General features: G+C 46.5%; 2 protein-coding genes across 2 annotated transcripts; both read left to right on the top strand.

Moving 5' to 3' along the window:
- Positions 1-4,979: 4,979 nt before the first annotated feature.
- CNBP (CCHC-type zinc finger nucleic acid binding protein) lies at positions 4,980-10,313 on the top strand. Its single transcript, XM_073644484.1, has 5 exons — positions 4,980-5,135; positions 7,378-7,539; positions 7,677-7,769; positions 9,057-9,255; positions 9,339-10,313. Exons 2-5 carry the CDS (start codon positions 7,395-7,397, stop codon positions 9,454-9,456), a joined length of 555 nt encoding a protein of 184 aa, XP_073500585.1. The 5' UTR covers positions 4,980-5,135; positions 7,378-7,394; the 3' UTR covers positions 9,457-10,313.
- Positions 10,314-51,061: 40,748 nt separating this feature from the next.
- Positions 51,062-67,507, top strand: LOC141157757 (uncharacterized). Its single transcript, XM_073645287.1, has 5 exons — positions 51,062-51,204; positions 51,874-52,622; positions 57,990-58,247; positions 62,052-62,222; positions 67,430-67,507. Exons 2-5 carry the CDS (start codon positions 51,894-51,896, stop codon positions 67,505-67,507), a joined length of 1,236 nt encoding a protein of 411 aa, XP_073501388.1. The 5' UTR covers positions 51,062-51,204; positions 51,874-51,893.
- Positions 67,508-72,089: the final 4,582 nt, after the last annotated feature.

Here is a 72,089-nt window from a genome sequence, read left to right as displayed (position 1 = left end):
CACATTTCAAGATGTTTTATGCCAGAAAAAAGGCAAAAACACCTTCAGGAATCGGGCCCCAAGTTTTTGAGAAGTTGAGTTTTAAGATGGATTTTGGAGAATTTCTGCTCCAAAAACATAGCAGAAATACTGAGGGGTATGGAGTCAGAAGGAGTTTTATGAGACAGTCAAAAATGATGAGTTTTCTAGTGGAAACCGCTCTAGAAACGCTTCTTAAGGGAGTTTTTGGAGAAGTATTTGGATTCCTAAAGATTTTTTTTTTCATGGACCATTTTTTTTGCTGTTTGGACGTGCTTGGTGTGTTTTCTGTCAGGATCCTCTTCAAAGAAGTGACATACAATTTCTTTTCTTCCTAAAGGGCATTTTTCAACACCTGAAGTGAAGGAAAATCACTTAAACTACTGAACTTCTGTCCAGCAAAGAAATCTTACAATAGATATGAATAGGAAGAGTCTTTCATGTATTTTTTAGCAATATTTCAGGTGTTTTTTTCGGAGCGGACCTGCTCCAAAAGATGCCTCAAAAACCTCTATGTGCAAAAGTAAGGTATGTCCACATGGAGGGTTTTTCGTATGAAAATAATCTGACATGTATTTGCACTGCGATCCATGACTTTCCCCTACTTTTTGCTGTTGTACAAAACTTTTGTGTGCAGCTGCCCGTCACAGTTTTATAGGCGGAAACGGTTTCAAAGGGACATGTCGAGGTTTTTATACAGCAGGGCAAATTTGGGACAGTATTCATGCAAATTTTCGGTTAGGAATATGTGCCAAAATGTGAGTGGACGCACCCTGAGGAGCACTTAGTGCCAGAGCCATGTTCCTTAGGCCCCCTTCACACATCAGTTTTGTATGTCCGTATGCGGTCCGTTTTTTAAGGATCGCAAATACGGACATACGCACACCCATTGTATTGAAAGGGTGTGCACACATGTCAGGTTTTTTTACACATGGACTGCGGGTCCATGTGAAAAACCCGCAGGCATGTCGTTTTTTTGCGCAAAATGGACAAAATGCGTGCTGCACACGTGCACACTGATGACACATGGATAACATATGTGTGTCATCAGCAAGACATGTACCAGTGCCTGGAAAAAACGGTACAGTTCGCGCTGATAGCAGGCGCCGGCTGCTGATGGCAGCTCTCATTATTGCCGTCTGGTCGCACTGAGATAAGCGCGACCAGGAGACAATGTTGGGAGTTGTTTTCAACACCTGCTGTGTACATCCTGTGTAAAATTAAGAATTAAACAAAAAAAAATGGCATGGGCTCCCGCCTATTATTTATAACCAGCAGAGGGAAAGCTGACCGCTGGGGGCTGATATTACTAGGTATGGATATTGGCCCCATCTGAGGACAATAACATCAGCCCTCAGTGGCCCCAGAAATGGCGCATCAATAAGATGCACCAAATCTGGCACTTAGCTTCGCTCTTCCCACTTGCCCTGGTGCAGTGGTAAGTGGGGTAATAGGGTTGGGGTTGATGGCAGCTTTGTATAGCCAGCTGACATCAAGCCCAGGGTTAGTAATGGAGAGGCGTCTATAAGACGCCCCCATTACTAAACCCCATAGTAAGTTTGGAAATAAACACAGTAAGAATAAAATCCTTTATTTGAAAGAAAAGTCAACTCCCTCTTTTACACATTTATTAAAAAATGAAAAACAAAGTTATACTCACCTTTACGCCTAAACCATTGAAGCCAATGTCCCCTGTAAAAAAACAAAAATAATAAACAACCATATCCCTCACCAGTCCGACATGAAGACAACCCATACTGTCCCATGCAGTAATCCATCTGTGCAACATCTGGTTTTCAAAATGGACAGTGGCACGGTGGCATGATGCGACCGTTCATGCTGAAAACCACGAGACAATGAGCTGTTGCGAGCAGGCCAATCAACTGCAGTGACCTCAATGAGATCATCGCTAGTACCGTGAGAATTTTCTCATGCCACCGTTCATTTTGAAATCCAGATGAAGCAGAGATGGATTACAGCGTGGGACAGTAAGGATTATTTTCACGTTGAACAGGTGAGGGATATGGTTGTTTATTACATTTGTTTTTTTACAGGGGACATTGACTTCAATAGATTAGATGTAAAGGTGAGTATAACTTTTTATTTTTTACTTTTTAATAAATGTGTAAAACAGGGAGTTGACTTTTCTGTCAAATAAAGGACTTTTATTCTTGCTGTGTTTATTTCAAAACTTACAATGGGGTTAATAATGGGGGCGTATTATAGACGATTCTCCATTACTAACCCCTGGACTTCATGTCAGCTGTCAATGCAAGGCTGACATGAATCCCAACCCTATTACCCCCACTTGCCACCACACCAGGGCAAGTGGGAAGAGCAAGGCTAAGAACCAGATTTGGCGCATCTTATGGATGTGCCATTTCTGGGGTGGCTGAGGGCTGATGTTGGTAGCCTGGGAGAGGGGGCAATATCTCTGGCTCCTTCCCAGGCTATTAATATCAACCTACAGCTGCCTGTTTAGCCTTTGCTGGTTTGAATTTTTAGGGGGACCCTACGTCATTTTTTTTCTGGGGCCCCCAGTAAGTTCACCAGCAAAGGCTAAGCAAATAGCTGTGAGCTGTTATTAATAGCAAAGGAACCTTTTGGGATATTGTCCCTTTTCCCAGGTTATTAACATCAGCCTCCAGCCGTCGGCTTTCCCTCCGCTGGTTATGAAAATTACGTGGGAGTCCACGCAATTTTTTTAATTTAATTCTTATTTTTTTTACACAGGATGTACAGAGCGGGTGCTGAATAAAACTCCCATCATTGTCGCCTGGTCGCGATGATCTCAGGGAGACCAAGCGACAATGATGACAGCGGCCTTCAGCAGCCGGCGCCGGGAATCAGCACGAACTGTACTGCTTTTCCCAGGTGCCAGTATGTTGGGTCCATTTTTCTGTATGGAGGACTATGTAGGACCCATTATGCTGTATGGAGGACTATGTGGGGCCCATTATACTGTATGGAGGACTATGTGGGGCCCATTATACTGTATGGAGGACTATGTGGGGCCATTATACTGTATGGAGGACTATTTGAGGCCCATTATACTGTATGGAGGACTATGTGGGGCCCATTATACTGTATGGAGGACTATGTGGGGCCCATTATACTGTATGGAAGACTATGTGGGGCCCATTATACTGTATGGAGGACTATGTGGGGGCCCATTATTCTGCATGGAGGACTATGTGGGGCCTATTATACTGTATGGAGGACTATCTGGGTCCATTATGCTATATGGAGGACTATGTGGGGTCCATTATTCTGTATGGAGGGCTATGTGGGGCCCATTATTCTGCATGGAGGCCTATGTGGGGCCCATTATTCTGTATGGAGGACTATGTGGGGTCCATTATTCTGTATGGAGGACTATGTGGGACCCATTATTCTGTATGTTGGACTATGTGGGGCCATTATACTGTATGGAGGACTATGTGGGGCCATTATACTGTATGGAGGACTATGTGGGGCCATTATACTGTATGGAGGACTATGTGGGGTCCATTATTCTGTATGGAAGACTATGTGGGGTCCATTATTCTGTATGGAGGACTATGTGGGACCCATTATTCTGTATGGAAGACTATGTGGGGCCATTATACTGTATGGAGGACTATTTGGGGCCATTATACTGTATGGAGGAATTTGCGGGGTCCATTATTCTGTACGGAAGACTATGTGGGGTCCATTATTCTGTATGGAGGACTATGTGGGACCCATTATTCTGTATGGAAGACTATGTGGGACTATTATTCTGTATGGAGGACTATGTGGGGCCTATTATACAGTATGGAGGACTATGTGGGGCCATTATACTGTATGGAGGACTATGTGGGGCCCATTATACTGTATGGAGGACTATGTGGGGCCTATTATACTGTATGGAGGACTATGTGATGCCCATTATACTGTATGGAGGACTATGTGGGGCCCATTATACTGTATAGAGGACTATGTGGGGCCCATTATTCTGTATGTAGGACTATGTGGGCCCATTATTCTGTATGGAGCACTATCTGGGCCCATTATTCTGTATGGAGCACTATGTGGGGCCTATTATACTGTATGGAGGACTATGTGGGGCATTATACTGTATGGAGTGCAATGTGGGCCCATTATACTATATACTGGTTGGCCTACAAGTTTGTCCAAGTTTTTCATTTTGGCCCTCTATGAGTTTGACATCCCTGCGCTACAATAGCTATTGGAGGATTACACGTCAGCTCGTTGGTAACTGATACAAGACGCTCCTTATGGCTTCGCCACCTGCCAGGCGCCATCTCACACAGCACCCAGTAAAACATGGCACCTAAATATAGCCCTGCCGATATCCCAAAGCTTCACACAACATTTTATATATATATATATATATATATATATGTCTTTAATAGCTCTGAGTTTTTCACATAGTTAGCTGATACTGCTCCATAATGACTGCTGCGGCTAAATACAAGGTGGAATGAATGTTTTTCTGCAGTCCTGCCTACAGCACGTGTAACCCTGCGCTCCTGCACGCTGACAACAGCTCAGGAGAAACCAGTCAGCTGCTTATAAAAAGCAGAAAATGGCGGCCACGCCTGACTGAGGTAAAATGACAGGTCAGAAGGCAGGAACCGCCCCAAAGTGCGCCTCGAGTCACGTGGTAGGAATGTACCATCTGGCATAGCTTTACTCTACACCCTGAAGCTACGGAAGAGGGGTGGGGGAAGACATATCGATCTATACTTATTCTCTAATCATGAAGATAAAGTACATGATTAATAAGATTCTAATAGTCACTTCAGACCTGGTAGTTACAATAATCCTTATTATTAAAGCGGTCTTTATTTATTTTTCAATTTACATTGAATGCGTCACCCTCCCATAGCGTAAAGACAAATGGTTCGTTCTAATTGACAAGCGTCAGCCTATCTAAACTGTCGGTGGGCGTGTTCTTGTGGGGCCTTTCGCGGATTCTGATTGGTTGTTGGTGAGGCAGTGGCTGTGCGTTGTGAAAGCTGATTGGTGGGTTCGCGAGGGGCGCCGTGCGCAGCTCGACGGGCATTTTGGGGTCGTGTGCAAACCGCGTGTGGCGCAGCGAAGAGGAACTAGAGATAAACAGCAGCTTAACGGTGAGTGGAGGACGAACGTGGTGTCTGGCGGGAGGATAGAGGGGACTATGAGGAGCTAGGGGAGGGAGAGGGATGAAGAGAAGCGTCCGCGCATATGGCGGGAGTGCGGAGGAGGGGGCGCGGTGCTAGGCCCAGACGCCCATGCTCGTGTGGGCTGAGTGTTTTGGGGCTGCAACCCCGGCTGAGAGCGGATAGTGGCTCCTCTCCTCACACTGCGGCCTGCACATCCTGCCGCCACCGCGGCCTCGAGTGTCTGGCGCTCACTGTGTCCGCGGATTACTAATTATAACTCCGGCGCGAGCTGCTGCTGCACCACGTGGTCCGCCGCCTGTTCCATATATGGAGAGGGCACAGGGGTCTCCGCACTGAGCGTCCCCGGGGGCAGGCGGCCTCCCCTGCGTGCGGGGGATAGACCGCTCCATTCATGCCCTGCTGAATCTGTGCATTGTGCCCAGGAGGCCCAGAAGGGGATTGTCAACAGCTCGGTCTGTGTCAGATCTGCAGATAACTATCGCATATCTATGGGCAGATTATAACTAGTATATGGCACTTAATAGTTGTCCCCCTCCCCCATCAGTGCTGTGCTCTTGGTCTGTGGTGTCTGGGTTAAGGTATAATAAAATTCCCCCCTTGTTAAAGGGTTAGACCCAAAAATAAGACCGTGATAACTTGCCAGACAGCTGTGACCCCCTCCCTTCCATCCAGAGGACTGGGACCTTCTTCTGCAGACTCAGCTTGAATGGAGCAGAGGAGGATCGTGTCCTGGGGCTGCGTTCCAGGGTCCTGGTTTTGGGATTGGTTTGGGGTCGGCATGTTATCCCCCTTGTTCTATTTCTAGGATATTGTTCCCCAGGTGGGATCTTTTCTTAACTGACAAGTTATTCATCCACAGGAGATGGAATAATGTGATCTCTTGGGGGTCTGATCGGCAGCACAGGGGGACTTTTACCCTTATTAGTATATAGCAACCGTCCATCATCCCGACCACTGCCCTATGCATTTTCTATGAGGCTGCACTCTCTTTTTTTCAGCAGCCCCATAGAGGATGAATTGAGCAGTGGTCAAATGTTCAGCCTGATGCTCCATTTTGTAACAATTGGTATAGGATCCTCCCCCAGTCTTACACATTTTTGCGTATAGGTAACTTCACTGTACAACCCCTTTGAATATAAAAAACTAATTGCAGTCAATACAGGTTGCCTGAGTAGGTGTAAGGGGGCAGTGAGTTTAAGTTGATATTGTCTGTAAAACTCTGTGGAACTAATGGCGCTATACAAGTCGGTAAAATAAATAAAACTTATTGTATTTATAGGTGGATCACAAGATTTCACAATATAATAATATTTTTATTTATACAGCGCCAACATATTCTGCAGCACTTTTGATTTTAGAAAATTTACAGATATCATCACTGTCCCCATTGGGGCTCACTATCTATATTCCCTATCAGTATGTCTTTCAAGTGTGGGAGGAAACCCACGCAAACACAGGGAGAACATACAAACTCCTTGCAGATGTGGTCTTTGGTTGGATTTGAACCCAGGAACCCAGCACTGGAAGGCTGCAGTGCTAACCACTGAGCCACAGTGTTGCCCTATAAACTGTACCTATCTTTTTTAATAGATCTTTTATCTGATGTGGCTGGTGTACTTACTGTGAAAGTCCATATTACAAAGCAGGTGTAACCCTCATATTAAAATCAACATTTTCTGAGTTATGTCAGGCAGGAATCTCTCTGTAAGCATTATACAGCCATGGATTTTTATATGGGAAAAAAACTTTTTAAAGGCAATCCTCTGTCGGAGCAACGCTCCTAAGCAGTCAATATCAGGCCATAGGAAGCTTAATAAAAGGATACCCTGATATCTGTGATCTGATATTTAATTCCAGAGAAATCCACATTTTTCTTAATATGTAAATGAGCTGTTAAGATCTATGGGCCAGACATAGATCTCACTGAAAATCTACCTCCAGAGCTTATTTTAAATGCGAGTGTTACAAGTGAGAGCAGACTGTCCGTCATTACATGTCTCACCTGTAATTCCCCTTTCATATGGGGTTAGTCCTGAACATGACGGAAGCCAGGATTTGCATCTTATTTCATCAGTGGTTTTTTTTTTTAGCCTTTTTTTTATATAGATCTACGTGGTTTTTTTTTTTTTTTTTAAGAATGCTTGTTTTGTTTTTCATATATATTTTTTCTTGCTTATGACTGATATTTATTGTTTATATTTCTCTATAGGAAGTGACTCTTGAAACATGAGCAGTAACGAGTGCTTCAAATGTGGCCGCTCCGGTCACTGGGCTAGGGAGTGCCCTACTGGTGGTGGTGGTGGTGGCGGCGGTGGTGGACGTGGCCGAGGTGGAAGAGGACGTGGACGTGGTGGATTTAACTCTTCAAGAGGTAACCAAATTAAATTTATGCTTTTGGCTGCTGCCTGCACCGTTTGGCCCTATTATTTTTTTTTTTTTTATTTGTTAACGCCTTTTTATTGCTTTGCTGTTTTTATTAATATACTTTTTTTTTCTTCTCCATTATAGGGTTCCAATTCATTTCTTCATCTCTTCCAGACATTTGTTATCGTTGTGGAGAGTCTGGCCACCTTGCTAAGGATTGTGATCTACAAGAAGATGGTGAGTGCGGGTTTGGTGCCTGATTGATAATATTAACATGAGAGGCTAAATAGTAGGGCCAACTTTTGGGACCCTGCAAGTCCCTGGCGGAGTAATAAAGCTTCCATACATACAGCCTTCCCTTCCTGACTTTATTTGGGCAATTAAACGGGTATTTGTGGTTTTATTTTCACCTTCCTACTGTCTAGTGAAGTGTCAGGTGGCCGTATAACTCGGCCAAAAATCTAAACGCATTGTTCGGACTGGCCGGCGGCTCTCCCGACCCGAGCGTGACTGCTGCAAAGAAATACATGCTGTTGGGAAAGCCACCGGCCAGTCTGAGCATTGCGACCCAAGTTACATGGCTGTCTGACACTTCCCTTAGCCTGTAATCTAACTCTAGTTTGTCACAATTTTTGTGAAATTGCTGTCCGTCATCTAAGCTTGATGATACTGAATATTTTGGTTGCACTTAGTTTAACGGGTGTAAAGGTTCGTTCAGTGGAGCGTATAATCTGTTCTTGTGCGAGGCAGAGAGCACAAACACCTATTGTACCTAGCATGCCAGTTCACATGTTGGCCTTACTCTCAGATCACAGCATGTCTGTTTACCTACCAGAATAATGCATACGATGTAAAGGCAGGTCCAGCATATATCTGTGGGACAGCTCAAGGTGCTGGTTACAGCTGAAATTTGTGGTAGTCACTGGCCCGTATTTCAATACAGCCATTTGAACCCGGTGTAAGCGTGACGATTACTTTCCAGTGCTGGGTTTAGAGTAAAAACTGCCTAAAATGCTGATAATCGACAAGATCAGACACTGAGCCGGCATGTAATGATAGGCCCTGGCTCAGAAGTTGTATAAACTTCTATGTAGTTCTGGGGTGTGATGCAGCCTATAACTTCCGGTTTGGGGTGGGTTTACATGACTTGCACTACTATACAGAATAACTATTAATAAGGTTTTCATATTTCAGTCCCCTCATAATTACAAGCAGATCAGTAGTGGTCCTGAGCCCCACCGATGGATTAAAACCCCACCCAGCTCAGCAGACAAGAAGGCATGCACAGAGCGGAGTACTGATTTTATTAAATAAAAACGAGGGGAAGGGGAGAGTTTGAGCGATCGGTGGTGGTCTCAGTACCTGGACCTCCATTGATTGGCTTGTTGTAATAAAAGCAATGAAATATGAAGAAAACCCTTTTGACGCTTTAGTTACTCTTAATATATTTAAAACTGCAAATACATTAATGTCTGTTACTCTGGTTTTAACTTTTTTTTTTTCCCTTTTTTTGTGGATGTTTAGCTTGCTATAATTGTGGACGAGGTGGCCATATTGCAAAGGATTGCAAGGAGCCAAGGAAAGAAAGGGAGCAGTGCTGCTATAACTGCGGCAAACCAGGCCATCTTGCTCGAGATTGCGACCATGCTGACGAGCAGAAATGTTATTCTTGTGGAGAGTTTGGTCACATCCAGAAAGACTGCACCAAAGTGAAATGCTACAGGTCAGATGCGATCCCAGTGAGCGTATGTTAGAGGTACTACTTCTAGGTGTGAATCTAACAACACTGTTCTTGGTCCGTTACAGGTGCGGTGAGACTGGCCACGTAGCCATCAACTGCAGCAAGACCAGCGAAGTCAACTGTTATCGCTGTGGGGAGTCGGGGCACCTTGCACGGGAATGCACGATCGAAGCTACAGCTTAAATTTCCTTTGTCGCCCCTCCTTTTTCTGATTGATGGTTGTATTATTTTCTCTGAATCCTCTTCACTGGCCAAAGGTTGGCAGATAGAGCTAGTCCCAGGCCAGTGAGCTTTACTTGACGTGCAAAAGGAGGAAAGGGTGGAAAAAAAAAACGACTTCCTGCATTTAACTACAAAAAAAAAATGTTTATGTTTAGTTTGGTAGAGGTGTTATGTATAATGCTTTGTTAAAGAACCCCCTTTCCGTGCCACTGGTGAGTTGGGATGAAATGAATGGGAAGAGTTGAGTCAGACCAGTAGACCCCTCTCAGGTTTATTGTAGCGCCTGTGCAAAAGGGAGAACTGCTACTGGAAGAGTTTGTGAAAACTTCTGGAAATTTCATTTTTGATGGTCTCATTGTCTGACCTCAGCTGTTCTTCACATCAATTACATCTGTATCAGCGGGCTAAGGCAGAGTTAACACGTCAATGTCGGCGAGTGGCCCTCTGTACAAATCTGGTGAAAGCGGCCACCGAGTTGGAATCGGAGATACAGGTGAAAGAAAGATCTGGATAATTTTTTTTTTTTATTAATATTATTTACATTTTGTTTAACTTTTCATGGAAGTTATGAGTAAAACCCAGAACATGCATCAATGAATATAGCAAAAGTAAGCTGTTCAGGAGCTACAGAGAAATGTTTTCACAGAAAATCAAGATGTTATTTTTGTATACTATATCACTTTAGACAACTGTTTGAGTTTCATTTGCTTGTAATCAGTTTTTAAAGTCAGATGGTAAAAGAAACTGAAGTCCTGGAACATAGAAATGTAATTTTAAACTATCAATAAAGCTGGAGGAGGAAGGGGAGTTTGCCTAAAGTTTGTTTCCATTCACTTATTTATGCTAGCTTAGCTCTGAACACAGAGAAAATACCCATACACTTCTATGACCTATCCATAGGATATGCCATAAATGTTTGGTAAGTGTGGATCCTACAGGTGATACCTGCATCTATCTTGAGAACGGGGACCTCCTGTTTTTGTTGGCATTCAACCACTTAGTGGCAAGGTGGCGGGACATGCATTGCAATCAATGCAGAGAACCAGCACACTGCACCTCCACCTCTTCATTCAATGGTCAAAATTAAACAGTGGATAAGTAAAAAGAAAAAAAAAAATACCAGCTCACCCTTGTTCGATGCTGCTGGTCTTGCAGGGAATGTCGTGATCCACGCTACTGTAGGACATCAGTCAATGCAGAGGAACAAAGGATATGATCCAGCTTCAAATTAATATTCCTACGATGTGTTAAACCAATAGTCCTTTCTTAGAAAAAAATTAAAAAATTATGGGGGAAATATCACAAAATTAATAACTTGTGATGACACCTCTAGCAAGAGGTGAGGGGACGGAGGCAGAAACATTTTTTTTTTTTTTTTTTTATGTAGCCAGACATGTTTCAAGCGCCAAGTGTTCTTAGGTTTTGGTATCGTTCTTTGCCTTTGGTATGATACCAAAACCTAAGAACGCTTGGCGCTTGAAACGCATTTGGTTGCTTACAAAAAAATTTCTGCCTCCGTCCCCCCACCTCTTGCTAGAGGTGTCACCTCCTATTATTAATTTTGTGATATTTTCCCTGTAACTTTTAAAAATGTTCATAAAAAAGGACTATTTATAACACATTGTGGTAATGTGAATTGGGAGCTGGATCATATCCTTTCTTACTCGAAATGAAACAATCCTTTGAATATCCTTACCACATCATTTGGGTAAGTTTCTAGTGATCTTCAATGGGTCATCTATTGTTAAAATAAGTCCAGGAGGTTTAAAAAAAAATAAAATAAATAGTTTTTTTTGTTTGGACATAGATTTAAAGTACAGATGTTGAGGCCCAGACATCGTCTAGGTCAGGGATGTTGAACTTAAACTTACAGAGAACCAAAATAGTCCTCCATACAGAAGAATGGGGCTCCCCCCCCCCCCCCTTAGTCCTCCATACAGAAGAATGGGGCTCCCCCCCCCCCCCCTTAGTCCTCCATACAGAAGAATGGGCCCCCCCCCTTAGTCCTCCATACAGAAGAATGGGCCCCCCCCCTTAGTCCTCCATACAGAAGAATGCCCCCCCCCCCTTAGTCCTCCATACAGAAGAATGCCCCCCCCCCCTTAGTCCTCCATACAGAAGAATGGGGTTCCCCCCCCCTTAGTCCTCCATACAGAAGAATGGGCCCCCCCCCCTTAGTCCTCCATATAGAAGAATGGGGCTCCCCCCCCCCCTTAGTCCTCCATATAGAAGAATGGGGCTCCCTCCCCCCCTTAGTCCTCCATATAGAAGAATGGGGCTCCCTCCCCCCCTTAGTCCTCCATACAGAAGAATGGGCCCCCCCCCCTTGGTCCTCCATACAGAATAATGGGCCCCACATAGGGGTGGTGGTTCTGTTGTCTGGAGCCAAATATAATCACCCTTGGGCCAGATTTGGCCCACGGGCCGGAGTCTGACGTGTGGTCTAGGTCTATTGGGTTAGGCTAAAATAGAAAGTTTTGGAGTTCAATTAAATAGGACCACAGCTGCTATAGTTGGCAATGACAAATGACTGCTTATCAGTGGAGGTTCTGGATGTCTGTTCCCCCAACCAATGATCTTGTTGACTTATTCTAAGGCTGTGTGCCCACGATCTGGAGCCGCTGCAGACTTATGCAGCGTCAAACCTGCAGTGGCCAGATGTTACAGCATAGTGGATGGAATTTGTAGAAATTCCATGTCCAGTATGCGTCTCCGTCCACCCGCCCAAACTCACTTGCGGCACGTCTTTCTGGACGGCAGCATGTCAATTCCTCTGGCAGGTCCGCATATGGGCTTTCCCCATAGACAACCTATGAGGAGATTCTGCAGGTGAAAAATAAGAAAATGGCACTGCTCATTTGCATAGATGAGCAAAAGCCACCGCCGGCTGCTCTTCTGCAGAGTCTGGGCTGCAGACCTGGACGCATTGTGGGCACATACCCTAAGGGTAAATAATCAGTATGAAACTAGTTAATGATACCCTTGACCTCCTCTAAACATGAAGTTAACTAAAGTAAGATATCTAATTTATTAAGAGTTTCAGGAAATGTAAACCATGAACACGCGTATGAATGTATTGTGGTTGAGGTAGGCACATGAAGCTGTTTGATAATGTTCAGGTAGGTTTATTCAGACTTCATAAACTGCTCAGCGTCGGCAATCAAGAACAGCCTTTTCCGGCAGAGAGTGAAAATAGAAAAAAAAAAGTTCATACAATAAGGCTGGTTTGCCCACTCAGGTCCGTGACCTTCAGCAAACCATACAGGAGGTCAGGTCTCCAGACACAGACTGACACGCTGGAGATTCACACATCTCCAGACACTGACCCTGAATGAGACACTTTGTCTCCATTTTATTTACCAAACCATGCCCCTGGGGTGGGGATGTGGGAGCAGCCATTCCCACCCATCTATGACTGCTCATAAACCCGGCCTTGATCCCCTCTATTAACCCTCTCGGCACTATACATGCCTGAGCATGCTTTCCTGGGTTTATATCACTGAAGCTACCAACCTTGATGATGCATATCTCCCCTCCAGGACCGGTCCGGCAGCCATCTTGCATACCACCCACCCAAAGCCGGGGAGCTTGGCACCTTCCGCTATCAAGCAGTGGACCCGCAGCAGTGCGTCAGCATTGCCATGCAGTTTCCTGGGCCTATGCTCTACATCAGTGTTTCCCAAACTCCAGTCCTCATGGCCCCCACAGGTCACGTTTTCAGCATTTCCTTAGTGTTACACAGGTGATAGAAGTATCATCAAGGCATCAGGAATTCTCTCATCTGTGCAGCACTATGGAAATCCTGAAAACGTGACTTGTGGGGGCTGCTCTACATGGAAGCTAAAATCCTGAAGGGCTTGGAACCACCTGGTCACTCGGGCATTGTTCCCCCTTCTCCCTCATCCACCTTAGTGGGGCATGGTCTGACACCAGCCTGAATTTCTTGCTTAAGAGGTAGGATCTTATAGTGTCCAATGCCCAGTTGATGGTCAAACATTCCTTCTCCACTATGGAGTAATTCTTCTCACAGGATGTCAGCTTCTAACTTAAATACATTATGGGGTGCTCTTCCCCGTTCACTTCTTGTGATAGGACAGCACCGAGCCCGACATTTGACGCGTCCGTCTGGACCACAAACTCCTTTGAGAAATCCGATGCCACCAGCACTGGCTGTTTACACAGAGCTAGCTTCAGTTCCTGGAAGGCCGTCTGAACTTCTGGAGACCACTTAGCCATAGTGGACTTTGTCCCTTTAAAGAGGTCTGTCAAAGAGGTGGCTATCATGGCGAAGTAAGGGAGAAACTGGCGGTAATAGCCCATGATGCCCAAGAACGCTCTGACCTGTTTCTTTGAGATGGGTTGTGGCCAGGTCTGGATTGCTTCGATTTTATTTGGGACTTTATTTCGCCTCTGCCTACAACATGACCCAAGTATTTGGCTTCCTCCATGTCCATGGCACGTTTCTTCGGGTTTATGCAAACCCCCGCCTTCCGTAGAGAATCAAGTATCGCCTGACCTTTGCTCAGATAGCTTCCCCAATCCTGGCTGTAGATCACGATGTCATCCAGGTAGGCCGCTGTGTACTTCTTGTGGGGAACTAGGATCCGGTCCATGGCTCTCTGGAAGGTAGCCGAGGCTCCTTGCAACCCAAACGGCATCCTTGTGTACTGGAAACAACTGTTTGGCGTTGAGAAGGCCGTCTTCTCCTTGGCATCTTGGGACATGGGTATTTGCCAATATCCCTTCTTGAGGCAAGGGTGGTAATATACCTGGCCGGCCGCAACCTTTCAATCAGTTCACCTACCCTGGGCATTGGGTAGGTGTCGAACTTTGAGATCCGTTGAGCTTCCTATAGTCATTGCAAAACCGCCATTCTCCATCTGGTTTTCGGCACTAATACTATGGGACTGGACCAGCCACGCTTGGACTCTTCAATGACTCCCAGGCTCAGCATCCGCTTCACCTCTTTCGAGATCACCTCTCGGCTCGCTTCAGGAATCTGATACGGCTTCGTGTTTACTCGAACAAGAGGCTCCGTAAGAACCTCATGCTCTATCAACTGAGTACTTCCCAGTAGTTGTGAGAACAGGTGTCTGTTCCGCTGTAGCAACTCTCTGCACTGTTGCTTTTGGGCACGTGACAGTGACCCTGCCACCTTGACCTCCACGTCGGCTTCAGACTTCGCCGCCAAACACGGAGCTTCCACAGGCTCCTTATCTCGCCATGGCTTAATTAGGTTGACATGGTACACCTGGTAGGGCTTCCTTCTCCTTGGTTGGTGGACTTTATAGTTGACGTCGCCAACCTTTTCATCTACTTCATATGGGTCCTGCCACTTGGCCAGGAATTTGCTTTCCACCGTAGATACCAGTACTCGATCCCCAGGGTTGAAGTGTCTCACCCTCGCCGATCCATTGTGCCTCTTGTGGTTTGAGGAGGTGTTCTTTCATAATGGGCATCACCTTGGCAATCCTCTCTTGCATCTGGGCCACATGTTTGATTACACTCCTATAAGGTGTAGACTTCTCCTCCCAGGTCTCCTTTGCTACATCCAGGAGTCCGCGGGGGTGTCGGCCATATAACAGCTCAAAAGGGGAGAATCCAGTAGAGGCCTGTGGGAGTTCTCTGATGGAGAACAGAAGGTACGGCAGTAGACAGTCCCGGTCGTATTTCTCTACGACCTTCTTCATCATGGCCTTCAAGATTTTATTAAACCCTCTCCACTAAGCCATATGTCTGGGGATGGTAGATTGAGGTCCTGAGTTGTGTGATTTGCAGGGTTTTGCACAACTCCCTCATCACCCTTGCCATAAATGGAGTCCCTTGGTTCGTTAGGATCTCCTTAGGCAACCCCGTTCTCGAAAAGATCTGGACCAGCTCCTGGGCTATGCACTTGGCAGATGAGTTTCCTGGTGGTACAGCCTCCGGGTATCGTGTAGCGTAGTCCAATACCACCAGGATATACTGATATCCTCTGGCAGACTTGACCACGGGTTCCACTAGATCCATGGCAATGCGATCGAATGGGACCACAATGATAGGTAGTGGCACTAAGGGGCTACGGAAGTGAACCACAGGGGAGGTCAGCTGGCAGGTGGGACAGGACCTACAATAATTCACAATCTCTCTGTGACAACCAGGCCAGTAGAACTTTTGGAGGATCCTTTCCTGGGTTTTTTCTACCCCCAGATGACCACCTAAGACATGTGCATGGGCCATATCTAACACCCTGCGTCTGTATGGCCCAAGTACTAGTATCTGCTCAATTACCTCTCCTCTGAGCTTGGTGACCCGATATAGTAACTCCCCATTTACGGCAAAGTACAGATATCGAGTGTCAGCCCCCAACTCTTGAGCAACACCATTAAGAACAGTGACATTATCAAACGCCCCTTTTAGAGTTAAGTCCCTGAGTTGGGCGGTTCCAAAGTTACCCCGGACACCTCCAGCTCAGGGATGTTGGCCTCTGGGGATGCGGCCTCTTCCTCGTCCCTAGCAAGCACCCAAAAGGGAAACCCATCAGTTGAGGCATGGTTGTTGTTGGGACAACCCAACTTCCTCCCTTTCCCCACAAGTCCCAAAACAAGGCAAAGTCCCGCCCTATTATAACAGGGTGTAACAGGTCCTTGACTATGCTCACCTCATGGGACTCGGCGCCACAGTTTGTGTCTATGAACACTCGGGCCACAGGGTAGTCCTTAGCGTCCCCTTGGATACAGCGGACGCCCACCTATTTCCGCGAAATCAGACGAGGAATTGTGGCCCTCACTAGGGTTACCAAACAGACCAGTCACTTGCACACCATTCACTGACACGGGGCATGCCTGCGGTCAGGCAGGATATGCAAAGTACGAGCAGTGCCATCCTTTGCTGCAGTCCATTGGCTCGTTGGTCATGGGGCAACGGGTGGCTATGTGACCCGGGGTGTGACATCTCCAACAAATTACGTTATTGAATAAGGCCTTTGGCAGCAACTCCCCGGGTGGAGATATGTGAGCAGCCATTCCCACCCATCTTTTATGACTGCTCGTAAAACCGACTCTGATATGCCCTACTAACCCTCTCGGCACTACACTGTGTTCCAAATTATTATGCAAATAATATTTTCTCAGATTTTCCCAAATTACCTATATGAATTGCAGTCATTGTAAGTTTCCAGTCAAATAACTATTAGAGTACAATTGAAAGGTTTTTGTACAAACTGCCTATGATAACAGTATATTTTTAAAAAAATAAAAAACTCAAACTGCACTCAAAATGCATGTTCCAAATTATTATGCACAGCAGAGTTTTCTACCTTTTCATTTTAATAAAGAACAAAAAAATGGTCATTTTTGAAATTATAAGCATTAGCAGGTTATTACAAACTGAAATCAAACAGTTTTCAACTGAAAACTTTATTCTAGGTGATGTTACATTTGCACATAGGACCCCTTGTTCGAAAGGAGCTTCTGAACTCTCTCGTCCATTGAATTTGTCAGGTTTTGGATGGTTTCTGCTTCAATTGTTTTGCATGAGGACAGAATACCCTCCCAGAGCTGTTGCTTAGATGTGAACTGCCTCCCGCCATCATAGACATTCCTTTTGATGATGCTCTAGAGGTTCTCAATGGGGTTGAGGTCAGGGGAGCATGGGTGCCACACCATAAGTTTGTCCCCTTTTATGCCCATAGCAGCCAGAGATGCAGATGTGTTATGTGCAGCATGAGACGGGGCATTATCATGCATGAAATGATCTCGATGGTTCAGATGGATGGAGTGGAGGATGGCTGGTTGATGGACACCCCATGCAAACACGGCTACGGCGCCAACAAAGAGGAGGTGGAGTAATGTTTTGGGCTCGAATCATGGGGAGAGAGATTGTCGGCCCCTTTAGGATCCCTGAAGGGGTAAAGATGAACTCCATAATGTATGTTGAGTTTCTCAAACAGCACTTCCTTCCATGGTTCAAGAAGAAGAACCGTGCATTCCGCAGCAAGATCATTTTTTTGCATGATAATGCACCATCTCATGCTGCACATAAAACATCTGCATCTCTGGCTGATATGGGCATAAAAGGGGACAAACTTATGGTGTGGCCCCCATGCTCCCCTGACCTCAACCCCATTGAGAACCTCTGGAGCATCATCAAAAGGAGTGTCTATGATGGCGGGAGGCAGTTCACATCTAAGCAACAGCTCTGGGAGGGTATTCTGTCCTCATGTAAAACAATTGAAGCAGAAACCATCCAAAACCTGACAAATTCAATGGACGAGAGAGTTCAGAAGCTCCTTTCGAACAAGGGGTCCTATGTGCAAATGTAAGATCACCTAGAATAAAGTTTTGAGGTGAAAACTGTTTGATTTCAGTTTGTAATAACCTGCTAATGCTTATTTAAAAAATTACCATTTTTTTGTTCTTTATTAAAATGAAAAGGTTGAAAACTCTGCTGTGCATAATAATTTGGAACATGCATTTTGAGTGCAGTTTGAGTTTTTTTTTTTTTTTTAAATATACTGTTATCATAGGCAGTTTGTACAAAAAACTTTCAATTGTACTCTAATAGTTATTTGACTGAAAAATTACAATGACTGCAATTCATATAGGTAATTTGGGAAAATCTGAGAAAATATTATTTGCATAATAATTTGGAACACAGTGTATATGTGCTGGAGCATGCTTTCCTGGGTGATACATATCTCCCCTCAAGGACCTGTCCCGCGGCCATCTTACAGTGTATATACTAAAAAAAAAAAGAGGAACACTAAAATACCACATTCTAGATATCACTGAATGAAATATTGCAGTTGCAAATCGTTATTTGTTACTTTTGTGTTTCCATTGGCTGTAAGCCATAATCATCAACATTAACAGAAATAAACACTTGAAATAGATCACTCTGTTTGTAATGACTCTATATAATATATGAGTTTCACTTTTTCTATTGAAGAACTGAAATAAATTATCTTTTAAATGATATTCTAATTTAGTGAGATGCGCCAGTAACTCCTGCACACTTTTGGGGAGGTGGCTCTAGAGGCCAGGCTCCATAGAAATGAGCACACTATAAAAGAGAAAATCTCTCATTGTAGAATAATAGCAACAGATATAAAAAGCAAGTCAATTGCAAGCTTGCTTATTTCCACGCCGTCTAACTAATTAAAGGGACTCTGTCAGAAGGGAATGACTGTTCAAACTAAGTCCCGTCGCTCAATGCTTCACGTCGGAACCAATCCTCTAAATACACTTTCCCACTTGCTTGTCTTCGCTCAATCGCCACCCCGCTCTTTGATTGACAGCTCTGGTCTCATAGAGCCAGAGAAGGGTGGAGATAGGTGGAAACCAAGTAGGTGGGAAGGTGTAGATAAATATTTGGCCCAAACGTGAATCACCAAGCTCCTGTACTTGGCTTAAACAGTAATTCTGTGATGACAGAGTCCCTTTAAAGAAGTTTAACAACTTGACAACACCCTTTTACTAAACTTGCAACAGTTTTAGACTGTCAATGTCAGAAAATGAAACCGACGCTCAAAAGGCCCTACTGATACTTTCTTGCATAATAGAAGATTTTCATGTCCAGAGCTACTATTAATGACAAATATTTGGGCTCCTAAGAGCGACCTATAATTTATTCTGCTACTGTACAATTTACTACAACGCCACTCCTAGGCTCCAAAGCTTAATTACTAAGACAGTTGTCTATATAGAAGGGCAGGAACATACACTATGATTTACGTTCACACCATTATACTCTCGAAGACAGTGAAAAATACAATAATTGGGCAAAAGTATTGGGACACACAATAACTGCAGAGTCAAAACCTCCTGTAACATCAACACAAATATCGTGTGCCAAGAGCTTCATGACCAAGCACAGTTCCAAGCAGGGGTGGATTAAGAGTAGCAAGGGCCCCTGGCAGTTTAGAAGGCGCGGGCCCCCCCCCACACACACACACCTGATTTATCACGTGACATGTCACATGATCCCCTGTGATAGATCATGTGATAGTTCACGTGAAATTAATTTGGCACAATATTAATTATAATATTTTTTTTTAGGCTGTGTGCCCACTATGCGTTTTTTAAGCGTTTCCGCAGCGGCAATTCCGCTGCAGAAACGCTTAAAAAACGCTTGGTAGAAGGTCTGCCATGTTCCCCAATGATAATCCGCATGTGCTGTGTACATGCTGCGGAAATTTCCGCTGCGGATTATCATTGCAGAAAAATCCGCAGCATTACCAATTATTTTGCGGAAGCGCGGCGTTTTCGCCGCCATTGACTTGAATTAGAACGCATGGAATCCGCATCCCTGCATCTGTAGATGCGGAATCCATGCGTTTCAATGTGCGGATGGTACCCGGGTGTGGAGGACAGGAGACTCTCCTCCGGACCCGGGTACCATAGGACCTGTAAAATAAGAATAATGGCCCCCGGTGTCTTTATCCGATGCGTCCTGGCTTGCCGGCAGCTCGTGATGGTCTGAAAAGGACCTGCCGTGACGTCATTTAGTCATGTGACGGGTCACGCGACCGCTGACGTCGGCAGGCCATCAGAAGGTAAGTATATATTTTTTATTTTTTACCATTCTTTTACGGTCACACTATATAAATCCATGCTGGTTGCATGGATTTATATAGTGTAACCAAGTTGTCAATCCGCATGTAAAATCCGCATGCATTTTTTCTGCCAGGGAGATGCAGAAACGCTCAAAAAAAATCCGGAACATTTCTGTATCGTGGGCACATAGCCTTACATTAATTGTATGACACAATATTGAGCACATGTAGCCATCTATACACAGTGGGAGGCTGCACGGTGCCATCTATACACAGCGGGACACCGCACGTAGCCATCTATACACAGTGGGAGGCCGCACGTAGCCATCTATACACAGCGGGAGGCCGCACGTAGCCATCTATACACAGCGGGAGGCCGCACGTAGCCATCTATACACAGCGGGAGGCCACACGGCGCCATCTATACACAGCGGGAGGCCGCATGGCGCCCCCCCAGAGACAGCAGGAGGCTGCACGGCGCCATCTATACTCAGCAGGAGGCCACACGTAGCCATCTATACACAGCAGGAGGCCGCGCGGCGCCACCTATACACAGCGGGAGGCCACACGGCGCCCCCCCCAGAGACAGCAGGAGGCCGCACGTAGCCATCTATACACAGCAGGAGGCCGCACGGCGCCATCTAGACACAGCAGGAGGCCGCACGTAGCCATCTAGACACAGCAGGAGGCCGCACGGCGCCATCTATACACAGCAGGAGGTCGCACGGCGCCATCTATACACAGCAGGAGGCCGCACGGCGCCATCTATACACAGCAGGAGGCCGCACGGCGCCATCTATACACAACAGGAGGCCGCACGTAGCCATCTATACACAGCAGGAGGCCACACGGCGCCATCTATACACAGCAGGAGGCCGCACGGCGCCATCTATACACAGCAGGAGGCCACACGGCGCCATCTATACACAGCAGGGGGCCGCACGGCGCCATCTATACACAGCAGGGGGCCGCACGGCACCATCTATACACAGCAGGAGGCCGCACGGTGCCATCTATACACAGCAGGGGGCCACACGGCACCATCTATACACAGCAGAGGGCCGCACAGCGCCATCTATACACAGCAGGGGGCCCCACGGCGCCATCTATACACAGCGGGAGGCCGCACGGCGCCCCCCCAGAGACAGCAGGAGGCCGCACTGCGCCAACTATACTCAGCAGGAGGCCGCATGCAGTCACGCATGCAGTCATGCACACACACAGACATATACAGACATATACATACACGCATAAACACATTTGAAACACAAAAATACATATAAACAGACATCACACAATGATATCTGCCTGCAAACACACACATACACATACACACATGCACACACATACACATACACACACAGACTCACCATCCCCCGGCTCCATTCCTCCTGCCTGCTCTGACTTCTCCGTTGCAGCAGTGCAGGCCGGGCGCGCACTGCGTGACGTCACAGCTAGGAGACACGGCCGCGCACAGGGCCGTGCCTCCTAGCAGTGACGCGGCCGGGCCAGCACAGGGAAGTTAACTGCTGCAGTGCTGGCCCGGCCGATGAAGAAGTAGCGGCCGTGCACCGCTGCTGGGGGAGCGGTCCGGGGCCCCCCCTCCTGCCACTGCTACCGGTATGTGCCGCGGCGGCCCGCACATATAATGAGGGCAGTCCGGCATTAGACACCCCGCCCGGAGCCGCGGGCCCCCTGCAGGCTCGGGGCCTCGGGCGGTAGCCCGGATTGCCCTCATTATAATCCTCCTATGGTTCCAAGCGTCAGATGGAGTGGTGTAAAGTCACCACCACTGGACTCTGGAGGAGGCGACTCATTGAGTTCTGTGCAGTGACGGATCACATTTCTCAATCTTGCGTCTGATGGACGAGTCTGGATTTGGCAAATGCCAGAAGAATGTTACCTGCCTGATTGCATTGTGCCAGCTGTAAAGTTTGATTGGGGAGTAGTTTTGAGCCACCCCCGTAGTGTTCGAGTTCAGTTCGGTTCGTCGAACACCCGTATGTTCGCCAAACTGTTAGTCGAACTGTTTGTCGAACACCTTCGAACACCGTTAAAACCAATGGCAGGCAAACAAAAACACATAGAAACACACAAAAAACACATAGAAAACACTTCAAAGGTGTCCAAAAGCTGACAAACTGCTCAGAAGACACAACTAACACATGGAAAAGTGACAAGTACATATAGTCATGCGAAAAGAAAAGAGGTGGAGGAGTAAAAGGAGGGGGGGGGGACACAGATATAGGCATGTCATGCCCTTCTAAAATCAAGAAAGGCTGGAGTAAAAATCTAAAATCAGCCTACCAACACCCAGACGTCGTGACAAGAAAATTAAAAAAGAAATATCTTTAGGTAGAATGGCGGTTCCATTCAGAACACTTTCCTTACAAGACGTAGTGGTATCCCCGTTGTTAGTTGTGCCAAAAACGGAACCCAATACATTCGGACTAATCCACCATTTGTCATATCCAAGGGGCAGGTCAGTAAACGACAACATTGACGCGGAACCAAGTACAGTAGTATATACTGTACATCCTTTGACAAGGCAATCAGGCGGATCAAGAAGTTGGGAAGGGTCACCCTAATGGCCAAAACAGACATTGATGCGGCGTTCCGGTTACTTACTACCTGTGCCTCCGAATAGTGTCCACCTATTGGGCTGCTTCTGGGAAGGAGCATACTATATAGATCGCTGTTTGCCCATGGGGTGGTCCAGATCCTGCTCACTATTTGAGGCGTTTAGTTGCTTCATCGAATGGGTTGTAATGGATGTTTCTAAGGGGGCACATATTATCCATTACCTCGACAACTTCTTATGCCTGGGCCCAAAAGATTCGCCACAGTGTGAATACACGCGGTAGTCCACCTGTGAGCAGGAGAGAGCTGGAGGGAGAGCGGACACCACAGAGCCGAGGGGTTAGATGGAGAACGGAAGAAGGAAAGAGGGCGAGGGAGGTAAGGGAGTACAGTGGAAGGCCGACCTGAGCTCCCCCACGTTCCTGCAGGGCGGGGAACAGCCCTGGGAAGAAAAGCCGCTTGCGCATCCCTTTGAGGTTACGGGCGCGAGCGGGCAGAGGGACTACGCTGGAGTGCGAAGCCGACACGGCCAGTCCGTTCCTGCCCGTGCGACCTCCGTGTCGCCGGGTTTGTGCAAGAGCCGCGGTGGACCCTGACGGCCAGCCCCCCTCTCCCAATACTGGTGCCTGTCCGCTGGTGGGTCGAGCCCCCCTGCGATGAGGGGGAGTAACATCTGCAGAAGAAAGACCATCTTCCAGCCAAACTAAGATGTCTACTTCTTTTCGTGGACAATGTGATAGGATCCCTTTCTTATGGACACGCCCATCGCTACAAATTCCAGATGAGGCACAAAAACAGCAGGTGCTTCAACGGATATCAAGTGCTCCTTCAAGTGGGCTCTCCTCCACCTCAACTTCAACATCACAAATACTCCAGTCCTCAGAGGTGTCACCCCAATCGCACTTGCTTCCTCACAGCTTCCAAGTCTCCAGCTGCCCGTCTGAGTATGGGGTAACACAGATGGTTGAGTCTGCACAGCTGTTTACTCATACTATAGCCTGGGAAACGGAGGTCTGCTCCAGAGCTTCTGTTAATCCAGACGAGGAAATGATCTGCACTGATGCCCAGAATCTTTATGAGTCGGATCCAGGACCAGATGAAGAAGGTTCTGAGCATAATGTAGACCCTCATTCCCAAACTGTAACTCCTGTTGGTGGAGACAATGATGAAGACGATGATGAGACTCAAATACCTGATTGGAGCGACAACTCGACTTTTCGGTCAGGGCAGGAAGAGGTTGGCTCTGAGGATGACGGGTGTGAGAACACACAGGGTGATGATGACGAGGTTGGAGATCCCACTTACTGTCAACCCACAGTCAGCCAGTCAATGAGGTCAGCAGAGGAGGTGGAGGAGGATGGGACTAGCCCAGGGGATGGGGATGACTCGGTACCCGGGCCTTTGCCTGGCTTTTGGGATGTCGCGGTGGTCGGCTCCCGGGCCCGTACCCTGGGGTCACTCTTTAAAAGGGTGGATAATTGGTAATTTTATAAGAGTTCGTGACGCCACCTGTGGTATCTGGTGAGAAGCACCAGCGCTGCAGCAGTCCACTGAGGCCAGTGATAAGGCAGCTCGATGGTATAGCTCCCCACAGGTGGAGCTAGGCCTCAGGGCAGCGTATGCAGGGGGAATGCAGGACAGGCGAGACCCAGCTGGGTCAGAGCAAGAACGGGAATGGACACGGTAGTCACATCAGTACCTTTTACTGGTGGAAATTCAGGCACATCCCGGAGCACTGTAGGGTGAAGGAACTCTTCAGAGGAATCGAACTGCCTAGCTCCACCTTCCCTATTTATATCCCAAACAGGCTCCCTCTGCTGGTCTGAGGTGGAAGGTGGAGATGTGTGAATGTTTATGGGGGCCTCTTGTGGAGGATTCCATCAATGCACTCTTCTAGGATCTGTGATACTAAGCGCAGCTGGGCATCACAGATGCTATTGACAGCGAGGTTAGGTTGCGCCTTCCTGGACAGAGACGGAGTACTGGAAGCACGTCAACAACTGCATTCTCAACCACAACTCTGCCTCTGACCACAAGTCGTGGTGGCTCTTCAGGTCGCATGGGCTCTAAGCCTTGCATAGCCTGGGCATTTTTTCAGATCGATAAGGATAACCCAACTCGTGTTATCGGTAATATTTGTCACCAAAAGCTAAGTAGAGGCCAAAAAATCCATAGTTTGAGTACTTCATGCATGAACCGTCACATGGATATGAAGCATAAGTTGCAGTGGGAAGCTCACTGTGCTACAATGCGGCCTAGCGGGCCGAGCCAACCACCGTCTGCCCCATCTTGTGCATCCGCGGCCTCTTCATCCTCTGTGACTGGGGGGACAGCAGTCACACATGTTTTTGGACGCAGACCTGCCACCTCTTTACCCGCAACAGCCAGTGTGATTGGCAGGTCATCATTTCATTTGGAAGTGGAAACACCAGCTGGTGTTGAGCGCTCTCCGACATCGAGAGCACCACCTTTGGATCAAGGCAACCTAACTTTTCCGCCTGCATCTTCCTCACAGACCGGCAGTTTGCCGGGGACACCCTACTCAACCCCGTCTAAGCACAACAGCCAACCCTCGGTCCCTCAGATGTGGACAAGTAAAAGACCATTTCCTCCTAGCCATGACAAAGCTAAGAGGTTGAATTTCACCATCTGCAAGCTGTTGGCTACAGAAATGCTGCCTTTCCGCCTGGTGGACACAGAGGATTTTTGAAACCTTATGTCCGTCGCAGTGCCCAGTACCAGATGCCCAGTCGGCACTACTTCTCAAAGAAAGGTGTGCCTGCGCTACACCAGCATGTCGCACACAACATCACCAGTTCTTTGAGAAACTCTGTATGTGACAGGGTGCATTTCACCACAGACACTTGGACGAGTAAGCATGGACAGGGGCGTTACATGTCGCTGACTGGGCACTGGGTAACTATGGTGACAGCAGGACAAGGGGCTGCTGTCCAAGTCTTGCCGTCCCCACGAGTTGTGCGTCAATCCTCTTTATCTAGAAGTTCCTCCACTGCTTCTGCCTCCTCAACCTCCTCTCGGTCTTCCACCTGCACCCAAAGCCTGTCTGGTAATGCCACCCGCTTTCTAACTGCGCAGAAGGAATCCTGCGCACCTCCTTACTATGCTGGCAGCAGGGCTCAACGGCATCAGGCGGTGTTTACTTTGAAATGTCTAGGAAATGTGAGTCACACAGCTGAGGAGTTGTGGTCAGCTCTGGAGACCCAGTTTCATGAATGGTTGTCTCCACTGGACCTGAAACCAGGGAAGGCCGTGTGCGACAATGCTGCAAACCTGGGTGCGGCCCTTCGCCGGGGCAATGTCACACACGTGCCTTGTATGGCTCACGTGTTGAACCTGGTTGTCCAGCAATTTTTAGCCCACTATCCCGGACTAGATGGTCTTCTGCAGAGGGCACGGTCGCTGTATGCTCACTTCCGCCGTTCGCATCCCGCAGCTCAACGACTTACATCTCTACAGAAGTCGTTGGGCCTGCCAGTTCACCGGCTGAAATGCGATGTGCCAACACGGTGGAATTCAACTCTACACATGTTGCAGCGACTGTGACAGCACCGACAAGCCCTGGTGCAATACGTTCTGACGTATAGCCTGGGCCAACGAGATCCAGAGGTGGGGCAAATCACGCTGCAGGAGTGGTCTCAGATCAGGGACCTATGAAGTTGACGCGCCCCCTAGGCCGTGGGGTACCCGGAGCCGGGCCGGTAGACGCTGGGGGTTGTAGTCACTGTGGCGGTGACCCGGTCCGTGACCCAGGGCGGTCAATCCAAGGGTAATTTGTATATATGGGTTTTATAATGTCCGACTATGCCACCTGTGGAGTGCGGCCAAAGGGGCCGCCGCTGCGGAACAGTCCTCTGAAGCTGGTGATTTTGCAGCAATGGTATTATTACTCCCCACAGGAAGAGTGTAGCTTCATGGCAGTGTGGGTGGATGATGGTGGTTGTAGTGCAGGGAGTCAGTAAAGAACACAGAGTCCGTGTGATGCAGTCCCAAGATCTTTACCCACAGCTGTTGCAGTCCAGATTACAGGTACCAGAGCAATCTCCCCCGTCGTGCTGTGCGAACTCAGTGATGGGCTCAGTCCACCCCCAGATAGCTCCGGAGTACTTAGCAGGACCCCCTTCTGTGTGTCCTTTCTCTGGCCTTCTCCCTGCACCTCACACCCAGTGACACTTCTATCCGGTATCCTCGGGCCTTGGCGGGCGACGTGTGTTCTGTCCCCTGGGTCCTATGTGGCTACCTTCTTAGTGAGACTGGTGTGGACTTTGGCCTGCAGTACATGAAATGCTGCAGCCTCCGGTTTCTAGTTGAGCCTTGCTGTTTCTCCGCTAGTTGAGGGACCTGTTCCCCTTATCTGGCCTGACCCCTCTACCTCCTGGTAGCAGCGGGCGTACGGGTGGCCTTCTGCACGGCCCGTACCCCTAGGGTCCCTTCGGTTCCTGGAGCCTTCCTGCTCCCACTCCTCTCTTCTCTCCTTCAGTCCTGGGCCTCCCAGGCTAGGCCCGCCTCCGGAGCAGAGCTCATGCAGAGCCTCTGCTCCTGTCACTTCTCCTCCTCTGACTGGCTTGCTCTTTCTAAGATGGCTTCCTATTTATACTCTCCCTGTCATGTGCTCCCCTAAGCTGTTTCTCCACCCACACCCACTACATAGGACCCTCCCACCAGCTAGGGACCTGGGACTGTGCTCTCCCTTAGGAGCAATCTCGCCCTGCCCCCACTGCGGGTATGTGTTGGATGTTGGTGTTAGGGTCCCGAGCCATACTCCTTCCTTACCTGAGGGTGAGATACCACACCTCTGGGTGAGATGCAGTACCTCTGTGGCGACTGAACCCACAGGGGCGCCACACACCCTTCTGCACAGTTTTGAAATGGCGACGAAGATGTTTAGTGCTGACGATGCCATTATCAGCATGACTATTCCAGTGATTTACATGCTGGAGCACACGTTAAAGAGAATTCAGAGTCAGGTGGTGGGACAAGAGGAGGTGGAGGAAGTAGAGGAGGAGTCGTATGCGGAAGGGATAACATCTCCAAGGTCCAGACGGTCGGCAGCACCAAGGCGGCAGGCATGGGAGGGTGGGGGAGAGGGATTAACCAGGGCGCATGGTAGCAGCCAAACTGTTGAGGAAGGTGCAGGAGCCGAGGAAGAAGTGGAGGATGAACTGGCGATGGGCATGTAAGACTCATCAGATGAGGGACACCTTGATCACATTTCTGTTGTGTAAGGTTGGGGGGAGAGGGCAGAGGAAGGAAGCATGATTCTTACCTCGCTACCAACACAACAAGGACTTGGTCCTCCTGGATGCGCAAGACACATGAGTGCCTTCTTGCTGCACTACCTGCAACATGATCCTTGGATTGTCAGAATTCGAAGTAATCCCGACTACTTGGTTGCCACACTCTTAGATCCCCGGTACAAAAGTAAATTTGCCGAAATAATTCCTGCCATAGAAAGAGATTCACGCATGCAGGAGTATCAGCAGAGGCTGTTGCAGAATCTTACATGTGCTTTTCCACAAAACACCAGTGGTGCACGTAGTGAATCTCACAGTTCTAACTTGCAAACCGTGGGACTGTCGAGTCTTCATCACTCAAACCGTAACAGTAACACAGTATCTGCTGGTAACAGCAATTTTGTGGAATCGTTTCACCACTTTTTTAAACCATCCTTTGCAAGGCCACAGGAGACAAGAAGTCTGACACATAGTCAACGCCTAGAGAGGATGGTACAGGAGTATCTCCAAGTGAACATCGAAGCCATGACTGTGTCACTGGACCCTTGCTCATTTTGGGATTCCAATCTGGAAAAAAGTCCGGAGCTCGCCACTCACGCCTTGGAGACCTTGTCATGCCCTGCAGACAGCGTTCTCTCTGAATGTGTGTTCAGCGCTGCTGGTGGTGTGCTGACAGATAAGCGCACGCGGCTGTCCACTGAGAATGTAGACAGACTCACGTTCATAAAGATGAACAAATCATGGATCCGCAAGGACTTTTCTACCCCTGTGTCATCCTGGGGAAACTAAAAGCTTGAGGATTTGGTAAAATCACCTCACCAACCTTTTTAAGCAACTCTGGGGCAATTGATGCCACTTAAGTGGTGTCTGTGCCACAATTTTTGGAAAAAATGGAGACTCTTTTTGGAGTCCCCTTGCTGTGTTTTACGTGACGTTGGCATCGTCAGTTCCAGGTGGGTTGGGTCGCCCCCCCCCTTTTAACTGTAAGAAACTACATACACTATGGCTTGGGGTAACACAGATGGTTGAGTCTGAAGAGCTGTTTACTCAGAGGTCTGCTCCAAAGCTTCAGTGTCTGCTAGTCAGCGTAGAATTTTTAACTGCATCTAGCCTAGGCAATACTTTGGGTGTAGTAGCCCAGCTGCGAAGCAAGCTGCACCGCCTATGTATCTAATAAGAATTTTTAAATGCATCTAGCCTAGGCAGACTGCGGGGACCCCCCAACCAAACCCAGATGCTCAGCCCCCCTACCGCCCCCCTTTCCTTGACAATGCAATAATGTAACTCTTACAACTGGATGGGTGAGGATCGTCACAGCTTTATTAAATCTTTATACTCATTCCGTTAGAAAGGCATTTTATTTCTAAAATAATTCAGCTTGTTGCAGCATGCCCTGGGTCTCCACACCGGCAAGTTGGCCAACAAGTGTAACTCTCCAACATGTCCTTTCTATTTCCAGGCCACGGAGGATCCTGCGTACTCGTATGCAGGACTCTGACCCCCATCCATCACTCTTACCGCTTGTTCCACTCCGTCCTGGAGTCCTGACAGGAATATGTCCAGTCCAATATCCATTACGTGAACACCGTCGGGCCGTATGAGGCCTGCTTTATCTCCTTCCAGTTGTTGGTGTTGTATCACTACACCGCCTCTGTCTCTTCTAAATTTTGCCATCCGAATATTTATTACCCTCCTTGTCCGTTCGATGGTCGTGATGTCTCGCGCACCTTGCCATACTGCTATCGGCACAATCTCTGACCATACTATAGTTAGTTTTGTGAAAAATTCTTTGAAGCGCTCATTGTCTAGTTTCCATATTGCCATTAGTTATGCGCTCTTGTGATGACCTAGGTCGTTTCTCCCGGCCTGTATAACTAAGATGACCGGACCTCTTGCCTCTCTCCCTACCTTGATTACCTCCATTAGTACCTGTGGCCATAGCAGGCCTCTAATACCTCTCCAGTTGAAATATGTGTTATGAAACTCTAATTTCCTCCCGCCTGGGCGGACTTTCGCCCTTTTTTCTGCCCAATATATATTCGAGTGGCCTATCACCCACACTGTTGGCTTAGCGTCACCTGTAAAAGAAACAAACCACGTTAGGATAACAAGTCCGGTCTTATGTATCTCGCCAAACATGTGGATCGCCATCTCCCTATCCTCTGAACTTCCTTTTCTGACAGTCCTGCTCTTGCTGCTTCCGTGGCCGCGCCTATGCGGAATGAGTGTGTCCCGTAATCTTTGGGGTGGTTCCCTGCTGATGTTATGCATTTATTAAATATAGCTTGGAACTGGTATCTTGATAATGGCATTCCATCAATGTGTGATAGGAAGAAATTACTTTGTGATCTGATGGTTATATATGTTTTTACTATTGTTACCCAACTCAGTGTACCGTTTGTGGGTTGTAGAAGTACCCAAGTGCCCCTGCCCGCTGGAACCGTTTTCGAATGGCGTATGCGTAGACGTATTGCATTATTGGCTATGACTACGTCCTGGTGTAATAAGCCTCCACTGGTGGTAATTTTGGATTGAGGGACTAATTCACTTATGCATAGCGCCCCGAAGAAGGCGATCGCAAATGCAGTAGACAGTAGGGTTGCTTCAAATTGTGAGTGTCATGTTAATGGTGTTAGGGATATGATGTGAGAAATCAGTTTTAGTGACACGGGACGGGATGTCTACACTCCTGACTTGGCTGACCCCTTTTCCACCCTTTTATGGATTGTCTGATGATGAATCTCTTTGTCACATCTCCCCAATTCAGTAGTTGGAAGTGAAATGCTACTCCGGTCAGACACCGCTGCACTGACGCCCCTGATATGCCCCTCATCATTAGCTGGTGGAGAAATTCTATGGTGACTTGTAATCTGGCTTGTTCACAATGGTCAACCTGTCTGCCTGCTACTAGTCGTGTCCACTCTTCCCATGCCTTACCGTATGCTTGCCACGTCGACGGGGCTACTGACGCTCTGATTAATGGCATCAACTATTCGCCACTAGATCCCATAGGGAGGGTGGGCAACTGTTGCCCGATGGGTGGGCGTTGGGGAGGAGCTCTGTGAAAATCTGCCAATTGAATTGTGATAAAGCGTTAGCAGCAGCTTTAGACCCCTCAGCATCGTGGCTAGCGTGGACCCATACATTGTGTTTTAGGCACAGGAATGCTAGCCGGCGTAGTAGGCCTAGCACTGGGAGAGACGATGATGCCATCTTATTAATGCACTGTGCTAGGCTGGTGTTTTTTGTTATGAAGCGTATATTTTTGTTAGCCAGCCGCGCGCCCCATATTTCTATTGCTACCACTATTGGGAAGAAAAATTATTTTCCGGGCTAGATGCAGCTAAAAATTATTAGTCATTTGAAAGCTGGTGGAGCTTAGTATAGATGGCCTAATAGAAGGAGTACCACACACTGCTAATATGCCCAAAATTATTTTACAGGCAAGATGCAGCTAAAAAATATTATTAATTTCAAAGCTGGTGGAGCTTGGTATAGATGGCTTAATACAATGAGTACCACACACTACTACTAGGCCCAAAATTATTTTCCAGGCAAGATACAGCTAAAAATGATTAGTAATTTGAAAGCTGGTGGAGCTTAGTATAGATGACCTAATAGAAGGAGTACCACACACTGCTAATATGCCCAAAATTATTTTACAGGCAAGATGCAGCTAAAAATTATTATTAATTTCAAAGCAGGTGGAGCTTGGTATAGATGGCCTAATACAATGAGTACCACACACTACTACTAGGCCCAAAATTATTTTCCAGGCAAGATGCATCTAAAAATTATTAGTAATTTGAAAGCTGGTGGAGCTTAGTCTAGATGGCCTAATAGAAGGAGTACCACACACTGCTAATATGCTCAAAATTATTTTACAGGCAAGATGCAGCTAAAAATTATTATTAATTTCATAGCTGGTGGAGCTTGGTATAGATGGCCTAATACAATGAGTACCACACACTACTACTATGCCCAAAATTATTTTCCAGGCAAGATGCAGCTAAAAATTATTAGTAATTTGAAAGCTGGTGGAGCTTAGTATAGATGGCCTAATAGAAGGAGTACCACACACTGCTAATATGCCCAAAATTATTTTACAGGCAAGATGCAGCTAAAAATTATTATTAATTTCAAAGCTGGTGGAGCTTGGTATAGATGGCCTAATACAATGAGTACCACACACTGCTACTATGCCCAAAAGGTTTTACTTGGCTAGGTGCAGTAAAAAATTTGTATTACATACACAGGTGGTGTAGCTTGCAACACAGATGCGCTACTCCACTGACTAACACACACTGCAAGAGGTCCAAAAGGATTTGCTTAGCTAGATTTAGCCAAATGCTGTGAAAAACACTTGCACAGCACTAAAACAGACCTGCCTGGCAAAAAGTGATAGGAACTGATGTAACCTAGCCCTCAAAAGGGCAGGAATTACAACTAGTCACTACTCCCAACCTATCTGTCTATTTAAGAGCACAGACCTGCCTGCTGAAAGTGCTAGGAACTGCTGTAACCTAGCCCTCAAAAGGACTGCAATTACAAACTAGTCCCTACTCCCTAAACCTTTCTGTCTATTTAAGAGAAAATTCGCTTGCAATTCAGTTACACAATATAGCGCTAACAGCAGCAGCAGTGCTGTCTAACACTCAGCTGCAGCAGTGAGAAAATGGTGGCGACGGGGAAAATGGCTGGGTCTTATAGGGCAAGGACATGTGACATACACAGCCAATGACACATGCCCTTGCTTGTGTGAAAAAAAGCACTTCGCTCCGTGTGTGCGCTGCTGATAGGCTGACAGATTGCACCTCCCCACTGTAAATGCGGGAAAGAGAAAAAAAAAATGGAGATCTTCATTGTTCCTGCAGAGATCCATCCCCTGCCCCTCCCCCCACCCCGCTGTACACTCAAACTGCGTATTAACATTAATTTTCATCATTACTGAGAAAAAATCCAGTTATGATTTTGGTGCACGAACAGTTATCGAACATAACCTCGAACAGCCGGATTTTTTTCAAATCGTTCGGGTTCGTCGAACGGCTCGAACACCGCCCAAAACAGCTCGAATTTGAGATTGGCGAACAGTTCGATTCGAACAACGCTCATCTCTATTGAGGGGGGATAATGTTATGGGGTGGTTTTTCAGGGGTCGGCCTCCACTTCTTAGTTCCAGTGAAGGGAAATCTTAATGTTTCATCAAATAACTACATTTTGGACAATTATAGCTGCCAACTTTGTGGAAACCGTTTCGGGAAGGCCCTTTTTTGTTCATCATGACTGTTCCCCAGTGGACAAGGTCCGTAAAGGCATGGTTGTGGGACTTTGGTGTGGAAGCATTTGACCGGCCAACACAGAGCCCGGATCTCAGCGCCATCCAACACCTTTGGGATGAACTAGATCGGAGGTTGTGAACTCGGCCTCTCCTCCAACATAAGTGCAGGAAGAGATGCTCTTCTGGATGAATACATACACAAATGAATACAGATTAATTTCAACACAGATGAATGAATACACAAATGTTATTCTGGATGAATGGGCAAAAATCCCCACAGACGCCTCCAGAATATTGTAGAATGTCTTCCCAGAAGATAGAGAGCTGTTATAGCTGTAAATGGGGAATCGACTCCATATTAATGTCTATGGATTTAGAAAGGCATATCTTAAAAGCTCGTCTAGGTGTAATGTCTAGGTGTCCCATATTGAGGAGACCTTCAAAAATCAAATGAAAAATGTAAATGTGAATATTATGTTTTTTTTGTTTGAAATATTTTTATTGTGAATATTATGTTTTGAGACATACAGTGGTGTGAAAAAAAGTATTTGCCCCCTTCCTGATTTTTTATTCTTTTGCATGTTTGTCACACTTAAATGTTTCAGATCACAAAACAAATTTAAATATTAGACAACGATAACACAAGTAAACACAACATGCATTTTAAATGAAGATCTTTATTATTAAGGCAAAATGAAATCCAAACCTACAAGGCCCCTCCCTTAAAACATAACTTAACTGTGGTTTATCACATCTTTGGGAAGCTGAGTTCGATTTCCCTAGCCACATAAAGACCTGATTACTGCCTCACCTGTTCTCAATCAAGAAATAACTTAAATAGGACCTGCCTGACAAAGTGAAGTAGATCAAAAGATCATCAAAATTTAGACATCATGCTGCCATCCAAAGAAAGTCAGGAACAAATGAGAAACAAAGCAATTGAAATCTATCCATCTGGAAAAGGTTATAAAGCCATTTCTAAAGTGTTGGGACTCCAGCGAACCACAGTGAGAGCCATTATCCACAAATGGCGAAAACATGGCACAGTGGTGAACCTTCGAAGGAGTGGCCAGCCGATCAAAATTAGCCCAAGAGCGTAGCGACGACTCATCCAAGAGGTCACAAAAGACCCCACAACAATATCCAAAGAACTGTAGGCCTCACTTGCCTCAGTTAAGGTCATTGTTCATGACTCTACCATAAGAAAGAGACTGGGCAAAAAATGCATGCATGGCAGAGTTCCAAGACGAAAATCACTGCTGAGCAAAACGAACATAAAGGCTTGTCTCAGTTTTACCAGAAAAAATCTTGCTGATCGCCAAGACTTTTAGGAGAATACTCTGTGGACTGACGAGACAAAAGTTGAAATTTTTGGAAGGTGTATGTCCCATTACATCTGGCGTAGAAGTAACACATCATTTCATAAAAGGAACATCATACCAACAGTAAAATATGGTGGTGGTGGTAGTGTGATGGTCTGGGGTTGTTTTGCTACTTCAGGACCTGGAAGACTTCCTGTGGTAAATGGAACCATGAATTCTGCTAACAAAAAATCCTGAAGGCGAATGTCTGGCCATCTATTCGTGACTTCAAGCTGAAGCGCACTTGGGTTATGCAGCAGAACAATGATCCAAAACACACCAGCAAGTCCACCTGTGAATGGCTAAAGAAAAACAAGATTAAGACTTTGGAGTGGCCTAGTCAAAGGCTTGACCTTCATCCGATTGAGATGCTGTGGCATGATCTTAAAAAGGCGGTTCATGCTTGGAAACCCTCCAATGTGGCCGAATTACAACAAGTTTGCAAAGATGACTGGGCCAAAATTCCTCCAGTGCATTGTAAAAGATCAGTTATCACAAACACTTGATTGCAGTTGCTGCTAAGTGTGGCCCAACCAGTTATTAGGTTTATGGGGAAATCACTTTTTCACACAGGGCCCAGTAGGTTTGGATTTCTTTTTCGCTTAATAATAAAGAGCTTCATTTAAAAACTGCATTTTGTGGTTACTTGTGTTATCTTTGTCTAATATTTAAATTTGTTTTGTGATCTGAAACATTTAAGTGTGACAAACATGCAAAAGAATAAGAAATTAGCAAGGGGGCAAACACTTTTTCACATCACTGTAATTGTTTGAATTTGTATACCACAACACTACTGCTGGCCAAACACGTTGGCTAAACCCTAAGATATTGACCAACTATAACGTTTTGTGTCTTTAAGCAGCTGTTTTATATTTGTAGGTAGCCTTTGTCCACATAGCCCTATAAGACCTTGGAAAAAATAGGAGTTTTTGCAAAGACTAAAGACTAACTTTTTTACAATTTATTTTTAGTCCAACTATGGTATCTGGACTTAGTTTGATGTCTTCTATCGTACACTCTATGAGCCCTGTGAGTTTTATTGAAAGGTGGCCTATTAGACCCTGATGGGGGCTTTCGTTAGTAGATGGCTGGTAGCGTGTCAGAGGAAGCAACTTTCCATTGCCTAACCATGTAGTTGACAAAGCAGCTATTGAATACTAATATTGAATCAATGCAGATTCTTTACTGTAAGAGCAGTGAGACTATGGAACTCTCTGTCACATGATGATTAGCACCACTTAATGAAAAGGGGTCAGCCCTTCATACCAAAAACCACAGTAAATAAAAAAAGAAGCATCTCTGCCACATGATGTTGTAATGAGTGATTCAGTACAATAGTTCAAGGAGGCCTAGGTGCCTTTCTTGTTAAGTATAATATTACAGGTTATGGACACGAGATTCTGTGATGGGGCGTGGATCGAGGGAACTAGTCCGATTGTCGTACGGAGTCAGGAAGGAATTTTCTTCCTAATATGGGGCTATTAGCATCTGAACCATGAGGTTCTTTGCCTTCTTCTGGATCAACATGTGGATATAGTTAAGTCTACCTTCAACCTTATAAACTATGAAAACTTATAAACGATGGCCCATACACCATGCCATTCTTTAGAGACTTTATACATATTGTAAACTGGTACAAAAATAACTGAACTTTGAAGACTCGTTGATGTGAATCACGTGCTCTCAAAGCTTTGGTTACATTAACGTTATTTAACTTTGCTTAAAGAGAACCTGTCATGGGATTCATGCTGCCCAAACCGCAAGCAGCATGAATCACAGCCTGGCTGCACAATTGCAGCCATGCATATCTTTCTCTACTATATTCTGGCATTACAGAAAAAATATACTTTAAGGATCCAGCAGGGGACAATAGCTGGAGACCAGATTAGTCCAACCCCATCCCGGCCGGCAAACTCCTCCCAGTGCTGCTGCAGGTGATTGACTGCTCTCTCCCTCACATCGTTCATAGGGTGAAACCTAGCAGCTAAGGGTAGAGCCGGTTAGGGGCGACACAAGACTAGTCTGGTCCTTGGCTATGACGTTATCAGTCTCTCACATCGTTTTGGCGGACCCTTTATAAGAGTTTGTGGGAATTTGTTTATGCACAGCTTTCCCGAGCTTACACCACAGCAATACAATTGGGTTGAGGTCTGGACTGGACTTTGATGGGGCCATTGCGACACCTTGATTTTTTTTTCAGACATTCTGATATAGAGTTGCTGTTGTACTTGGGATCATTGTTATGCTGCATGACCCAGTTTTGGACAATCTTTAGCTTTTGGATAGATGACCTCACATTTTACCATAGAATACTTTTGTATACAGAGGAGTTCAGAATAAACTCAATGACTGCAGGGAACCCAGGTTCTATGGCTGCAAAGCAAGTGAAAATCACCCCCTCTCCCCAACACTGTGCTTGATAATTGGTAGTAGGTGGTTGTGTCATGATATGTGGTGCTGGTTATGATGGCCAAACACCTCCGCTCTGGTCTCATATGTCCAAAGGACATTGTTCCAGAATTCGTGTGGTTTGTTCTGATACAGCTTTGTGCTCTTTAGACGAGCTGCCATGTTCTTTTTAGAAAGAAGAGGCTTTCTCCTGACAACCTTTTCTAACAAGCCATGTTCAGTCTGTTTCTAATTGTACTGTCATGAATTTGAACAACCAACATGCTAATTGAGGCCTTTAGTGTCTAAGCTGTAGCTCTTGTTTTTGTATTGCAATTTCTCTAGGATTACCGGTCTGAACTTATGGTGAATTTCCTGGTACGTCCACTCCTAGGAAGATTGTCAAATGTCTTGATTGGCTTTGACTTGTGAATAAATTTCTGATTGTAGAATGATGGACTCCAAACTGTTTGTAAAATGGCCTTATAACCCTCCCCACATGGAAGAGAAGCAAAAATTTGCCTTTCTTAGACCATTGCCGATGTTTTTTCTATTTGGCATTGTGTTTTCTATTTGCCATTTGCACACCTGAATGCTCCAGACCTGCAAACTGCCAAAACTTCTGCTTTTATAGAGTTGGTTATAGATGCTGATGAAAAATTAATCCATATAAAAGCATATAATGGCTTATTGTTTCATAAATGTGTAATTACTTGGTGTGATTTGTCATGTGTTGTTGTTTACCTGAGGTTGTATTTACCTAACTTTAAAGTTGGCCATACACATTAGATGGCTGTCGGCCGAGAACCATCTCATCCGTCTCTCCCATACACATGAGCACTTGTTCGGCCGAGCACTCCTGTGTTCTCTATGAGAAAGCCGCCAACTAACACGTCGACTGGTGGCTTATCTCAGGGAGAACAATGCGTTCAGCTGTCTGCAATTGGTCATGCTTGATTGACATTTCTCCCCAAAAGTCGGATGACGCACCCCCCATACATATTAGACCGTCGTCTGAACCTGTCGATATTTTTGGGCTTGGCCTACATAAGTGTAATGTGTATGGCCAGCTTAAGACCTTCTCACAACCAGATGCAAGTTATATGTCCTGATATGTAAAACCATAGAGTAGAAAGAATGTGTGCTTAGTTTATCTCATGACTGTACATCTGATGAATATTATTTCATTATATTTGAGAAAATGGCAATTATGAATAGCAGTTCATTAGCTATTATGCAAGTTTACCTAAATCCAGAAGAAGACACGTATGATTTGCAACCCATCAAATATATCATGTCATAATATTATGGTATTTTAATTTTAAACTCCTTCTAAAAACCTACAAAGTCCAATGATTTACAGTATATTCCACATTAGTGGGATAAATATAATCCATTCAGCAAGGAAGCAGTTAACGGCTGCTAGATTACGCCGTGCACTTCTCAGTTTCATGGCTTAGAAAGTGTAACACAATCTTCGTTATATGAGAGGGACCATCACACACCATTGTGGAGCATCTCTACAGCAGACGCCAAAGAAACTGTCACAGGTTCCTATAAAGCAGAAGTAGTGCACGTAACGGCAGGTAAGTCATATTACTTTTTAGGAATAACCGTTATGTTATGTAATCCAGGGACAATATTTAGTAATACCAGCAGTACCAGTCGGTTTAGAGCAGTGTTTCCCAAACCCCATCCTCACGGCCCCCATAGGTCATGTTTTCAGGATCTCCTTAGTATTAAACAGGTGATTGAAGTATCATCAAGGCATCAGGAATTTTCTCACCTGTGCAATACTAAGGAGATCCTGAAAACATGACCTGTGGGGGGCCGTGAGGATGGGGTTTGGGAAACACTGGTTTAGAGAGATCCATAGTTATGTAAAGTGAGGCTCCTTTCTCAGGATACTACATGGGATCCAACTTTACCAAATTTTTTATCTTACCGGCCTTCAGCTTGATCTCTAGCTTTGGCGACTTAATGGATGAACGCTCTGTAGGAAGATCGATCTTGTGCAAGTCTACATAGGTCAACCAGGGTCTTCTCCGCTGTTATCTTGATAGTATCAAGCCATTGGGTCTTCCTCTTCACCTTGTTCCTTCTATTATTCTAACCATGATGTCCTTCTCCAGTGATTGTTCTCTTTGTGTGATGTATCCTAAGTAGGCAGGTCGTAGCTTGGTGATCCTTGTTTCCAGTGACATGTCTGGCTTGATGTGTTATAAAATGTATTTATTTGTTGTTCTTGCCATCCATGGTATTGCATCACAGTAAAAGATAATACCTTACCAACACCAGGCCAGATTAACAATGCACTGCAGGATTCAGCAAGCCTCCATGATAAAGGCAGGGGCAGCACATGTGCAGGATACTGATGCAAACAGCCACTCACTAACCTACCAATTCATTGAGGGGTGGCTGTGTAGTATTATAATGCACACCGATAGAGTTTGCTTAGGGCGCCAGTCACACAGATATGTGTGATGCACAGTGTCTGGCTTGCAGCCTATTGATGACGCCCATACTATTAGATCAGGCGGGCTCCCCAGCACTATAATACGTGCACCCACACAGGACAGACGCCCCAATTCACCCAGCCAACACTAAAGAGACCTGGGTGCATCCTGCATAAAAATGTGCAAAAAATATGAAAAATGGCGTATAAGATAAATACACCACATGGTATTGATAACATCCATCTCCAGCACCACATTTCGAAGGCGTCGATTCTTCTTCTGTCTCTTTATTGTTTCTTTATTGTCCAGGTGTAACGGGTCCGGGAGGCGGAACCTCTGAGCTACTATACAAGGGGGCGGCCCTTGTAAGGGAGCGGGTGGCAGTCTCTGGGTGAACGGACAGGGAGTTACGGCAAGTGATCAGGGCAGTCTCTGGGTAAGGGGTAGGTACGACCTGTGATGGCAGAGCCTCCGGGTAGGCTAGCAGGCAGATGGTAGATGTGTGCTCCCAGGTGAGCAAGCGAGAGTCTCTGGAATAGCAGGTGGTCACGGCACGTGACGGCGGAACCTCCGGGCTGGCAGGCAGGTAGGTAACGGAGAAGCGCTCCCAGGTGAGCGGGCAAGAGTCTCTGGAATAGCTGGTGGTCACCGCACGTGACAACGGGACCTCCGGGCTGGCAAGCAGGCAGGTAACGGAGATGCGCTCCCAGGTGAGCGGGCAAGAGTCTCTGAGATAGCTGGTGGTCACAGCACGTGACAACGGAGCCTCCGGGCTGGCAAGCAGGCAGATAACGGAGAAGCGCTCCCAGGTGAGCGGGCAAGCTGGTCCATAGACAGACTGACCGGAGTAGTAAGGCAGACCGTCGGACCTCAGGCAAGCAGGCAGGTAGCTGATATGCGCTCCCAGGTGAGCGGGCAGGCTGGTCCTTTAGACAGACTGACAGGAGTAGTAAGGCAGACCGTCGGACCTCAGACTGGCAGACAGGTAACAAGTATTCAGGCAGGAATCAGGCAGGTAACTGGCAGGTAACTGGCAGGAAACTGGCAGGTAACTGGCAACGGGACCTGAGGGCTGAAGCACAGGTGAGACACAGGTGCAAACAACATTGCTCGGGCACCTCCATTTTGGAGGAGGTGCCTTATATATGATGAAGTCCTCCGGCCATTGGCCGGGGACTCTTTAGGGCGACGCGCGCGGCCCCTTTAAGAGGAGGGGAGCGCGCGCGCGCGCGCCCTAAGCACAGGGGCCGGGAAGGAGCGCGCGCTGAGAGCAGAGCAGGAGGAGGACGCCGGGACGGAGCGCGCGCTGACAGCAGAGCGGGGGGAGGATGCCGGGCACGGAGCAGAGCGGTGAGGGGAGCAGCGTCCCTGCCTAGCAGAGGGCAGGGACGCCGGCACTACAGTACCCCCCCCTTTAGGCCCCCCCTTTTTTAGGCCAGACAGAAATTTAGCTAGGATGAGAGGGGCATGGATGTTCTCCCGGGGCTCCCACGTTCTCTCCTCAGGACCAAACCCCTTCCAATCTACCAGGAAAAAGGTCTTTCCTCTTACCCTTTTGGTGGCAAGAATGTTCTCTACCTCAAACTCGTCCTCAGCAGAAACCGGAGCAGGAGGCGTACCTGTAGACTTGGAAAAAGAGTTAAGCACCACAGGTTTGAGGAGAGACACATGGAAGGAGTTAGGGATCCGTAAGTTGGCCGGGAGTTTCAATTTATAGGCCACCGGGTTGATCTGACTGATGACCTCCAGTGGGCCGATGAACCGAGGCCCTAACTTATAGGAAGGGATCTTGAGCCGGACATATTTGGACGAGAGCCAGACTTTATCCCCAGGGCGGAATTGAGGAGGGTCCAGACGTTTTTTGTCAGCGTGTCTTTTCATACGCTCGGATGACAGAAGGAGTGCGGACCGGGTACTCTCCCATATGGAGGAAAATTTGTTAACAAGAGATTCCGCAGCCGGATTGTCCGCCGAGGTGGAGACGGGAAACGGGATCCGAGGATGCTGACCGTAGACTACAAAAAACGGGGATTTGGAGGAAGACTCGCTCTCGTGATTGTTGTACGAGAATTCGGCCCATGGCAGGAGATCCACCCAGTCAGAATGGTGGGCATTAACGAAGTGCCGAAGGTAACTGGTCAGGTTCTGATTGATCCGCTCCACTTGACCATTAGACTGTGGGTGGTAAGCGGAGGAGAAGTCCAGGGTGACGTCCAGCAATTTACAAGTGGCTCTCCAGAAACGGGAAGTGAACTGTACCCCACGATCCGACACGATGTGACGGGGCAGGCCATGAAGACGGAAGATGTGGCGGATAAAGTCTTTAGCCAGCTCGGGTGCAGACGGAAGACCTGGCAGTGGAATGAAGTGAGCCATCTTGGAGAAGCGGTCAGCGACCACCCAAATGACCGTACAACCGGCAGAGACGGGCAGATCAGTAATGAAGTCCATCGCTATATGCTGCCAGGGGGCAGCAGGTACTGGCAGAGGTAGGAGGCGGCCGGCCGGCAGGTGTCTCGGAACTTTGTTGCGGGCGCAGGACACACAGGCAGAAACAAAGTCTATTACATCCTTGTGCAGGTTAGGCCACCAGTAGTGCCGGGTAATAAGCTGGAGGGTCTTTTTCTGACCGGCGTGGCCAGCTAGTTTAGACGAATGACCCCAGTGTAGGATCTTCTCCCGATCAGGTACTGGTACGAACGTCTTACCAGGAGGAAGACGATTTAGACTCACGGGAGCCACCTGCATTACTCTGGCGGGATCGATGATATGTTTCGGATCCTCCTCGAGATCAGACACCAGAAAGGATCGAGACAAGGCGTCCGCCTTGACGTTTTTGTCAGCCGGGCGAAAATGAAGGACAAAATCAAAACGAGCAAAAAACAAGGACCACCGGGCTTGGCGCGGGTTAAGTCTCTGGGCATGCTGGAGGTAAGCCAAGTTCTTGTGGTCAGTGTAAATTATTACCGGGTGAAGAGCCCCCTCGAGCAGGTAACGCCACTCCTCCAATGCCAGTTTGATGGCCAATAACTCTCGGTCTCCTATGGAATAGTTGCGCTCAGAGGAGGAGAAGAGTTTAGAGAAGAAGCCACAAGTTACCATCCTCCCGGAAGATGATTTTTGAGTAAGTACCGCTCCGGCTCCAGAGGAGGAGGCGTCAACTTCCAGGAAGAACTGCTTGTTGCCATCTGGGCGATGCAGCACCGGGGCGGAAGAGAAGGCCTGTTTAAGGGAAAGAAAGGCCTCCTCTGCTTCGGCTGGCCACTCTTTGGGATTAGTACCTTTACGGGTGAGCGCAGAAATTGGGGCCGTCCGGGAAGAGAAGTGTGGTATGAAGAGGCGGTAGTAGTTGGCGAAGCCCAGGAATCGCTGAATGGCCTTCAACCCCTCCGGTCGGGGCCATTTCTCGATGGCAGACAGTTTCTCAGGATCCATTTGTAGGCCGGTCTGAGAGATAATGTAGCCCAGAAACGGAAGCGAGGTCTGCTCAAAGAGGCACTTCTCAAATTTAGCGTAGAGATGGTTCTGCCTTAGCCTGAGCAGGACCTGACGAACGTCCCTCCGGTGAGTCTGGAGATCCGGAGAGAAGACCAAGATGTCGTCCAGGTGCACCACTACGCAGGAGTAGAGAAGGTCCCGGAAGATGTCATTGACCAACTCTTGAAAGACGGCAGGAGCGTTACAGAGACCAAAGGGCATTACCAGGTATTCATAGTGGCCGTCCCGGGTGTTGAATGCCGTCTTCCATTCATCCCCCTGACGAATACGAACCAGGTTGTACGCCCCACGAAGGTCCAGTTTGGTGAAGATCCTAGCCCCCCTCAGACGATCAAATAATTCTGGAATGAGCGGAAGGGGGTACTTATTCTTCACCGTGATCAGGTTTAGGCCTCTATAGTCTATACAGGGACGGAGAGAGCCGTCCTTCTTTTTGACGAAAAAGAAGCCTGCTCCCGCCGGGGAGGTAGATTTCCGGATGAATCCTCTGGCCAGATTCTCCTCAATATATTCGGACATTGACCGGGTCTCAGCAGCGGATAAAGGATAGATACGCCCACGGGGAGGAGTAGTACCGGGTAGCAGATCGATGGGACAGTCGTATGGTCTATGTGGTGGTAATGTCTCTGCCTCCTTTTTATTAAAGACATCTGCATAAGACCAATAAGGAATCGGAAGTCCAGGTAGATTAGCTGGGGTAGGAGAGGGACGGACGGGATGGACGGGAACCAGGCAGGTTTTATGACAGTCTTGTCCCCAGCGAAGGACCTCTCCGGTTTGCCAGTCTAGCACGGGTGCATGTCTCTGGAGCCAGGGCAGACCTAGCAAGAGGGCGTGAGAGAGTCCAGGCAGAACATGAAAGGAGATACTTTCAGAATGCAGCATTCCCACCTGCAGGGTAATGGATTCGGTGATGAGTTGAATGGGGCGAGGTAAGAGGCCCCCATACACGGCAGCGACAGACAAGGGTACAGCCAGAGGTTTGGTGGGGATGCGGTATTTCTCAACCAGGGACTGTGAAATAAGGTTCCCGGCTGCTCCAGAGTCAAGTTGGGCTAGTTCGAAATAACGGTTCTCCCCGTAGATGATCGAAACTGACAACAGCAGGGATGGAGAGGATTTATTCTTGTCTAGGTGGACCTCTCTGAGCGAACCTAGACACAGGCGTTTCCCGACCTCTCCGGGCAGGCACGGATCCGGTGCTCCTTACTGCCACAGTAGAAGCAGCTCCCCTCGGCACGGCGTGAGTCCTGACGGTTTTTGACCATCTTGGTCTGGTCGACCTGCATAGGCTCAGGAGAGTGTACCTGGGGAGAGATGGAGGGAATGACGGGTTTCTGGAAAGTAGGAGCTAAACGTGGAATCCTTCTCTCACGGGTGACCTCTTTGGCACGCTCCTGGAACCGTAGGTCAATCCGGGTGGCAAGGGTTATTAGATCATCGAGAGAGGTAGGAATGTCCCGACCAGCAAGTTCATCTTTAATACGACCGGACAGACCCTCCCAGAAGACGGATACCAGAGCGTCGTTATCCCAGGCCAGCTCCGAGGCAAGGGTGCGGAACCGTATGGCATATTGGCCCACGGTGAGACCCTCCTGACGGAGGCGTAGCAGAGAGGATGTGGATGAGGTCTTCCGTCCGGGTTCGTCGAAGACTTTCCGGAAAGCCGAGAGAAAAGCAGGCAAGTTGGACACCAGGGGGTCTCCTCTCTCCCATAGAGGATTTAGCCAGGCCAGGGCCTCCCCGGTGAGATGGGACATGATAAAGGCAATTTTGGCCCGGTCGGAATTAAACTGATGGGACAAAAGTTCAAAGTGCAGGGTGCACTGATTTATGAAGCCCCGAGCCTGGACGGAGTCGCCTCCGAAGCGAGGAGGTGCAGACAGCCGGGGACCGGGATAGGTTACCATGGTATTAGTGGGTAGCGGAGCTGCCGGGTTGCGAGTCATGGTACTGGCAGTGGCTGCAGGTGGTGCAGTCAGAGTGTCCAGGCGAGTATTGACATTCCGCAGGTGACCCAGGATGGACTCCTGTTGGGACCTTTGACGGGACAGTTCATGACACAGGTCCGTGAGCGAGGGAGCTTGGGTGCCACCGGGTTCCATGGCCCGAGCAAACTGTAACGGGTCCGGGAGGCGGAACCTCTGAGCTACTATACAAGGGGGCGGCCCTTGTAAGGGAGCGGGTGGCAGTCTCTGGGTGAACGGACAGGGAGTTACGGCAAGTGATCAGGGCAGTCTCTGGGTAAGGGGTAGGTACGACCTGTGATGGCAGAGCCTCCGGGTAGGCTAGCAGGCAGATGGTAGATGTGTGCTCCCAGGTGAGCAAGCGAGAGTCTCTGGAATAGCAGGTGGTCACGGCACGTGACGGCGGAACCTCCGGGCTGGCAGGCAGGTAGGTAACGGAGAAGCGCTCCCAGGTGAGCGGGCAAGAGTCTCTGGAATAGCTGGTGGTCACCGCACGTGACAACGGGACCTCCGGGCTGGCAAGCAGGCAGGTAACGGAGATGCGCTCCCAGGTGAGCGGGCAAGAGTCTCTGAGATAGCTGGTGGTCACAGCACGTGACAACGGAGCCTCCGGGCTGGCAAGCAGGCAGATAACGGAGAAGCGCTCCCAGGTGAGCGGGCAAGCTGGTCCATAGACAGACTGACCGGAGTAGTAAGGCAGACCGTCGGACCTCAGGCAAGCAGGCAGGTAGCTGATATGCGCTCCCAGGTGAGCGGGCAGGCTGGTCCTTTAGACAGACTGACAGGAGTAGTAAGGCAGACCGTCGGACCTCAGACTGGCAGACAGGTAACAAGTATTCAGGCAGGAATCAGGCAGGTAACTGGCAGGTAACTGGCAGGAAACTGGCAGGTAACTGGCAACGGGACCTGAGGGCTGAAGCACAGGTGAGACACAGGTGCAAACAACATTGCTCGGGCACCTCCATTTTGGAGGAGGTGCCTTATATATGATGAAGTCCTCCGGCCATTGGCCGGGGACTCTTTAGGGCGACGCGCGCGGCCCCTTTAAGAGGAGGGGAGCGCGCGCGCGCCCTAAGCACAGGGGCCGGGAAGGAGCGCGCGCTGAGAGCAGAGCAGGAGGAGGACGCCGGGACGGAGCGCGCGCTGACAGCAGAGCGGGGGGAGGATGCCGGGCACGGAGCAGAGCGGTGAGGGGAGCAGCGTCCCTGCCTAGCAGAGGGCAGGGACGCCGGCACTACACCAGGTTTCTTATCCGTATGTTACCACAGAAAATACCAAGCTATTGTCTATTCCCTACTCTATATGCATGTTGTCAAAATGACTTTGAGATGGGTCAAATGATGAGGGATTATCCATATAACACTGTATATGGATGTGCTCTTCTGTAGAGGCCATTAACCCCTTTATGGCTTTGGACATATAGGTACGTCCAAGGACATCTACCCCCTTTGATGCAGGCTCCGGTGCTGAGCCCGCATCTTTCCCGGCACATGACAACGGATCTGATCAGCTGTCATGTGCCCTTAATAGCCGCGGGTACAGTCGAGATCCACCCGTGGCTGTTAACATGTTAAATGCCGCTGTCAATCACTGTCAGTGGCATCTAACTCGAGTGCGCCGGAAGCTTGTCATAAGACCCGCCCATCGGGTCACCTGATCGCGGGGTGCCGATTGGTTGGAATGACAGTCGGGGGTCTGCAGAAAACCCCCATGCTTATCATTGCAGATCTCCTATGAATGCCAGCCCATGGCCGGTGTTCATAGGAGATGAAGACTTCTGCTATACATAGCTATGCTGAAGCCCTGCTGTGTGTAGCACAGGCGATCAGAAGATCGCAACTTCAAGTCTCCTAAGGGGACTATTGAAGCAAGTAAATAAAGAATGTTTTAAAAAATATAAAAAAAACATAAAAGTTCAAATCACCCCCCTTTTGTCCCATTCTAAATAAAATAATAATAATAAAAATACATTCATAAATGTCCGATCTATTCAAATATAAAGTAAATAAATCTGATCAGTAAACGGCGTAAAAAAAAAAATCGAAACGCCAGAATTACGTTTTTTTGGTAGCTGCAACATTGCAATAAATTGCAATAACAGGTGATCAAAACATTGTAACTACCCCAAAATAGTATCAATAAAAACGTCAGCTCGGCAAGCAAAAAATAAGCGTTCATACTGCCCCAGATCCCCAAAAATGGAGATGCTATGGGTCTCAGAAAATAGCGCCATTTTATTTTTTTCGTACTTTGGATTTTTTTTCACCACTTAAATTAAAAATAAACTTTACATGTTTGGTATATGGGAACTCATACTGACCTGGAGAATCATAATGGCAGGTCAGTTTTAGCATTTAGTGAACATGGTAAAAAAAAACAACAATTGTCGAATTGCACTTTTTTTTGCAATTTCACCACACTTGGATTTTTTTCCCATTTTCCAGTACAAGATATGGTAAAACCAATGGTGTCGTTCAAAAGTATAACTCATCCTGCAAAAAACAAGCCCATATAGCTATATTGACCGAAAAATAAAAAAGTTATGGCTCTGGGAACAAGGGAAGCAAAAAACGAAAATGCAAAAATGGAATATCGCAAGGTCGTGAAGGATTTAATCTTATAAAATCATTAAAATATGTCTATGTAACGTAAACATGTTTCTGATTATGTTTTATTAGCAAAGCGTAACATAATGGAAATTTATGATTTTTCATTTTTTTTAATTTGCACCTTTTTTCTGTTGACTCTTGGTCTCATCTGTTTTTTTGTTTTTTTTCATCTCTCATTATTGACGTGGTTTTGGTTATACAGATGTAATAGTCTAGTTTATCATTTGTGACCTTTTCAAAATATCATGAAAAGGTGCAAAAGGTGTTGTATTCTAAAGTTTATTGAATGGATTCTGCGACTTTTTACTGGGAAAAAAAAAAATAATAAAAAAGCAAAAAGAAAAAAAAAATTAGCATCTTTAATTTTGCACCAATACATCAAACATTGTACGTTCATTTTAAATTAATTTGGCTTAAAATTCAACAGCACAAAAAAAAACGACTTAAAAAACCCTAAATAATAAATTAGTGCAAAAAAAAAAGTTATTAATCTTTGGTTTTAATAATCATATAACAAAAAAAATGTTGATTACAATTTTGAATAATATTTTTCCTCTTAATCAATAACTAAGTTAAGTAAAGTTATAAATTCCTGGTAACTAAATTTGACACAATGCATTAGTTAGATATGTCTTTCATAAATGAAGTTTTCCTATTATTTCCTATTGTTTGATACTTGACAATGAACAATAATTACAAGACGAGTAATTTTTCAGCTAGTAATTTAGACAATGAATCCTCCCCATCACCCACTCACTGTGCCTGATTAATGGTGGATATTATTCTAGACAGGTCTGCTCTAGCATTGTTTGTGATCACAGTCTGGCCTCATGTATTTTTTTACCCACAGTAGCCAGATGGTAGGTGGCTGTGGACTGGAATGAAAAAAACTCCATTCGCACTATGCAGCACAAAACCACATGATTTTTTTTGTGAAAGTTGGATTTTTTTTTCCAGTACACAGTGTGCTGTAACCCTTTGTGGGAAAACCACATGTAAAATCCAGTAATATAGCCAAAATGTCTAAAGAAAGCGATGCTTTGTAATTGATAATAGTCTGAACTTTTGGATAAAGTGGTGTCCTAATGAGTAATTAAGGCTCCATTTACTGATGACTTGGTAATTATTGTGATTTTTGTCTAATCTGTAGATTAAGTATTTTGCAACATAATATATTATCTTTCTTCCCAAAATACGGTCCTTCTGTTTCACATAATGGAGTTTTATTTGCTCTCAGTGCTTATATCGTATGATCACTATATATATATATATATATATATATATATATATATATATATATTGCAATGCAGCAGCTTGCTAGCATTACTGTAAATGGTCCAGGATGTGTTTACCAGACCATGTACCTTCCCCTTTAACTGACTGGTCACATGACCGTGACATCACACAGGTCTTGATGCACACAGTTAAGGTCCTGTCAGTATGTGTATGTGTGTGTGTGCACGGGATGCATATATAAACCCTGCTTAATTTGAGACAGGTGTGTTCGGTGTGAGGCGTGAGGCCTGTGCTCCGTGTGTGTGGGACACCGTTTGTGAGAGGCCGAGTGAAGCCTGGCAGCCTGAAAAGCAAAGACTGGATCCTGTGCGGATGCTAGTGGCCTTGGAAGGCAGCGGCTTTGGAGTGAAGCCTGGTACCTGGAAGGTCGAGCCTGGATCCTGTGTGGATGTCAGTGGCCTTTGAGGGAGAGCCGGCTTGAGTAAGAGTCCTGAAAGGCAGAGCCTGGATCCTGTGTGGATGTCATTGGCCTTTGAGGGAACGACGGCTAGAGACCCCTACCTGGGAAACCACAAAGTCACAGTGGTGGCAAGCGTAATGGACTGAGACGGCTAAACCCGGCAAAGGTAATACCCAGTGCTATATGGACATTGTGATATGAACATTGCTACTTTATTACCTTGCCGTAAGCTGTAACCTGGAGCAAGTGGGCCTGTGTGCCACTTGGCTCATGAACATTGTGTTTATGTGTGTCGGCGTGCCACGGAGTTGGACCCGGTGAACTGTGGCTTATGATGTAATAAACTGCAACATTGTGAGAAAAACGTAAAGACATTGCACGTGTGCATTGATTGACGCAGCGAAGCGAGTTACCCCCAGTATGATGACTAGTGCTGCCTTACAATATATATATATATGGGAAATAGATCAGCGATGTCTCCTGCAGACCATGGTCATTTCACTTTTTTGTTATTAGATGAAGAATTGTTATTTGCAAATTCTGTTTTACACCGGCCATATATTTCCGATAGCTTTGTCTACCAAGTTTATTATAAACATGCATGCCAGGTACAGTTGAGCTTGCATGTTTATTTATATGGGTTAGCTGACTAAAATCCCCCCTGTAGGGGTTCACTCTCTCTGGTAGGCATTAGGTCTTAGGTAGCGTTCACAAAGGCAATGCACTTTTGGTCCAAACACATGCAGTTTTTATTGCTTTCCACAGGTTGCTCTGCACCAAAACAAGCTCATAAACATAAATCCCTAGCCTTGTCCAGGTGCTAGCTAAACAGAACAGACCCTGGCTACTCATACATGGCTGAGCTAGCCTCAGATTGGTCAAACAAAACAAGTATTGTCCATAGCAACCACTGATACTCTCGGTTCTCTGCACACGGCCTGTGTCGACACTTCTCAGAGAGGGATTCTGGCCTGTCTCTCTCTTCAGCTCCAAGACACATCCAGTCTGGTCAGTTTCCCTGAGCTGATTGCGTAAGGTGAACATCTAACCTGTTTATATACAGGGCTAACCAGGTTTACTAATCAAAGCCTGCAGAGCTAGGATGTAATCCTAGCCTACATGGCATTGCTACACCACATACACATGTTGTTGGCTGAACTATTGCTTGGCTGACAGCTATCTTCTCCAACTCCCCCATATACAAGAGCACTCAGTTCAGCCAAACACTTCTGCATTCTCTATGAAAGAATCACTGACAGACTCCTCAGACACCGGCTTATCTCACAGAGAACAAATAATCGACTGTTGGAAATCTAACGGAGCAGATCCCTCTCTTCCCGACATCATCTGTCAAAGGAGAGTTGGGTGGCCTTCATACACATTAAACTGTTGGACGATATCGGTACGTTCAGCAAAATTCAGACTAATGTGAATGGGGGTCTCCCGAAACCCTCCCTTGACAGATGATGATGGGGTAGAGAATGATCTGGCACGTTAGATTTCCAATAGCTGATTCTTTGTTCTCTGGGAGATAATAAACTACAAAACTCCTCTGGCAGAGGTTTATCTCCTTGGAAACAAATGATGGAGCATGTTGAAATCCAGCATGTCCTATTCCTTTTTTTCCCCCAATCTGCTGTTAAAGGACAGTTGAGAGACCCATGTACAAATACATGTACATGTATATATACTTATGCACATACACCGTATGCATTAAATTGTTGCCTAAGTAAGCTGATATCACTAGGATCTGGAATGTTGAAACTCAGCATGCCTTGTATTGCTTTCCCCTACAGATCCGTATATTTACAAAGTTATTTTACAATTGTCAACTCTTCCCTTTTAATTGAACACTTTCTTCTTTTTTTATTTTAACATCCTTCGGCTTGATCTCGAGCCATGGCGATTTGATGGATGAACGATCTGTAGGAAGATCGATCTTGTGTAAGCCTAGATAGGTCCACTAGGGTCTTTTCCGTGGTTGTATCAAGCTATCAGATTGCTGGTTTTCCTCTTCGCCTTGTTCCTTCTATTCTTCAGACAATGATGTCCTTCTCCAGTGATCGCTCTCTTCGTATGATGCGTCCAAGGTAGGCAAGTCGTAGCTTGGTAGGCAAGTATACCTGAATATACAAGGGGCAATTTCTATTTTTCATGTTAAACAAAATATTGTCATAAACTTTTTATTTTGTATTGAGCCTGGTTCTCAGATACTCTGAAAAAGGCTGTATTGGACCAGACCTTTAATTTATAACACCTCCTTTTCCATGTAACTTTATTTATGGTCTTTGTACCCTATTGGTCCTATGACTTCTGTGCATATAGGTTGTCCAGAAATGTACTAAGTAGGGTACAAGGAACAATGCTATGGAGAGTTAAAAGAGCAGGTAGTTGCCAGTACTGTGTGACCCCTAATAACCTAGCAGAAGAAGATCCACAACGACATGTGCAATGCAAAAACGAAAAGCGGAGGCGTAGTGCCAAACATCCAGAAGTTAAGGGCAGTTAAAAGGCAAAGCTTCGAGCAAGTGAATACAAATGTTATATATTAAAAAACAGTTGCTATATTCTCTACGCATAGAAATTAACAAAAGCATGGGACTAGTGCATAATGATGTAAGTAGTTTACATACTGGATAATTGATCATTTTACATCTATCCAGGTATCTACAAATAAACATGTGACATGTGCAGGTGTGACTTTTCATTACTGTGATTACTCATAAGCTTTTATTGTTTTCTGGCCCCTATGTTTCCAGGCAGTGCAAAGTGACAAGACATGGAAAGTTCATTTACATTATGGGAAACAGATGTCCCTTCCGATACTGATACTGAACCTGTTACTGTACCGATAGAAGATGAGATAACCATTGACCAAGATGATCCAACATCCCTGACTGAGGACACAACTCAACTTTTTGAAAATTCACTGGAAATAAAGATGAGGGACATGATGAATCTGGACACTACTGGTCAAGACTTTGTGATTCTTCAACATTCTCATGTACAAACAGGCGGGAGAGATGAGGAATTAGAGGAAGAACCAAAAATGTGCAATGAAAGGACAGCCACATACTGGACTGGGGGTGGAGCGGAGAACCTAAACGAGGAAGAATTTCCATCATTTGTAGATGACACAAAGTTGGATGTTGATGAGACAGATCCCCAACTCACAGAACAAATGGAACCAGTGCGAAGCAATGCTAGAATTTACCTTCCACTTAAGAAAACTTTGAGAAATCTCAGACTCCTTGACTTGAAGCTGAAATACAATACTCAACAGTTCTCACATCCAGAACATTCAGTATCAGAATGTAATAATGACTCATCTTCAAGCTCAGACGAAAGTGAATCAAAGTTCCCAGAGCCAAGAGAGCTAGAGGAAAATCCACGGGGAATTGACGGAGAGTCAGACAATTCCTACTTGATTGATCTACTTTCCCAGTGTCAATTCAAGCTAGAACAAATGGAAGAGCTAAAACATTACTGCAGGAAACTCAGTAGTCGTGTAAGTTTGTTTTTTTTGTTTTTGAAACCACACAAAAATATAAGTCATTTTCTTGTATCAATGATGTGTCTACTGATGTTTTGATCAGCACTTTGGGAGGGGTTAGAAGCATAAAGCTGGCCATATACATAAGACAGCTTGGCCAGGTGTCATCAATGAAGAGGAAGGAGTGAGCCACTGCCAGATACCTCTGCCAGCAGCTTTATCCTTCATGGCAACAAAGTTACCAACACACTGAAATATCCAAACCTTCCTTTCGCTGACATCTATCTTAGGCTGCCACTATACATGTTACATCATTGGCCAATCTTATTTGTATAACCAACTTATTGTTGACTTTAGATTTTTTTTATATGCACTGTCCTCTGACGGTCCCAAACTGCCACTACAGTGATATGGATGGGGTCCTGTGTATTCTGTTTTATGTTGCACAGTAACATTCCTGTCTTTTAAAATGACCCTTATTTAACAGCTTTTCATGTTAATAAGGTTGGGTTAGTCTGGCCAGACATCTTTTTCCCCGGACTAGTCCTGCTTAGGATACTCTAAACACACCTCTCTCACCCAGTCATGATTGACAGCCTGCATTCAGTCAGTCCCCGTTACAGTAAGACCAACAGCATTCGAGCGCAGATAAGTTTTCAACCTAAAGTCAAAAAGATGCACCAGAAACATGGAGGAGATATTATTCAGATGGCAAAAACAGGTTTATTATTATTTGTATACCTGAAAGTGTTGAAGGTCTTGTGGTCGACCAATTAATAACAAAGAATCAAGATCATTAACAGTTAATGCCGGATATAATTTTAGAGAGAAGAGAAAAACTCAAATGCTCTTTAACTGCCTTGTTGATGCTGTAAAGTCTGTGCAGCTCCTTTACGTACCAGGCTGTGCTGCTGTACTTCTGATAGTACACTGGTACTTCTGATTTCTGACATTTCTGCTGTCGGCTCTATACTGACAGTCATCTGTATTCTCTCTTCCATCTCCCTTCTCTCAGTGTTAGAGAAACCAGTGTGGAAGTTGTTAAAGCTAATAGCGAGTAAGCAGGGGGTCTTTTTACTCGAGACTCGAGAGCGCTATTTGCCTCCTGGAGCGCAGATTTTCCTAGAATAGTATGCAGACTCCCTATACTCAGCTCCTAAGTGCTAGAAAAGCAGAATCCCCCCTCATGTGACCCCATTTTGGAAATTATACCCCTTTGGGAATTTATATACAGGTGTAGTGAGGATTTTAACTACATGGGTGTTCTCCAGAAACAGGCAGCAGTGGATGCTGCTGAGTGAAAATTGCAAACTACTGTTGTAGTGACCAATATGCTGTAGTAACGAGTGAGCAGCTCGTGCTTCTGGAGACACGCACCTGTAAATTAGCTGGGCTCTCATCGCTACAGAAATGTCAAACATGTGGATGCTAACTGAGGTTTAAGCACACTGTGGGGCTCAGAAGAAAGGTGGGTATTTGTATTTGAGAGCACAGAATTTGCTGGATTTCTTATGGGGGGCAAGGGCCATTTCGTTTTTCCAGAGCCTTTGTGCTACTGCTTTCATTAACAGATGACGGAAATGAGTGGGAACTTGCTTTTTTTGTAGATTGAGTCAAAGCTTTTATTGTGATCCAAAATGTTACGTCACTATAATGAGGCAGCAGAGTTACTCTGGACTCTGTCTGGCCTCTGTTTAGCGGTGGCTGACGGCACTTTATGCACGTCTAATAAAAAGATGGACACCGTAGGATCACGGGCCAGACAGTGTCCACAGTGCCTCCATCTGCCTCATTACAAGGAATCTTCCTCCATTGTTCCATCTGAATCATGTATTTCAGAGATTTACACGGAAACCCCAGTGTAAGTGCTCAGCACAGAGCGCAGGATAAATGTGAGCCGAGCCTTACTGCGATCTTTTGGAGTCAGAATGAACAAATCAACTGCAGGTGAAGAATTGGTTCTATTTATTTTTTACGCCATTCTTCGTGCCATATAAGTGATTTGACAACTTTATTCTTCGGGTCGGTGCGATTACAGTGATACCAGATTTATAGCGGGTTTTTATGATTGACAGCTGTCACACACTAAAAGACGCTTTTTTTTACTAAAACTAGTTTTAGCATCGCAATATTTTGAGAGCTATAATTTTTCCATATTTCGGCCGACAGAGTCATGTGAGGTTTTATTGCTTGCGTGAGGGGTTGACATTTTTATTGGTGCCATTTTCAGGCACGTGACATTTTTTGATCGCTTTCTATTCCGATTTTTGGGAGCCAGAATAAACAAAAATCAACAATTCAGGTATTGTTTTTTGAGATTTTTTTTATGCCGTTGGTAAAATTGATGAGGCAGCTTTATTCTTCGGGTCAATATGTTTACAGCAATACTACATTTATATTGTGTTTTTATGTTTTGGCGCATTTACACAATAAAAACTATTCTTTAGAAAAAATTATTTTTTGCTTCCCTTTATTCTGAAAGCTATAACTTTTTTATTTTTTGGCTGATGGAGCTGTTTAGCGGCTTGTTTTTTGCAGGACAAGATGACGTTTTCAGCGGTACCATTTTAATTTACATTCATCTTTTTGATCACGTTTTATTCCACTTTTTGTTCGGCGTTATGATGATAAAGCATCGTTTTGTGCTTCGTTTTTTTTTTTTCTTACCGTGTTCACTAAAGGGGTTACCTAGTGGGACAGTTTTATAGGTCAGGTCGTTCCAGACGCAGCGATACAAAATATGTGTACTTTTATTGTTTTTTTTTTCCATAATAATATTTATGGGATGGGATATATATATATATATATAATTATTATTATTTTTATTTTTTTTTAATATATTTACAACTTGCTGTCACGCAGCGTGGCAAATCAGGGATGTTCACGAACACGAACCCGAATTTGAAATGCCGAACAAATTCGCTCAACATTAGTCATGATGACATCGGGTCACCATGGCAATGATTGGGACCCGGCAATGACATTGCGGGGTCTCCGATCCAAGAGCAGAGGGGCTTTTGTTCCTTTGCTCGCTCGCTAAATGCTGCGATCGCAGTATTTAAGGGGATAAAGTGTCGGGAGCGGTTCTGAGTGCCGAATCAGCTGACACCCGGCTGCAGTCGGGCCCGTACCTAGTCATGAAGGCCCAGGGCACAGGGACGTATTATTATTACGCCTGACGTCAGAAAGGGGTTAAATAAATGCAAAAAATACAGACTTACTTTTTCCTGCAGCCTGGGTGAAGACTTCCTTTTTTTTTCTTGTACATCAAAAAATTTACCTGTTTTCATCAGTGTGCTGGATCCGATTTTCATTCCTCTTTGTTCCATGTATCTGCTTGTACCATCAGTGTTGTATCCGTTTCTCTCTTATGAAAAAAACAAATGAATTCCAAGCTTTAAACATTAAAAAAAAACATGCAGCACACCGATGACATACTTTATTTTTTATCACAGACCCATTGATTTGTAGTCGAGCTTAATTCATAACACGGATCTAAAATGGACATGTCTTTTTTTTTTTGCTGACAGTTTGCAAAAAAACACAGAAAAGTGAACGTGTCCATTGACTATAACATGTTCTAACTGTGAAAATCACAGATAGTTCATATATGTGACTGTCACTTCTTTTATCAGCACTAGAAAGTGCAATTTATCAGGTGAGAGCAAACAATTGAGGACTAGGAAGAGACTAGAAAGCACCTCCATTAATCTATCAATTTATCAGTCTTTCCCTTCATGAGTGGGAGAGTTATAATATCTGTTATGGGCTCATCCGATAAGGTGGATTCTCTAAGACGTTGGTCTGTGTGAGCAGCATGGCCAGAGGAAGTACTGCAGGGGAGCAGGTCTTGACTGATGACATGTGGATCAGCAAGGACCAGGACAGCAGACAAACAAGCGGAGCAGTTAGCACAGATGAAACCGAACCAGTTGTGCAGAACACACGGAAACAGTAAGTGTATAAGAAAACGGTATCTTCCTGCAGGCATGCAGTTAATCACAGGAATGCAGTCTGATGTCTTGCAGCAGGGTAATGGTTAATTAGGAATGACAGAGAAATAAATGCAGTCTGGTGTCTTCCAGAGGGCGATGGTTAATCACAGGAATAACAGAGAAGTAAACGCACTATGGTATCTTCCAGCACAAGAGAGGTTAATAGCAGCAATTTTTGCAAACTAGGACTTATAATAAGGAAATGGTTAACCACAGGATAGCAGTGAATGATAGGCAAACTGGAGACTTACTTGAAGAGATGTGTTACCTTGATTGCTGAAGCCAGGAGTGAACAGGACTTAGAACAATTGCATGTTGGTAACTTGCTTGCTGAGAACAACACCAAGAAAGCTGGAGTGAGCTTGTAAATAACGATGGTTGCAACATGGAAGTCAGGAGTAGAAGATGAGATGACAGACACCTGTTGGGAGCTGAGCTTAGTAAAATAGTAGCAAATTCCTGACAAACTTGAGACAACTGTAGAAAATAATACTCAATACACTCAAGCAACTGACCTCTGCCTGACAAATGAAACCTTTTTAGGTCGGTACTAATAGTAATTGCAATCAAATTAATGGAGTAACATATGGAGATAAATTCTGAGCCAGTTATAACATAGCCACATGTGGTGCTCAACAGGAGAAAGGCAACATCAAAAATTGGAGCATAGAAAAGTTTGTGGCACTCACCGCATGGCTAATAAGTTTTCCTTTATTATTTCCCAGGTGTAGGATACAGACAGACAGAAAAAAAGAGCGATGGCCGTTTCACGCTGCCAAGCACTTCATCTAGGCTCCAAGTCCTGGGTGAAGCTCTTAGCAGCCTGAAACGTCTGTAGCTCTTTTTTTTTGGTCTGCTGTATCCCCCACCCGGTATGTAATAAAGGAATAACATTTTAGGCACAGGTTGAATGCCATAGTTTTTCTCTATTCCTATTTTTTAACTCTGCCTGAGTCAACTTCAATAGGCTTAGTGTGATGATCTCAGAGGAGTTTGCTGGGTTACATGAGAACCTCAGTGTGGACTACGACAAGGGCTGGAGCCGAGACAGGTGAATAACAATAATGTACCAGGAGAGCACTAAAATCCTGTACTAAACTTACTAAAAAGTCAAACTGGAAGATATTTTAAGCCACACCAATTTGTCACTAGAGACTTTCCAATACCAGCAAAAACTCCCTGTACATAGCAAATTAACATCAAAACAGTACCAAAAAATAGGACTGTCGCCAAAAAGTGTCAGTGTTGCTTAAAGCAACTAGATTCCAGATTTAATTTCCATTCCAATAATAGCTATAATAGATATTTGATGTACGGGATACAATTTAATCTTTACATTTTAGTAGCCTCTAAATCGTCACATCGCAATCTCCTGTTTTTGTTGCAGTTATGGGAAGCTCAGGAAACTATCGAGTATTTAAAAGAAAAAGTAGCCGAGCTTCACAGAGAAAATGTAAGAAAAGAAGAGGACATTTTCCTGCTGACAGAAGAGGTTATAAAATACCGGAGCCTCTTATGCCAGAAATCTGAGAAAACCACAGATGTGAAAACACAGATTGGTGACCATGGAGAGACCCGACAGACACGGCAAGAGTTCGCCTCAATCTACAAAATAAATGACAAGTTAGCAGAAACTACTGAATCCGTAGAAAAAAAAAATTCTAAAATTTGCGTGATTTTATAAGCTTTGTTAATAAAAAAAAAAGTTTGATTTTTTTTCATTTAGAAATAAAATATGTTCAATTGCTAAATATTTATCATCTTTTTACAATTTAGTTGCTTAAAGAAAAACTGTCAGCTGGATTTTAATTACAATACTCCTCAATATTAAAATTGTAACACCAAAGTTGTATGAAAAGTTGTAGAATTATGAAAATCACAGGACGGATAGACATGGTGATAATGTGCAAATCATAAAAAAAAAAGTTGAAACAAAATTTTCTAAACATCTTGATTTATTCAGTATGGAGTATGAGTCCCATGTGCACAAATCCCCACACTTACAGACTTGATTGCTATCAATTATGAAGTTATTAAAGAGGTTGTCCACTACTTTTACATTGATGGCCTGCCCTTAGGATAGGTCATCAATGTCTGATCGGCCGAGGTCCGACACCCGGCAACCCCGCCGATCAGCTGTTATCGGTGTCAACGGCCACCGGACGGAAGTACTTACTTGCCGAGCTGCCCGTCTACCTGTAGTGGCCTCCATGGGATACTGCACATCTGACTCCTATTGATTTGAATAGGAGGCGGATGTGCAGCACCAAGCCACTAAACCACTAAAAGTAGACAGAGCAGCCTGGCAAGTGAGTACTTCCTGCTGGTGGCCGCCGGCACCCATAACAGCTGATCGGCGGGGGTGCCAGGTGTCGGACCCCAGCCGATCAGACATTAATGATCTATCCTAAGGATAAAAGTAGTGGACAACCTCTTCAAGGCGATGTTCACACATCATGTTTTTTTCAGCATTTTTTGCTGCAGATTTTTTTGCACATTTTCAGCTGTGTTTTGCAGTACCAACAAAGTATATGAGAAACCAGAATTCTCTGTTCACAAATCTTGTTTTTTTTAGTTCAGGATTTTGCGCTTTGCATGATTCTTTTGGGAAATAGAGCATGTCTCTTCTTTCAGCATTTTTCAGCGTTGTTTCACACATAGGAAATAATGAGTGGTGAAAAAAACGCTGAAAAAACACACCAAAATTTGCATCAGCGTTTTTGATGGCAAAATAGAATGGGGTTCTTTTATTTCACAGAACTTTATGTACATGAATAAATAGAGACAGAAGGACAGTGAAGAAAATGCTGAAAAAACGCATCAAAAAAGCACCAAAACTGCAAGAAAAATGCTGAACAAAATGCCCCTGAAGATAAAGTTTTGCTGCAGATTTGTGACGCAAAAAAAACCATGATGTGTGAACATAGCCTTATGGTTGTCTGAGGAGTGTTCGGCTGCGCTGAATGCACTTGGGCAAATCATCAAGATCCGCTGCTGGCAGCTGACCAATAATGTCCCAGATGTGCTCGATGGGAGACAAGTTTGGAGATGCTACAGGTCATGGCACTACGTTTAGGCCATACAGGCTGCTCACAGTAGTACGAACCATATGCAGCCTGGGATTATCGTGTTGAGAAAGGCTCTTGGGACACTTTGGAGAAATGGCCATATCACTGGTTCCACAAACAAATCAATGTAACACCGAGCTGTTAGTATTCCTGGAATGAAGACTGGAGGGGTCTGGTTACCTCCAACCATGCAGTTTTTGAGGCAGATATCTGAGCCAAACACTGGAATAGAGGCAAAAGAGAACAATATTAGTCTTCCTTTTAGATTTTTTTGTCCTCATAGATCCTGGCTCAAAAATTGGTAACAAAAACTACATGTATGATTCCAGCTTTAAAGGGATTGTCCGGTCTAAATCGATAACTCTGTGCCCTGTGAGGATTCGCCAGTTTCTGACCCGGGACCGGAGGGTATGTTTGCGTTATTCATACTCTCAGGCAGAAGCCATCTAGTGGGTGCAGCCTCGCTCCATACACTTGTATTTAGCGAGGCCGCTCCCCCACTAGCGACGCGACTGTCCAGTGTGCATGGCCGATTAGAGGGCACGATCTTGCTCCATACAAGTGTATGGAGCGAGGCTAAAGCCCACTAGATGGGCCCTGCCCAGGAGTATGTATGACTCATACATACCCTCCGGTCCCAGCTAAGAAACCAGCGAATCCCTGCAGCACACAGTGTGTGCACTGTGGGATTCATAAGTCTGTTGTCACACAGAGTGAGAGTTTCTTCAGAAAATTAGAGTTTGTTTAAATCAGATTTTTATGTTAATTGTAATGAAAAAAACGTGTCATGGCTTTTTTTTTCTTCTTCAGTTTTCCATATCACAATCCAGGCCTGGTGTCCGCACCTGGGCAGGTGCCGGGGCCCTGAGCAGGCGGGGGGGGCCCACACGCTGTCGGGCACCCCGGCGCGCTATGGGGCCTGTGAGCGGAGGCGTGCGGTGCCAATGTGGCGCCCCTGAGGGTTCAGTCGCCACAGGGGTACTGCACCTCAGAACGAGGTGTGGTATCTCCTCTCCCAGGTAAGGATGGAGTACCACACAGGAACCCAACCACACACTCAACACTACACCACTCCAGTTCTGAAGGGGGCCTAAAGCACCATAGTGCTGCCCCGGGCCTGAATGGAGGAGTTGGGGGAAACCAAAGTTAGGGGGAACCACGTAGTGAGTGAGGGTGGAGGAAGCACTTTACTTAAGCACTTAATTAGAATCATATATAACTGGAGGCCATTTTAATAACCGGGTCTTTGGTCATGGGTCTTTGGGACGGCAAGTCAGTACAAAGCTGCTGCCGGCTTAGGGTCCACGGTTCCCGGTCTCAGGCCTCAAGACGGGGGATTGGGGCAGAGTTATAACCGGCTCTGTCCCTGGTCAGAGTCCAAACAAGAAGGCCCAGGAGGGGAGCAGAGGAGATAGGCTCCACAGGCGAAAGGATCTCAGGGGGTGCTGACGGAGCGGAGTCGCCACCTGCATACCTTATTCTGGCCCTGCCAGAGAGACCCTGCCGCAAGAGGGGGTACCGGTCCCCGATTATCTGACTTTGCACTTCACATCTCTGTCGGAAAAGTCCGGAGGCTTATGTGGATCCCAGGGGGATACGGACGGAGCGGAGTCGCCACCTGTATGCCCTAATCTGAGCTTCTCCAGAGGGACCCGGCCTTACGCCACGTTCTCACCACCAGTCACCAAAAAGGGCACCCAGTCGGTCCGGGAACTACAAGTTACCCACAAGGGTCATCGCAGTACCCGTACGGGACTCAGTGGGGGACACAAGGCGGGAGACGTTCAAACAAGAGAGGAACACACTAGAGCGGGGGTCCTGTCAAGTGCTCCTGAACTACTTGGAGTGTGCTGAACCCCACCCTGACGGCCGCAGCTCGCCGTGTGACAGCACAGAGAAGCTCTGAGCTGAGAAAACAGTACCGTGAGTAAAGACTTGGATGACTTCAACTACTGCCTCTGTCTGTTCTTTCCTCCGCGGCTCTGCACCCGCCAGCGCTCTATTCTGCATCCCTCTCTACACTGCCCTGAGGCCCCGCTCCACCTGTGAGGAGTTGCACCAGCTAAGCTGCCTGAACACCGGCCTCAGAGGACTGTAGCAGCGCTGGTGACTCTCACCAGACACCACGGGTGGCGTCACGAACATTCCCCTTTCCCACTCAACTTTCCCCCCTTCTTTTAAGAGTGACCCCAGGGTACGGGCCCGGGAGCCGGCCACCACGACATCCCCCGAGATCAGGCAACAACAAGGTCCGGGCGCTGAGTCGTTCCCCCATCACCCTGGGCGCGTCACCAGCGCCCTCGAGTTGGTCCCCCGCTTGGTCAGGGCCCCGGCCGGCAGTTGGCACAATACTTACCCCTCCCCGTGTCTCCGCTCCGCAGCTCCGGTGTCTTCACGCTCGCTGCTGCATTGTGACGTCTCGGGTCAGAGGGCGTGGTGACGCCTTTCAACCGCACCCTCTGCTGAGCAGTGACAGTGCAGCAGAGCGGGAAGACGCCGGCGACGCGGCTGAGGAGTCCGGACTCTGGAGCAGAGCAGCGACAGCAGGTGAGGTGAGTATTTGATTTTTTTTTAATTTTTATGTATGGGGGCCAGGAGGCATGGCCACATGGGGCATTATTTGGGGGCCAGCAGGCATTGCCGCATGGGGCATTATATCGGGCCAGCAGGCATTGCCGCATGGGGCATTATATGGGGGCCAGCAGTATCCTGTATGGAGCATTATATGGAGTCCATTATTCTGTATGGAGAATTATATGGGGCTCATAATACTGTATGGAGCATTATATGGGGTCCATTATTCCGTATGGAGCAATATATGGGGCTCATAATACTGTAGGGAGGACTAAATTGTCCGGTCTGCACTGTGCACTCCGAGGATTCGCCGGTTTCTGAGCTATACTTGCACTATATATATATATGTGTATAAATATATATATATATATATATACATATATATACAGTACAAACCAAAAGTTTGGACACACCTTCTCATTTAAAGATTTTTCTGTATTTTCATGACTATGAAAATTGTACATTCACACTGAAGGCATCAAAACTATGAATTAACACATGTGGAATTGTATACTTAACAAAAAAGTGTTAAACAACTGAAAACATATCTTATATACTAGGTTCTTCAAAGTAGCCACCTTTTGCTTTGATGACTGCTTTGCACACTCTTGGCATTCTCTTGATGAGCTTCAAGAGGTAGTCACCGGAAATGGTCTTCACTTTACAGGTGTTCCCTGTCAGGTTTAATAAGTGGGATTTCTTGCCTTATAAATGGGGTTGGGACTATCAGTTGTGTTGTGCAGAAGTCTGGTGGATACACAGCTGATAGTCCTACTGAATAGACTGTTAGAATTTGTATTATGGCAAGAAAAAGGCAGCTAAGTAAAGAAAAACGAGTGCCCATCATTACTTTAAGAAATGAAGGTCAGTCAGTCCAAAAAATTGGGAAAACTTTGAAAGTGTCCCCAAGTGCAGTTGCAAAAACCATCAAGCGCTACAAAGAAACTGGCTCACATGAGGACCGCCCCAGGAAAGGAAGACCAAGAGTCACCTCTGCTTCTGAGGATAAGTTTATCCGAGTCACCAGCCTCAGAAATCGCAGGTTATCAGCAGCTCAGATTAGAGACCAGGTCAATGCCACACAGAGTTCCAGCAGCAGACACATCTCTTCAACAACTGTTAAGAGGAGAATTTGTGCAGCAGGCCTTCATGGTAAAATAGCTTTTAGGAAACCACTGCTAAGGACAGGCAACAAGCAGAAGAGACTTGTTTGGGCTAAAGAACACAAGGAATGGACATTAGACCAGTGGAAATCTGTGCTTTGGTCTGATGAGTCCAAATTTGAGATCTTTGGTTCCAACAACCGTGTCTTTGTGCGACGCAGAAAAGGTGAACGGATGGACTCTACATGCCTGGTTCCCACCGTGAAGCATGGAGGAGGAGGTGTGATGGTGTGGGGGTTCTTTGCTGGTGACACTGTTGGGGATTTATTCAAAATTGAAGGCATACTGAACCAGCATGGCTACCACAGCATCTTGCAGCGGCATGCTATTCCATCCGGTTTGCGTTTAGTTGGACCATCATTTTATTTTTCAACAGGAGAATGACCCCAAACACACCTCCAGGCTGTGTAAGGGCTATTTGACCAAGAAGGAGAGTGATGGGGTGCTACGCCAGATGACCTGGCCTCCACAGTCACCAGACCTGAACCCAATCGAGATGGTTTGGGGTGAGCTGGACCGCAGAGTGAAGGCAAAAGGGCCAACAAGTGCTAAGCATCTCTGGGAACTCCTTCAAGATTGTTGGAAGACCATTTACGGTGACTACCTCTTGAAACTCATCAAGAGAATGCCAAGAGTGTCCAAAGCAGTCATCAAAGCAAAAGGTGGCTACTTTGAAGAACCTAGAATATAAGACAGTTTCACACTTTTTTGTTAAGTATATAATTCCACATGTGTTAATTCATAGTTTTGATGCCTTCAGTGTGAATGTACAATTTTCATAGTCATGAAAATACAGAAAAATCTTTAAATGAGTAGGTGTGTCCAAACTTTTGGTTTGTACTGTATATATATATATATATATATATATATATATATGTATATATATATATTCCTCCGCCATATCTTTGCATCATGAATTGTGGTATGTATTAAAGGGGCCCACTGAGACTCTTTCGCCCGGGGCCCACGAAAACCTGGAGCCGGCCTTGTCACAATCTATTCAGTAATCTGTGCCCGCTGGGTGGGAGCCATGAGATTCGCCTCCTACCTTCTTTTGGTTAGTTGACCTGGCGCGACATTATTATTGTGGAGTGACGCAGGTGTGACATCATGTAATGCGCACGTCCGGGCTGAGCGGCGTGTGCGTGTGATTCCACTGGACCGTGCCGGAGAGTGAATGCCTGGAGGGGCGTAACTAGGTATTCACCCGATCCGACCAGGGTCGCACGACGGCATACGACGCCAGTGCACCAAGGAGGAACCGAGCAGAGGGACCAGGTGCTACTCCAGGACAGACCCCGGACACGGCTGTTGACCCACACAGGGGAATACAGGAACAGACTGGTTAGGCTGGCACACAGACTGGTGGGAATAGGCAGGCACGACTGGTATGCAGGCAGGGGGGTACAGGCAAGCACGGCTAGAGTGCAGACAGGAAGGCACTAGCAGGTAGGAACACAGGCGGGATAGGACCCAGTACACACTGGGACTCTGGAACAGAACCACAGATGTGGCGGACAAACACAGCAGAGTGAGGCCGCCCAGAGAGGTGAGCGAGAGCAGGGCAGGACGAGACCGCCGGAGCGGTGAGCAAGAGCAGGGCAGGACGAGACCGCCTGGAGCGGTGAGCAAGAGCAGGGCAGGACGAGACCGCCTGGAGCGGTGAGCAAGAGCAGAGCAGGACGAGACCGCCTGGAGCGGTGAGCGAGACCGCCTGGAGCGGTGAGCAAGAGCAGAGCAGGACGAGACCGCCTGGAGCGGTGAGCAAGAGCAGAGCAGGACGAGACCGCCTGGAGCGGTGAGCAAGAGCAGAGCAGGACGAGACCGCCTGGAGCGGTGAGCAAGAGCAGAGCAGGACGAGACCGCCTGGAGCGGTGAGCAAGAGCAGAGCAGGACGAGACCGCCTGGAGCGGTGAGCAAGAGCAGAGCAGGACGAGACCGCCTGGAGTGGTGAGCAAGAGCAGAGCAGGACGAGACCGCCAGGAGCGGTGAGCAAGAGCAGAGCAGGACGAGACCGCCAGGAGCGGTGAGCAAAGGGTCAGAGCTGAGCTAGACTGCCGGAGCAGTGAGCAAGGAGTCAGAGCAGGACGAGGCCGCCTGGAGCAGTGAGCAAGGAGTCAGAGCAAGACTGCCGGAGCAGTGAGCAAAAGGATAAGAGCGGAGCGAGACTGCCGGAGCAGTGAGCAAAAGGGTCAGAGCGGAGCAAGGCTGCCGGAGCAGTGAGCAAAAGGGTCAGAGCGGAGCAAGGCTGCCGGAGCAGTGAGCAAAAGGGTCAGAGCGGAGCAAGGCTGCCGGAGCAGTGAGCAAGGAGTCAGAGCAGGACGGACAGGGCTCTGTTCACACGGAACAGACAGGAAGGGAAAGGCAGAGCCAGATACCCACAGGGCACCCGCAGTGAAGCAGCGAGTGGACCACAAACTCACAAACGGGAGTACAGAGACAACAAGCAGGAGTTAGGTACGAGTTCAGACTCTGCAGAAAAAGGAAAGGAACGGAAATAGAGGCAAAACAGGTAAAGGATAGGAGAGAGTTCAGACTGGAACTGAGTGTACGGAAGAGACCGACACTGCAGCGGGATACAGGAGCGGGTCTGGGAATACGGCCCCCAGAGAGGCGGGACGAACAGGCAAGGAGCGTGTTCAGACAGGACAGACAAGATACAGGAGCGGGTCTAGGTAATCGGCAGCTAGAAGGCGGGAAGAACAGGCTAGGAACGTGTTCAGACAGGACAGACAAGATACAGGAGCGGGTCTAGGTAATCGGCCCCTAGAAGGCGGGGGGAACAGTCTAGGAGCGTGTTCAGACAGGCCTGGAAATACAGCCTCCAGGATAGGCAGACAAGAGAAACACAGAACGGGACCTGGCACCTTCAGAGTGCAAGCACACACTGAATGAAACACAATGCTCAGGCAGGGATTGATTGGAGCAGCTGGGTTATATACCAGGTGACAGACAGCAATAGGCTGAGGACGCACAAGGGGTGTGACCCACAGCAGGTACAAAAAGCAGGAAGTGATCGGGCGCCGCCCTTAAGCAGCAGAAACAGACACAAACAGACAGCATTGAGGGAAGCCAGAGAGACATTCTGGACTGAAGATCAAGTGCGCGCTCTTGCACAGTGGGAGATGGACCACTATGCAAGGACGCCGCCAGGTATGTTACACATCACATCAGGTCGGCTAATAAAAAAAGCCATGGATGACGTCAGGTAGGAGGTGTTTCTCACAGCTTCCACCCTGCAGCCACAGATTACTAACATGATGGCTGGACTGGGTCATGCAAACTGATTAACACCAAATCTACTATCTATACATACAAATATCAGAAATCCTGCAGATTTCACACTGGCCTTTAGGCCTTATATTAGGCCACATGCACATGTTGAGTATTTGGAGAGTTTTTTACATCAGTATTTGTAATCCAAAATTATCAGTGGAACAATCAGAGGAAAAGTATAATAGAAGCACGTCACCACTTCTGTATTTATCACCACTGCTGGGTTTACCTTACAAATACTGAGGTAAAATACTGACCAAATACTGAACGTGTGAACATGGCTTTAGACTACTTCCAATATCTGCCATTCATAATAAGTGATAGTCACAGCTCACCTCCTCCCCCTCCTGTACAATGACTTTTGTGCAAATTGGAACAGCCCCAGACAATACTATAGAAGTCTATGAATCATAGCCTGTTTACTGCTGCCGATGTCCACATGGCTGCTGAAAAGAACAGGAAGTAAGAGTCTAGTATTGGGCTTAGTATGAAAATTGCATGATTTCAGATTTTTTTTTTCTAATATAGATAATAAATGTAACATCGATTACTGGGCTCAGCAGTGATGTGGATGTAGATAGCACCAGAGCACTGAGCCGAGTGGTTGGCCACAGAGGACGCGGGTTGTGCCCATAATATCGGTGCTCCAGCCGTATCAACGACTGTAAGCAGCCGCAGCCGGCGGTGGTGGAGCAGCAGGTGAATACATCTGACTTAGTTATTTTATAACTCCCATAATATTATAGATGGATTTGGAGAACCTGGAGCTGGAGGCTTACGTACTTGAGGAAATGGCAGTGGAAGTTTCATGTAGAAAAATATAAAGTCATGCACTTGGGCTGAAAAAATAAAAATGTACAATTATGTACTAATGTCACACAAGGTGAGGGAAAGACTAAGTGCAACATGAAGGGAAGAGAGGAAGTAAGCCCAAACACTAGGGAAAGGGGGAGTGGAGACCCCTAGGCAGATCTTATATCAACCTGCCTACCCTACCATCCCTATATAGGTTCCACACCTATCGCCGAGCAGGAACCTAAGCCCTGAATGTCCCTAGAGCTTGGCCCTAGATAGGTAGGGGACAGGGTGAGCATTAGTCAGGCCCTATTACAAACTAAAGACAACAAGGTAGACAAACAAATGGGGTTACTGTGATGAACCCGTAGCCGCCATCTTGGTAATGATAAATCATATCCAGGGATGGCCACACTTCAGCAGCCCCCACCCTTGGGACCTTCTGTTAAAACGTCAACTAGATAGTTTCCCCCATCCAGGCTCCTGTGAGATAAGAAGCCCCAGGGCCTACTTAACACTTGAATGCTAGGAGCTTCAAAGACTTCGAGAGGAAACACAGCCAGCAGGGGGGGGGGTGCTTTGTCCATCTGTAACTGACCATTTGTCCCATAGGACTAGTTTCTTTGTCTGTCACAAACATGGAGGCATAAGATATAGAAACATGAATAGTACACGCATGTTGCGTGGGATGGGCCAATAAAAAAATATCACGGCGTCCCGGAGCCATTGCGCACACAAGCCTCCGCGGTAGACGTTGGTACGTGCTCTGGAAGCCAAGATATAGCGCTGAGCCATTCCTGAGGACCGTATGGTATCATAATTGATATCAAAAGGTCGGTTACGGCGGCCCGAATCCATGGGAACCCCTGGGGGTATCCTGAGACCATCCCAGAAGAAGTTATTGGGTTCCTTAGAATTTGGGCTTCTGATCGAAGTTAGACCTGAGGGTGGAGACTGAGCCAGCTGACCTCACCAGCAGTGGGCGGGACGGGGCAGGTAAGATAGCAGGACAGACAAGAGACAAGTCAGTCTTGACCCAAGAGTGGTGTGCTGAACATCTGAGCACCAGCTGAGGCCACCAAGGGGAGGAGCAGTTTGACCATGCGGTGGTAGGCCTCAGCCTGTAACAAAGAACCGTGCCTGCGACCGCAGAATCCTCTCCCTGCGTCACAAGAGAATCAAGAAACCGGTAACTGATATGCTGTGGTGATTCTGTGTGTTGTATTCCATTGTTGTATAGTTTAGCCTGACCTTATACCTGTGTATATTTAGTTGTATATCGTGTATCTAGTGTATTATTATAATCAATTACCTCAAGTAATTGTGGGCCTGCCTTTTATTCTGCATAACGAACGCACGTCCGTGTGAGCTCGGCTCAAGCCAAAAACGCTACCCAGGGTTGGTTCCTGACCCGATATAGGCCCATTCACGGACTGGGCGTATATCTAAAATGGGGACTGGTGGCAGCATACCAACTGGGGATTGGGGAAGGCTGGTAGTGACGGTCGGAGGTTCAGATATATATATTCCTGGCGCGGCCAAGGAAGATATATATACCGCCCTCACTACAGAGGGCCCCGATACCCAGTAGGTTACAGGACAGTCTCTCTGGCGACCGCTTATCTTAGGTGCAGTTCCTTGACTGACCTGAGGCTAAGAGGGCGCTAGCGAGTTGTGCTGTGTAGTGACGTTACGGTTTAGTGACGTTGAAGGGATAACACTCTACCGTGTTCCCTGCGCTGGTTGCAGCTACCTGGCACTACTTTCTCTAGGTGCGGTACCTTGACTGACCTGAGAGGTAAAGGGGCGCCAGAGAGCTGCACCCACCGGCCGGCTTTCATCACAGTTACACTTAGCTTGAGCAGACACCAGAGAGATAACACAAACTGTCCTCCAGGGGCACCAGAGAAGAAACTAGCCGACTGCTAGTGCTCCAAGCCAACACAGAGGTACATAGAACTATCACCGGTGCCTCTGTGGAGAAACTGAGAGTTTTTAACTACCAAGCAAGGGTGTGTCAATCAGCAGCAGAAGGTGGAGGTAGCTGCTGGGTCCTAAAGGAAGAAGGATACAACAATACCAAAGAGATGAGAGGATCAAGAAGCCGTTGGCAATGCTAAGCACAGTGACCTTCCGTAGTCGGCTCCAGAGCGACTGTCTGTCACACCTGACACACCAGTGACAACTAAATGTTGAAACAATGGGCAGAACTGTCACAAAAAAAAGACTTAGTGCTTATTCAGACATCCCTGGATCTCGGTCCGATCATGGTCTGCAATGCGTGGGCTGGCCGCGGGTTTCCCGACAGGAAATGTATTTCCATGAGGCGGTCATACTCCAGTCAGGAGACCCACGGCCAGACTGTGCAATGTGGTCCGTAATCCGACCTAGATCCACGGACGTTTAACGAGCGCTTAGAGTTTACATGAGCAGATAATCTTTTGAATGATTACTGATCATAACTCAAGACGAGCAAACTATGTCAGACAGGTGTTTCTAAAGGATGAGAATAGTGGTTGAATAGCGATGGTTCCACTCCTGCTTTTTGCCGGTCTAACTGTTGAACAAGCGAACGATCTCTATTTCCATTACACGGTCTTTCAAAAGATGAATGAGACATTTTTTCACTCGCCTTAATGATTTTATGCACAGTGTGGTAGATCGGCTTAATCAGCTGCACATAGAGGTAGACACAGGAACGCTGTATCTTTAAATCTTTCACTGGTTTATTACATGTACTGCATAGACCAGTGCAGAGATAGTAATGGGAAAACAAAAACATAACATATGGCACAGGTCATATTGCTGTGGGCATCCGCCCGTTCAGGAGCTAACAATAAAAAAGGTTCAGCTTTCCTTATCATGAAAACACAGCACTGGAGCTCTCATCTCCAGGCACATCCAATGCTGAATGAGCCAGATGGCTGTACATTTATCCTCTGGACTCCACCCTGGGGTGGAGATATGGTGAAAAGCCTCCCACCCACCCTACAGGTGTTCACACAACCCAGCCCTTAACATGGCCAATTAACCCTTCTCAGCACTTAGTGTGCTGGAGCGTTTTCCTAGGTTCACATCATTGAGGCTAATAAACTCAGTAATACACATCTCCCCTCCAGTACTTTGTCACAACAGCGAACGAGCGCTTTTGAACACATTGTTCAGTCGTTCATCCCATTCTTGTTACACAATTATCATGAGCGATTGGGTCATTAGACAGATTGTCGGCCAGTGTAAATGGCCGTTTAGGTGATAAGAAACTCAATTTTAGTGCCAGGCAGCTGCTGCGAAAGCAAATGAAATCAGTTACAAATTACAGGCTCCAGTGTGTAAGAAGGACATAGCTTAACTGGGAAAGGGTGTAGAGGAGAAAGACTACGGTTATTAAGGTAGACGCACCAAAATACTTACACAATTAGTCGTGAGCACCTCGCTATGGCATGTGGTTTACACTGCGTCTCTGAGGATGGAGGGGCGCCCGATCTAAGAAGCTACCGAAACAGACAGTTACCCACCTTCTATACATGCGGATACACAGTACCGACCAAAAGTTTGGACACACCTTCTCATTTAAAGATTTTTCTGTATTTTCATGACTTTGAAAATTGTACATTCACACTGAAGGCATCAAAACTATGAATTAACACATGTGGAATTATATACTTAACAAAAAAGTGTGAAACAACTGAAAATATGTCTTATATTCTAGGTTCTTCAAAGTAGCCACCTTTTGCTTTGATGACTGCTTTGCACACTCTTGGCATTCTCTTGATGTGCTTCAAGAGGTAGTCACCGGAAATGGTCTTCCAACAATCTTGAAGGAGTTCCCAGAGATGCTTAGCACTTGTTGGCCCTTTTGCCTTCACTCTGCGGTCCAGCTCACCCCAAACCATCTCGATTGGGTTCAGGTCTGGTGTCTGTGGAGGCCAGGTCATCTGGCGTAGCACCAGCCTGGAGGTGTGTTTGGGGTCATTGTCCTGTTGAAAAATAAATGATGGTCCAGCTAAATGCAAACCGGATGGAATAGCATGCCGCTGCAAGATGCTGTGGTAGCCATGCTGGTTCAGTATGCCTTCAATTCTGAATAAATCCCCAACAGTGTCACCAGCAAAGCACCTCCACACCATCACACCTCCTCCTCCATGCTTCACGGTGGGAACCAGGCATGTAGAGTCCATCCGTTCACCTTTTCTGCTTCGCACAAAGACACGGTGGTTGGAACCAAAGATCTCAAATTTGGACTCATCAGACTAAAGCACAGATTTCCACTGGTCTAATGTCCATTCCTTGTGTTCTTTAGCCCAAACAAGTCTCTTCTGCTTGTTGCCTGTCCTTAGCAGTGGTTTCCTAAAAGCTATTTTACCATGAAGGCCTGCTGCACAAAGTCTCCTCTTAACAGTTGTTGAAGAGATGTGTCTGCTGCTAGAACTCTGTGTGGCATTGACCTGGTCTCTAATCTGAGCTGCTGTTAACCTGCGATTTCTGAGGCTGGTGACTCGAATAAACTTATCCTCAGAAGCAGAGGTGACTCTTGGTCTTCCTTTCCTGGGGCAGTCCTCATGTGAGCCAGTTTCTTTGTAGCACTTGATGGTTTTTGCAACTGCACTTGGG

The sequence above is a fragment of the Phyllobates terribilis genome, unplaced genomic scaffold (genome assembly GCF_046119375.1).
Source record: "Phyllobates terribilis strain yellow unplaced genomic scaffold, ASM4611937v1 Scaffold_8__6_contigs__length_399053987, whole genome shotgun sequence".
NCBI classification, from domain to species: domain Eukaryota; kingdom Metazoa; phylum Chordata; class Amphibia; order Anura; family Dendrobatidae; genus Phyllobates; species Phyllobates terribilis.
The sequence above is the reverse complement of the archived record's forward strand: the minus strand, read 5'-3'. Positions and strand labels throughout refer to the sequence as shown.

Bases quoted from the DNA above. Each gene is read 5' to 3' on its own strand.
- LOC141157757 (XM_073645287.1), top strand. From the start codon at position 51,894: ATGGAAAGTTCATTTACATTATGGGAAACAGATGTCCCTTCCGATACT. The intron at 52,623-57,989 runs GTAAGTTTGTTT...TTTTTGTTGCAG, and splicing joins GCAGGAAACTCAGTAGTCGT to TTATGGGAAGCTCAGGAAAC. The intron at 62,223-67,429 runs GTGAGTATTTGA...ATAATATTATAG, and splicing joins GAGCAGCGACAGCAGGTGAG to ATGGATTTGGAGAACCTGGA.
- CNBP (XM_073644484.1), top strand. From the start codon at position 7,395: ATGAGCAGTAACGAGTGCTTCAAATGTGGCCGCTCCGGTCACTGGGCT. The intron at 7,770-9,056 runs GTGAGTGCGGGT...GTGGATGTTTAG, and splicing joins TTGTGATCTACAAGAAGATG to CTTGCTATAATTGTGGACGA. The intron at 9,256-9,338 runs GTCAGATGCGAT...GGTCCGTTACAG, and splicing joins ACCAAAGTGAAATGCTACAG to GTGCGGTGAGACTGGCCACG.